Source organism: Nicotiana tomentosiformis, chromosome 8, assembly GCF_000390325.3.
Source record: "Nicotiana tomentosiformis chromosome 8, ASM39032v3, whole genome shotgun sequence".
Lineage (NCBI taxonomy): Eukaryota > Viridiplantae > Streptophyta > Magnoliopsida > Solanales > Solanaceae > Nicotiana > Nicotiana tomentosiformis.
In genome coordinates this window covers 63,991,012-64,063,100 of record NC_090819.1, presented here as the reverse complement: position 1 = coordinate 64,063,100, position 72,089 = coordinate 63,991,012, and the positions used below count along the sequence as shown (strand labels likewise).

General features: G+C 38.1%; 3 protein-coding genes across 3 annotated transcripts; all 3 read right to left on the bottom strand.

Moving 5' to 3' along the window:
* Positions 1 to 28,810: 28,810 nt before the first annotated feature.
* On the bottom strand, positions 28,811 to 29,116 carry LOC138897596 (uncharacterized mitochondrial protein AtMg00820-like). The gene has a single exon (XM_070183585.1). It carries the CDS (start codon positions 29,114 to 29,116, stop codon positions 28,811 to 28,813), a length of 306 nt encoding a protein of 101 aa, XP_070039686.1.
* A 3,030-nt stretch (positions 29,117 to 32,146) lies between these two features.
* On the bottom strand, positions 32,147 to 33,180 carry LOC138897595 (uncharacterized). The gene is made up of 3 exons (XM_070183584.1): positions 32,836 to 33,180; positions 32,585 to 32,776; positions 32,147 to 32,536 (listed from the first exon to the last, which is right to left on the bottom strand). The coding sequence occupies exons 1-3, from the start codon at positions 33,178 to 33,180 to the stop codon at positions 32,147 to 32,149; spliced, it is 927 nt and encodes a 308-aa protein (XP_070039685.1).
* A 9,260-nt stretch (positions 33,181 to 42,440) lies between these two features.
* LOC104110309 (protein TORMOZ EMBRYO DEFECTIVE-like) lies at positions 42,441 to 57,295 on the bottom strand. The gene is made up of 14 exons (XM_009619772.4): positions 56,897 to 57,295; positions 56,367 to 56,549; positions 55,693 to 55,851; positions 54,743 to 54,960; positions 53,705 to 53,987; positions 46,807 to 46,941; positions 46,529 to 46,647; positions 45,168 to 45,324; positions 44,799 to 45,045; positions 44,627 to 44,703; positions 44,206 to 44,325; positions 43,587 to 43,717; positions 43,292 to 43,463; positions 42,441 to 42,902 (listed from the first exon to the last, which is right to left on the bottom strand). Exons 1-14 carry the CDS (start codon positions 57,185 to 57,187, stop codon positions 42,606 to 42,608), a joined length of 2,589 nt encoding a protein of 862 aa, XP_009618067.1. The 5' UTR covers positions 57,188 to 57,295; the 3' UTR covers positions 42,441 to 42,605.
* Positions 57,296 to 72,089: the final 14,794 nt, after the last annotated feature.

Sequence of the window (72,089 nt, the reverse complement as noted above, 5' to 3'; positions counted from 1 at the left end):
TCATGCTTCCCATCCGTATCTCATGCAGGCCTTTACCTAATCTTTTCAGAGTGGTCAGCGGGCATATGCTCAAGCTCGAACCTCCATCTATCAGGACCATGGCGATGAACTTGTCCTCAAATTGCACTATGATATGCAATGCCTTGTTGTGACTCAACCCTTTTGGCGGTAACTCATCTTCGTGGAAAGTAATTTTGTGACTCTCAAGTACCTATCTGACCATGTTATCCATCTCTCCACTAGTGATGCCGGCGGGTACATAAGCTTCACTTAACACTTTCATCAAGGCATTCTTGTGTGCGTCTGAATTTTGCAATAGTGATAAAAAGGATATCTAGGCGGGAGTCTTGTTCAGGTGGTCAACAACAGAGTATTCTCTTACTTGTATCTTCCTCCAAAGATCGTCAGTTCCTGTATCAACAACAGGCAGCTTGGATGTAGCTTCTTTGCTCGTTCCTCCCAGATTCTCAGGTGTGTAAACTCTGCCAGTTCTGGTCATACCTTGCGCGGCACTTGTCTCTTCTATCTTAGCTTTTCCCTTTCTTATCACTTCCGCAACATTAGCTACCTCAACCTCAAATGGTACCTGGGTTTGTATCACAACTGGCGTGAGGGTGACTACAGATGTTTTAGGATTATCTCCCTCTCGGATGAGTCCGATGGATTCTTTTTGATCCCATTCCCCATCAGTTTCTATCATGTTCACTCCCTCACCCCTATGAACTAGGAGAGGGTTATTGCGGACATTCAGTGCGGCTTCCTTTGCTTGTAAAACCTTAGTGTCGATCAGTCTCTGAACTTGTCTTTTAGCATGCGGCACTCCTCAATGGTATAACCTTTCATGCCTGAATGATAAACATAAGTTTTGTTGGGATTGATCCACTAGGAAGGGTTCTCGACAGCAACAGCAGGAATAGGGGTGACGTAACCAGCGGCCTTTAGACTCTCATACAGTTGTCTGAGAGTTATGCGGTCAAAATTTGGGTGTGGTTTTGGGTAGTTTTCGTAAGCGGGTGGAGGTGAATGGTAATATGCAGGTTGAGTGTTATAGGTATAGTAGGTGGTGGCAGGGTATTGGTATTTTGGGGGTGAGGGTTGGTATGTGGGTGGAGGTGTTTGTTGTGTGAGGGGAGACTTAGGGGCCTGGGCTACCATCACAGCACCCACTTCTTTCTTCTTTGAGATAACTACCGATTGCAAGGCTTTATTTGTGGCTTGCAGCGCCTCGAAATTAATCACCATCTCCATAGTCATCCAGAAATAACCTACTCTTAATATCTTCTTGGCAAAAAATAAATGGTTGGCCAATCTTCGAAGCGTGCGCTTCTGAGTGTATGTAGAATTCTCTTGGTATTCTGCTTTTTCCAAGTATTCCTTAATATCGTGGAACCATGGATTTTTGTCAAACTCTTCTTCAACATGAGCACAATTCCTATTGGGATAGGATCGATCAAATTTTTGTCTGGATGTTGTATCATGGAAGACAAGGTAGCTAATACATCTGCGAACTCATTTTGAATCCTTAAAACATGTTTGAATTATATCTTTGTGAACCTCTTGATCAGTTCTTGTACACATTGCAAGTATAGCAATATTTTAGTGTTTTTAGTAGCCCATTCCTGGTGTACTAAAAGATCAGAGTCTCCGATTACCAACAACTCTTGAACGTTCATGTCGATGGCCAACCTGAATCCCAAGATGCAGGCCTCATATTCCGCCATATTGTTGGTGTATGGGAACCTGAGTTTTGTAGATACTGGGTAATGTTGACCGATTTCTGACACTAAAACAACTCCGATACCCACTCTCTTGAAGTTTGCTGCTCCGCCGAAGAACATCCTCCAACCATCGTGTTCTTCGGTAATATCTTTTCCTACAAATGACACATCCTCATCGAGAAAATACGTCTTCAATGGTTCATATTCTCCATCTACGGATTCTCTGCCAATTGATCATCCAATGCTTGCCCCTTGACTGCCTTCTGCGTCACATGGATGATGTCAAATTAACTTAGCAATATCTTCCACTTTGCTAACTTACCCATGGGCATGGGTTTCTGAAAGATATATTTTAGTGGATACATCATTGATATGAGATATGTAGTGTACGCACAGAAATAATGTCTCAACTTCTAGGCTATCTATGTCAAATCACAGCAGGTGCATTCCAACAGAGAATACCACGCCTCGTAAGGTGTGAACTTCTTGCTCAGATAATATATCACTTGCTCTTTCCTTCCAGCTTCATCATGTTTTCCCAGAACGCAGCCAAAGGCTCCATCCAACACGGACAGATAAAGCAGCAGAGGTCTTCCTGGTTCTGGGGGGACCAACACCGATAGTTTAGATAGATACTCCTTGATTTTGTCGAAGGCTATCTGACATTCTTCAGTCCATTTTGGTGCAACATCTTTCCTCGGCATTTTGAATATCGGCTCACATGTCATCGTTGATTGTGCTATAAAACAGCTGATATAATTGAGGCGTCCTAGAAAACTCATCACATCCTTCTTATTCTTTGTTGGTGGCAAGTCCTGGATAGCTTTGATTTTTGACGGGTCTAACTCAATACCTCGGCGGCTAACGATGAAACCTAGCAACTTTCCAGCAGGAACTCCGTAGGCACATTTTGCAGGGTTCAACTTCAAATTGTATTTTCGAAGTCGGTCGAAAATCTTTTTCAGGTCTGCTATGTGGTCCGAACTCTTTTTGAATTTGATGATAACATCATCCACATACACCTCTATTTCCTTGTGTATCATATCATGGAAGATATTCGTCATGGCCCTCGTGTAGGTGGCCCCAGCATTGTTCAAACTAAACGGCATCATTTTGTAACAATATATTCTCATGGTGTGATAAAGGCGGTCTTTTTGGCATCCTCTTCATCCATCCAAATCTGATGATATCCTGTAAAGCAATCCACAAAGGATTGGAGTTCATGCATGGCGCAGTTGTCGATCAGTATGTGTATATCAGGCAACGAGAAATCATCCTTAGGACTTGCTCTATTCTGATCTCGATAATCGACACATACTCTAGCTTTTCCATCTTTCTACGGAACCAACACAATGTTGGATAACCAGGTCGGGTATTCAACCACTCGAAGAACCTTGGCTTTGATTTGCTTGGAGACCTCCTCTTTTATCTTTAGACTTATAACTGGCTTGAACTTTCTGAGCTTCTGCTTTACCGGTGGACACATGGGATTGGTAGGTTGCTTGTGAGCTACTATGGATGTGCTTAACATAGTCACATCGTCGTAGGAACATGCAAAAATATCCTCATATTCCTTTAGGAACCTGATATACTTTTCTTTCTCTGACGGTGATAGATGAATGGTTATGCGAGTTTCTTTGACTGTTTCAGAATTCCCTAAGTTAACGGCCTCAGTTTCCTCCGAATTAGACTTTGGTTTATTTTCAAAATTTTCTACTTCTTTGACAATTTCCTCAGGTATTGTATCATCTTACAGATCTTCTGAATCACTGTCCTTATGTTGCGTTGTCTCATTACATGTCACAGTCGTAGGTTCATCGGGATATGTAATAATTACACTGAAAAAGAATGTAGAAAGATAATAATAAATACGAAAAACAATAATGCATTAATAAATCTTAAAATTGTCAACAAGTACCACTCAATGGCTCGAGTAATTATTTCAAAAAAAATACTGAAAGTGTCTTAAATGCTCAAAGCATTAAAAAACAAGTCTATGCTAATTTTGCTAGGTTACCCAGGTACTCGGCAAGCCCGGGATGGTGCAGTGGTCCAGTTCTTGAGTACAACTCCTTCTCCCACTATCTGAATGGCAAGCTCTTCCTCCTCCTCCTCCTCCTTCTCCACAATTACACTGCAGTCCATGTCTTCCTCGTCCAGAAATAGCTTCCTCATACCGGCCAAAATCTCATCTTCCTCGGAACCCCACATCATGTCAGCTTGACGGAATATCTGGTGCAAAGGTAGTATGGGTTGTTCCAGCGGATAGTAATTGGCGCACCATGGTGGTATCCAATCCTGATACTCTTGCACAGTATATTCATACCCGAGTCCAAAGGTCGTGCCATGATATTGTGGTTGTATGGGCTTTGTGATCCCTTGAAGCTTTCGGCCAAGACCCTTGCCTGGTTCATATCCTGTCCACAGCAATATGCTTTCTATCTTGTTGCTCCACCGTCGATCCTTTTTAATTGAGTTAAACCGCTCAATGCGGTGATATCTTTCTCCGTCTAACTTCCTCCTTTTTTCGATGACTGGAATGGTTTGGTTGGTGTAAATAGGGTTGCTTCTGTCTCCGTGAATAATCACCTCCTAATGATTCCATTCGAACTTCACATCCTGGTGCAGAGTAGAAGCCACTACCCCAGCTACGTGTATCCATGGTCGTCCCAATAATAGATTGTAAATAGAAGATATATCTAGCACTTGGAACTCAACATTAAAACAAGTTAGACCCATCTATGGATCAAGGTTGATTTCTCTGATAGTGGCTCTCTGAGATCCGTAGAATGACTTCATACTCATGCTTCCCATCCGTATCTCATGCAGGCCTTTACCTAATCTTTTCAGAGTGGTCAGCGGGCATATGCTCAAGCTCGAACCTCCATCTATCAGGACCATGGCGATGAACTTGTCCTTAAATTGCACTATGATATGCAATGCCTTGTTGTGACTCAACCCTTTTGGCGGTAACTCATCTTCGTGGAAAGTAATTTTGTGACTCTCCAGTACCTATCTGACCATGTTATCCATCTCTTCACTAGTGATGCCGGCGGGTACATAAGCTTCACTTAACACTTTCATCAAGGCATTCTTGTGTGCGTCTGAATTTTGCAATAGTGATAAAATGGATATCTAGGCGGGAGTCTTGTTCAGGTGGTCAACAACAGAGTATTCTCTTACTTGTATCTTCCTCCAAAGATCGTCAGTTCCTGTATCAACAACAGGCAGCTTGGATGTAGCTTCTTTGCTCGTTCCTCCCAGATTCTCAGGTGTGTAAACTCTGCCAGTTCTGGTCATACCTTGCGCGGCACTTGTCTCTTCTATCTTAGCTTTTCCCTTTCTTATCACTTCCGCAACATAATCCCATGGGATGGCATCAGACTTGTAAGATGGTGTGGGAGCTACCATTACAGTGAAAGGTGTAGCTACCTCAACCTCAAATGGTACCTGGGTTTGTATCACAACTGGCGTGAGGGTGACTACAGATGTTTTAGGATTATCTCCCTCTCGGATGAGTCCGATGGATTCTTCTTGATCCCATTCCCCATCAGTTTCTATCATGTTCACTCCCTCACCCCTATGAACTAGGAGAGGGTTATTGCGGATATTCAGTGCGGCTTTCTTTGCTTGTAAAACCTTAGTGTCGATCAGTCTCTAAATCTTGTCTTTTAACATGCGGCACTCCTCAATGGTATAACCTTTCATGCCTGAATGATAAACATAAGTTTTGTTGGGATTGATCCACTAGGAAGGGTTCTCGACAGCAACAGCAGGAATAGGGGTGACGTAACCAGCGGCCTTCAGACTCTCATACAGTTGTCTGAGAGTTATGCGGTCAAAATTTGGGCGTGGTTTTGGGTAGTTTTCGTAAGCGGGTGGAGGTGAATAGTAATATGCAGGTTGAGTGTTATAGGTATAGTAGGTGGTGGCAGGGTATTGGTATTTTGGGGGTGAGGGTTGGTATGTGGGTGGAGGTGTTTGTTGTGTGAGGGGAGACTTAGGGGCCTGGGCTACCATCACAGCACCCACTTCTTTCTTCTTTGAGATAACTACCGATTGCAAGGCTTTATTTGTGGTTTGCAGCGCCTCGAAATTAGTCACCATCTCACTCTTGATTCCTTCTTCTATCTTCTCTCCTAACTTGATGATATCTAAGAACTTGTGATTCTCGATGACGATCAACCTTTCATAATACTGCGGATCTTGAGCTCTAACAAAGAACTTGTCCATGTGTTCTTCTTCAAGTGCTGGTATTAACTTTTCTAAGTTCCTAGAACTTAGGTATATGGGTGATCATTGATTGAGGTTTGAGGCAGATCGGGGTAGGTTGAGGTGACTTTTGAGGAGTGTGATAAGTAGTGGTTTGCGGGTATTGAGTTGGGTGATGTTGGTGTTATTGAGGGGTTTGCACTGGTGGTGAGTTAAGGTTTTGGGGAGGTGCGGTATTATGATACTGGTGAGGTGCGGGAGGATTCAGAGCTATAGGTGGTGGGTTCTGGTTTTGTGTATTTTGTGGTGGTGTTTGGTTTTGTGTGATTGGGTTTTGCTGGTTGATGTCGGGAACATTAAGAGTAAGGGAAGGTTTGCTAGATTTCGGACCTGCTCAAGCTCGCCCTGTAGCTCCAGGATATTTTTGCTCCAAACGTAAGACCAACTTATTCTGTCCTGGCGTACTTCTCCCATCTGAGGTTTCAACATTCTCTGCCACGGTAGCATTATCTTTCCAAATACCACTTATGTCATACATCTTCGCTTTGCCTTTGCTTTTCAGGTCGCTAGGTGGAGAAGGAGATGGAGGATCTCTGGATCTGGTGTGGTATGCTGATGATGCCAGTATGCACGAACCAACCTTTGGGAATGGGAATAAATTAAAAAAAAAAAGGTAACCAAGTTGGTTTATTTCATACCAGCTTTGTATATTCTAATTTTAGAAGCTCATGATTTGTACTACAAGTCCTTGGGGAGTGTATTTGAGTCAGTTAAATATTAATTGAATTGGATATTTGTTAATTGGCTTGCCTGACGGGTTGGATTAGGTGTCATCACGACTAGGTAGATTTTGGGTCGTGATATGTTTGTATCATATCTCTAGGTTCATAGGTTCTACAAGTCATGAGCAAGTCTTGTGGATCGGTATAATGACGTCCATACTTATCTTCGAGAGGCTACAGGGCATTTAGGATAATTTCTCATCTTTCTTTCTTTATCGTGCGGAATTGATTCAGCTTGAAACATAATTCTTTGAATTCCTTTCACGCATTCGTATGTGCAAGTGAGCGCTTGGTATCAGTTGTGCATCGCCGGCTTGTTATTCTATGAACGAGGTTTGAGATGTGTATTTTGTGTTTTGGTGATGGGCTAGTCTGGAGGACTTGAGGCCAGGTTTAGACCGCAGCTTAGGCTCGGTAGCTTCAGTTGTGTGAACTTGTACATTTGGACTCATACGTCCGGTAGTGTCCCTAGAGTGGAATTTGTGGCTCGATAAGCAGTGAAATGACCATATGATGAGTATGATGTGACTGCGCAATGTGTCCAGGTGGTTTGAATGTGACGAGAAGTGTTTCCTTGTGATGAAAATTAGGCTATTGGATGCTTGGTGTCTGTCTTGATTTGACATATAGTCTCGAGTATGAATGTGTTGAAGGATCTTTCAAGTTGTTAAATTGTGGCACAAATTAAATTCTCATGTCTTGTTAATGAGTTTGGATGCATAAAGATTAAGTGATTGCATAGTAATTGTGACTACGAAAGGGTATAGCAAGATGCCAATTTGAGGCTAAGCAGGAGGGTTATCTCCTGCGGAGTAATCTACGTAGGTGTGTTCCTTATAATACTGAGTGGAGAGTTTCTTTTCTACCAGCGGGGTGTATGTGTTGAGATTTGAAGTTGAATTTGGTTGAGAAAGTTGACTTGAGTGTCAAGAGAATGAATGCGAGCTTAGCAGATGATTGAGGTATTTTGTGGTTGGTGTCGCATAAGATTGAGAAGAATTTTTGTTGAAGTTACTACGGTATTATGGCAGTAATAGAGTATGGGCATTGTGAGTTATCAAGTGTTTTAATCTATGGCTTTGAGCCAAGTGGGAGGAGCCTGCTATTGAGAATTAAATTTCATGGTTATATGTTAAATTTTACTTTTGGTCTGAGGCATACTTGTGGGTTAGTTATGACTTGCAGAGGTTGAGATCGAGGAAGACTCGAGTAAGAAAATTCTTAGTTATGGGTTATATTGCACTTTATGAATATATGAAAATCATAGGGATGAGTGAGTTATTATTTTTGAAGGATGTAGTGCGCACGGAGTATGAATTTGATCGGTGGTGTTAAGGCAGAGATTACTTCTTTGGGTGTTGTTGTGCTAATGGAGCACGTGTCTTTCGGCCTGTTTGGGCGGTACAATTTATATTTGAGCAGAGTTGATGACTCTCGAGAGGGTTCTAATGGATTCATAATGTATATGTGGCAATTGAAATTCTTTTGAATTTGTATATCACTAGAATCGATTATTTACAATGGATGGTATCGGGACTTGCGATAATTCTATTTGACTATGGATTCTACATTCTAGTATAAGAAAGGTAAAAGAATAATTTTAAATTCACATAAGGTCTTTTCAGTCGGTTATGCTACTTTTGTGGTGCTTAAGAGGGAATACAACAGCTTATGGGCCTTAGGGCAGTGTGGTTTATGCTAGGATCTCTGGTGGTGAGCTTTGAGTAAGGATCGTGGTGTTCTGACAAGGAGAAGTGTCAACTGAGGGTAAATCAGAAGAAACGCAGATAAAATAAGAAAAATGGGTAACAGGTTGGATCAGTATGGTAATGGTATGCTCGGTTCTTTTGGTAATTATGATGTGATGAGATTTTTACAGATGTTTCGGTGGCAATATTCTTGGTTTGGGTGACCTGCGTGGCTTGGTCGAGTTAGAGGAATTCAGTTCTGATAGCTTGGTTATGTGCAAATGGATTTCAAAGTGTTCTTGATGGTTTCTACCATGGTTTGAGCCGTATATTTTCTACGGGTGTGAGGAACATGTTATATATTGTGACTTCCTCCTGGATGGGAGCAAATAGAAGGTTTCTAACTAATCGGGTATATAATTTGCTGGTGACTCAGAGTTGATAATGAGATTCTCGTGCTTTTCACATGACGGCATGATAGATATGGTGTGTCGTGCGGGATTAAAATTTACATGTACAAGGTGGTAGTTTAGTATTAAAGGGAAGGTCCTGAATTTTGGACAACATGGTCAGTTTCAGATATTTATATAAATGTTATAATTGCTCGGTAATTCCTAAGAAGGGTGTGCATTTCAGAAGGCGCATTGTGTTTTGACTTACGGATGTTCATCGGTATTGCGGTACTCACCTGGTTGATAGACTGTTGATATTCAAATTATTGCTAGGTGGCACGGAAGAATTATGAAAGTATTCCTTGTGGGATGATCGTGCATGAAAGATGTGTTAGTTATTCGAGTGCTGGAGTTGGGAGCAGTTACGGTGATTCATGTGTTCTATGAATTTGGAGACTGAGAGTTGTCAAAAACATATTGTTTCATGGTTGCGGCCTGTTTGAGGTGAGTGTTTTATTTATACTCAGTTGAGGCACTAGTTGAGCTAATTAATAATGATAGCTACACGCTATGAGTGCGCATATATATGAGGTTTGAGCCCATGTACGGGCATCGGGGCAAGTATTCATACTCTGAAGAATGCTTAGACTATGATATGCCTAGAGTTGACTATTAAGCATAAAGTTATAATGTTTCTCGTATTCGTACCTTTGTTGAGAACTATCTGGGCTATACTTGAGGTTGCAAAGAGGCTAATTCTCTGAATAAACTGGTAGTTACTAAACCTGCGATAACTTGCCGATTTGAGTTGTGATAGCACACTTTGCACATGCCTACTCTATGGCGTGTTATTAATACAAGTCCAGGAGTGTGAGAATCTTACTTCATTATCATATACATGTGTACTTATTTGATTGCTCATGTATGATATGCTTGGACTGGAGACATGTGACCATGCCGAGCGGATTATGTTATTGGCACGTGAGTTGTCTGTGCGGATCCATATACTGATATTATTAGCACGTAAGTTGTCCGTGCGGGTCCAGATATTGATACTATAGCATGTGAGTTGTCCGTGCAACTAATGCTAATGTGAACTCTAGGAGAGCTGGTTACCGTTATTAAATTCATGTGTCTTGGTTCTACTATGTATGATGAGCTCATAGTGTAATGACCCGACCGGTCATTTTGAGTATTACAATCCCGTTTCCCCATTTACTGCTCAAATTGGGCTTTACAGTTATTGTGTGACTTGCCGGGGCAATTGGTTCGGGTCCGGTGAGGTTTTGGAATAAATTGGAACACTTAGTTCCAAGGTTTAAAGCTTAAGTTAAAATAGTGATCGGATGTCGACATATGTGTAAATGACCTCGGAATTTAATTCTGAAGATTCCAATAGCTCCGTATGGTGATTTTGGACTTAGGAGCATGTCCGAAAAATTATTTGGAGGTCCGTAGTGGAATTAGGCTTGAAATGCCGAAAGTTGAAATTTTGGAAAGTTTAACCGGGGAGGTTGACTATTTTATATCGAGGTCGGAATCTGATTCTGGAAATTGGAATAGCTTCATTATGTCATTTATGACTTGTGTGCAAAATTTGAAGTCATTCCGAATTGATTTGATGTATTTCAGCACAAGATATAGAATTTAAAAGTTCAAAGTTTATTAGGCTTGAATTGAGGTGCGATTCGTATTTTTAGCGTTGTTTGATGTGATTCGAGGCTTCGACTAAGTTTGTATGATGTTTTAGGACTTGTTAGTATATTTGGTTGAGGTCCCAAGGGGCTCGGGTGAGTTTCGGGGTGGTTTCGGACTATTTCTAGGCCATTCTTAGTTGCTGTTTTTAGCCACAGAGGTACGCATCGCGATCGCGGACAAATGGTCACGATCGCGATGAGCAATTTTGCTATTTGGGCACTGTGAATCGCTATCGCGGAAGCCTTTTCATGATCGCGTAGGGGAAACTCCTGCTGCACTGACCCGATTTGGAAGCTTATATCTCGCAATCTATAAGGAATTTGGAGATGATCCAAAAATAAAAGTTGTAACCCTTTATGTCTAGTTTTCTGAAAGGTAAACCATTTATCATTTGGAGTTGTGTACCAAAAGTTATGGTGGATAAACTATAGGCTGTCCGGGAAGAGTTTGGAAATCTCTGTTGCACAGGGCTGTCTTTGGAAGCTTATATCTAGAAATATATAAGGAATTGGGAGATGAGCAGCAAATTAAAGTTGTATACCTTGGTGTCTAGTTTCCGAATGTTAAACCATTTGCAATTTGAAGTTTTGTACAAAAGGTTATGACTAATATACTAGAGGTTGTCTGGAAGAGTTGGGAGAGTTTGTTCTTCGCGATCGTGATTGGTTTTCCGCGATCGCGAAGAGCAATTTTGGGGCTAAAAAATTTTGTGCTTCACGATCGCGAAGAGTAATTGTCTGGACAGAAGATATATTTTGAGGTTTCGGCCATTTTAACACATTTGAAGCAATGGAGTTCGGATTGAAGCAATTTTTAAGGCGATTTTCACCATATGGATTGGGGTAAGTGATTCTAACTCGGTTTTGGTTAAATTACACGAATCTATTATTGTTTTATCAATAAATTAGTGTATTGGGTTGACAATAGTAGAAACATTCATAGACTTTAATTAAGGATTTGAAGGCTGAGTTGTGGTCGGATTTGAGTAATTTTGGTATGGTTGGACTGGTAATTGAATGGGGATTCGGATTTTGTGAGTTTTATCGGATTACAAGACGTAGGCCCCACGGGTGATTTTTGGGGCGTAATTTCAAATTTTGAGAAAATATTAGTATTTTGATATGGAATTAATTCCTATAATTTTTGTGAACTAAATCAAATTAATTGTGACTAGATTCGAGATGTTTGGAAGTTGATATGCGCAGAATGGAATTTCTGGAGCATTTCTTAGCTTGCTCGACATTAGATTTGGCTTGTTCGAGGTAAGTAACTCTTCTAATCTTGGAGCTGAGAGTATGAACCCTGAATATATGAATTATGTAAATCGTTGGGAGGTGACGCACATGCTAGGTGACGGGCGTGTGGGCGTGCACTATAGAAATTATTATATAATTATTTCTGTGGAATTTTATAGTTAAATAATCTTGGCATTTTCCATGCAGTTTTATGTGTTAAAGAAATTGAGCTGAAAAGCATATTAAAAATCATGCTGAGGCTTTGTGCTAGTATTATTGGGACCCACAGAGGTCATATTGCTGTGAATTATTTGTTTAAATTAAAAATTCATACTCAGTCATATTCATTTCATTGCATATCATATCTCAGTCTCTGTTGTTATTTATTGATACATCATATCATCATTTTTGGGCTATTCTCATGACATTGTGAGCCCATGAGAGAAAGATTGGAGAGATTGATAACTGAGGGAGGCCGAGGGCTTGATTGTGAGGATATTTTTGGGATCGGGCTGTACGTCGCAGCAGGCCATATTGGCTTTATATATATTATTACTATTATATGGATCGGGGCTGCCCGCCTGCAGTAGGCCTTATTGGATTATTATGGCACGTGAGTTGTCCGTGCAGATTCTGATATGATATTATAGCACGTGAGTTGTCCGTGCAGATTATAGCGCTTGGGCTGAAGGAGCCCCTCCGGAGTCTGTACATATCCCCAGTGAGCGCAGGTACCTACTGAGTGCGAGTGCCGAGTGCTGAGTGACTCGGAGGCATGAGAGATGGTGAGGCATGCCCGAGAGGCTATTTACGAGTGATTGTGAGGTATGCCCGATTGACTGTTTACGAGTGATTGTGAGGTATGCCCGAGGGGCTATTTATAAGTGATTGTAAAGTATGCCCGAGGGGCTGATTACGAGTGATTGTGAGGTGTGCCCGAGGGGCTATTTACGAGTGATTGTGAGGTAAGCTCGAGGGTCTATTTATGATTTTATCACTGAGTTGCATCGCATTGGCATGCACACATGACATACTAGCATAGAGATTTATTTTTCTCATACTGTCCAACATCACATCATTCATGATTTCTCACATATTTTGACAGATGGGCATAGTGATGCATTTGTTTTTACACGGGTTATCTGGAAGGAAAATGAAACATCTCATTTATTATTGAAAGGATTTTTGGGAAAAATTATTGTTTTCAAGCTTATTCATTTTTTTGACAACTTCGACAAACAATTTGGGTTTTCACAGATGTACTTGAAAGTAAGAACTATTATTTTTGAAATCATGATTTGGCTGAGCATTTAATCTCTGAGTTACATCTGGTATTATTTGCTTTATGTTGTTATGGACTGTTGTGGACTAGTGGGTTTGGACCTGACCTTGTTAGAAGCTTGTCACTACTTTCAACCTAAGGCTAGGTTTATTACTTACTCAGTACATGGGGTCGATTGTACTGATACTACACTCCTGCACATTGCGTGCTGATGTTGGCTATTGTTGTTGCTGTGTTCGATGGTTGCGGGATCTGAAGATGTACCTGCGTTCCTATTGTAGCTGCCTCTTGTTCATGGTAGCCTTAGATTTATAAAAGCTCTAGTTATGTAATATTCAAACAGACTATGTATTTATTTTATTTCCGCTTTGTATACCCTATTCTTAGAAGCTCATGATTTGTACTACCAGTTCTTGGGGGATGTATGAGATTAAGATTTTTATTTACTTAAATTGCTTTAATAATTGTTATTGGAATTAGATAATTGAAAGTTGGCTTACCTAGCAGGATGGGTTAGGTGTCATCACGACTAGTTGGATTTTAGGTCGTGACAAGGTGGTATCAGAGCTCTAGGTTCATAGGTTCTACAAGTCATGATCAAGTGTCTAGTAGAGTCTTGCGGATCAGTACGATGACGTCCATACTTATTTTTGAGAGGCTACAGGGCATTTAGGATATATACTTCCCATCTTTCTTTCCTTATCGTGCGACATTGATTCAACTTGGGATATAACTCTTTGAATTCCTTCCACATATTCGTATGCGCACATGAGCGCTCGGTATCAGCTGTGCATCACCGGCTTGTGATTCTATGAACGAGGTTCGAGGTGAGTATTCTGTGTTTTAGTGATGGGCCAGTCTGGAGGACTTGAGGCCATGGTTAGACCGTAGCTTGAGCTCGGTAGCTTTAGTTGTAACCTGTAAAATTGGACTCATATGTCCGGTAATGACCCTACAGTGGAATTTGTGGCTCGATGAGCGGTGGAATGGCTTTGTGATGAATATGATATAACTGCGGGATGTGTTAAGACGATTTGAATATGACGAGAAGTGTTTCCTTGAAATGTAAAGGAAGGCTACTGGATGCTTGATTTTCGTTTCGATGTGACGTACAGTCTCGAGTGTGAATGTTTTGAAGAATCATTCACGATTGTTAAATTTTGGGACAAATTAAATTCTCATGTATGGTTAGTCAGTTTGGACTCAGATATACTAAGTGATTGCATAGTAATTGTAACTACGAAAGGGTATATTAAGATACCAATTTGAGGTTAAGCATGTGGGTTATTCCCTGCGGAGTAATCTACGTGGATATATTCCTTATGATGTGAGTGGAGAGTTTCTTTTCTGCCAGTGGGGCATATGTGTGGAGATTTGAATTTGAATCTGGCTGAGAATGTTGACTTGAGTGTCAAGAGAATTATTGCGAGCTTAGTGGATGATTTGGGGTATTTTTATGGTTGGCATTGCATGAGTTTGAGAAGAAGTTTCGTTGAACTAACTGTGGCATTATGACAGTAATAGAGTATTGGTATTGTGAGTTATGGAATGTTTTAATCTATGGCTTTGAGCCAAGTGGGGGAGCCTGCTATTGATAATTCAATTTCATGATTATATGTAAAGGTTTAGTTTTGGGCTGAGGCATACTGGTAGGTTAGTTATGACTTGCAAAAGTTGAGATCGATGATGACTCGAATAAGGAAATTCCTGGATACAGGTTATATTGCACTTACGAGTATATGAAAATCGTGGGATGAGTGAGTTGTTATTTGTGAATGATGTAGTATGCACAGAGTATGAATTTGATAGGTGGTATTAAAGTAGAGTTACTTCTTTGAGAGCTGTTATGCTAATGGGGCACGTGTCTTTTAGCCCATTTGGGCGGTGTAATGTGGATTTGAACTAACGGGGTAATTCTCGAGAAAGTTCTAATGGATTCGAGATTTATATGTAACAATTGAGAATTTTTGGCGGATTTGTTTGCGGCTAAAATCTGAGATTTAGGTTGGATGGTATCGAGACTTGTGGAATTTTTGTATATCATTATGGATTTTATATTTTGGTATCAGGAAGGCGAATGAAACGGCCTTAGACTCAAATAAGGTATTTTCAGAGTAGGTGTTTCGGTTGTGGTATTTATATGGGTAATTATGATGTGGTGAGACTCTACAGATGTTTTGGTGGTAATATTCTTGGGTTTGGTGATCTACGTGGTTTGGTCGAGTTATAGGAATTTATTTCTAATAGCTTGGTTATGTGTAAATGGATTTCAAAGTGTTCTTAATGGTTTCTACCATGGTTGGAACCGGATATTTTCTACTGGTGTGAGAAACATGTTGTGTATTGTGATTTCCTCTTGGAAGGAAGCAAGATAAAGGTTTCTAACTAACCGGATATGTAATTTGCTGGTGACTACAGTTGATAATGAGATTCTTGTGCTTTTCACATGATGGCAAGATAGATGTTATGTGTTGTGCAGAAGTTAGATTTACATGTACAAGGTGGCAGTTCAGTCTTGAAGGAAGGTAACGGAGTTTGGGCAGAATGGTCATGAATTCTTAGACAACATGGGCGGTTCCAAATGACTAGATGAATATGATTACTACTTGGTGTATGAGAAGGGTGCGTATTTCAGAAGGCACATTGTATTTTGACTTACGGATGTTTAATTAGTATTGCGGTACTCACGTGGTTGATAGACTGCTGATATTCAAATTTTGCCAAGTGGCACAGAAGAACTTTTAAAGTATTTCTTGTGGGATGATCGTGTATGGGAGAGGTGTTAGGAATTCGGGCGGTGGAGATGGAATCAAATATGGTGATTCGCATGTTTTATGGATTTGGAGATTTGGGAGTTCACAGGAGCAAATTGTTTCATGGTTGTGGACTGTGAAGTTGTGGCCGGAGCTAGCCAGATGATAGAATGTGTTGTGATTCAGTCATTATGGATTTTTGGAGGGATTTTTATCTATTTGTGGGTAACCCGAGTTGATTCGGGGGTCCATTGGTAGGCCCAATTAAGATATGTATTCTATACCGAGCCGGAATGGTTGGCTCCATACTGCTATTGTTGAGGGATGTGTCATTCGGTTGATGTTGAACTTATTCGTGTTCTGAAATGATCTGTGAGTTACTCCTTTATGCTACGAGGAGTTGTGATTCATTGGTTATGTTCACAGATGGTGCGGTTCTATTTGAGCTTTATAGCGGAATTTGAGTGTGATGAGCTTTTGGGTATTGAATGATCGATTGCGTAATTGTTATGTTCTTTCATGTTTTGTGTGGCATGTTTTGTCATTTGCCTCTCTGTGGTTATTCATTTTGAGCGGGGTGGCTCGAGGTATATATTATGGACCAGCGTTTGGATGGGGTCACGCATTGCAGCGGAGTTATGTTAAGGTATGAACCTTGTGTTAGAATCGGGTGATGGTTCTATGGTGTATGATGAATTTTCAGTGTTTTGTTGTGACGGTACTTATTAATCTGGCGGTGCAGTTCTCTCATTTGAGTCATTTTCCATGACTGGGTACATTTGAATTGCTGCGTATTGGTGCACGGATGGCACGGGATGTGGCTCTGAGTTATATTGGTGCAGCATATCTATGGAACAGTTGTGTTTAGTAATATAAGGTCATTGGACCTAGAATGGGTAGTATCAAGTTTGATTTCGGTATATTCGGGAGTATAATATTGAGAGTCGGCTCAGAAAGTGATTATGGTTCTAGTTGGGACGAGAGAGCTCCGTGACTTATTGATCTGGTAAGTGGTCATGAAATTTCGCATGTTTCTTTTATTATCAACAGTGTACGAAGGTTATGGGATGAGGTTTGGTTCGATATGGGTTTAATACTAGTATTTGGTTGGTTTTGGAGTAGTCACTATGGTCAGGAATGGTGCTATGAGCATGTGAGTTATGTAATATGTTAGGTGATTATGTCAGTAGTTATAGTTATGGTTATGGATTGATACAGCTTGTTCAAACTCATACAGGGTGTAAATGTAAGATTCGTGTCTTGAAAGAAATTCTAAAGGTTGGAAATTAAATTCCAAGGTTTATGGGCTAAAGTTAAATCAATGATTTCAGTTGTACTATATTGCCAAGCTCATATGGAATAGGGTAACGTGGGTTCACCCCCGAGTACATGTGTGGTAAGATGGAACAGTGATTTGATGGCTTCGAAACAACTCTTGGCACGTTCGAGGACTAACGTATGTTTAAGTGGGGGAGAATGTAACGACCCGACTGGTCGTTTTGAGTATTACAACCTCGTTTCCCCATTTACTGCTCAAATTGGGCTTTATAGTTATTGTATGACTTGCTGAGGCAATTGGTTCGGGTCCGGTGAGGTTTTGGAATGAATTGGAACACTTAGTTCTAAAGTTTAAAGCTTAAGTTAAAATAGTGACTGGATGTCGACTTATGTGTAAACGACCTCGAAATTTAATTCTGATGATTCCAATAGCTCTGTATGGTGATTTTGGACTTAGGAGCGTGTCCGGAAAATTATTTGGAGGTTCGTAGTGGAATTAGGCTTGAAATGCCGAAAGTTAAAATTTTGGGAAGTTTGGCCGAGGGTAGACTTTTTGATATCGAGGTCGGAATTCGATTCTGGAAATTGAAATAGCTTCGTTATGTCATTTATGACTTGTGTGCAAAATTTGAAGTCATTCCGGATTGATTTGATGTATTTCGGCACAAGATATAGAATTTAAAAGTTCAAAGTTCATTAGGCTTGAATTTAGATGCGATTCATAGTTTTATCGTTGTTTGATGTGATTCTAGGTTTCAACTAATTTCGTATGATGTTTTAGGACTTGTTGGTATATTTGGTTGAGGTCCCGAGGGGCTCGGGTGAGTTTCGGACCATTTCTAGGACATTCTTAGTTGCTGGTTTTTGGCCACAGAGGTATGCATCGCGATCGCGGATAAATGATCGTGATCGCGAAGAGCAATTTTGTTGTTTGGGCACTATGAATCGCGATCGCGGAAGCCTTTTTGCGATCGCGTAGAGGAAAATCACGCTGCACTGACCCGATTTTGGAAGCTTATATCTCGTAATCTATAAGGAATTTGGAGATGATCCAAAATTCAAAATTGTAGCCCTTTGTGTCTAGTTTGCAGAAAGATAAACCATTTGTCGTTTGGAGTTGTGTACCCAAAGTTATGGTGGATACACTATAGGCTGTCCGGAAAGAATTTGGAAATCTCTGTTGCACAGGGCTGCTTCAGAAGCTTATATCTAGAAATATATAAGGAATTGGGAGATGGGCAACAAATTGAAGTTGTAACCCTTGGTGTCTAGTTTTCAAAACGTTAAGCCATTTGCAATTTGGAGTTTTGTACAAAACGTTAAGACTAATATACTAGAGGATGTCTGGAAGAGTTGCGGGAGTTTGTTCTTCGCGATCGCGATTGGTTTTCCGCGATCGCGAAGAGCAATTTTGGGGCTGAAAAATTTTGTGCTTCGCGATAAGAGTAATTGCCTGGACAAAAGATATATTTTGAGTTTCCGGCCATTTTAACACATTTGGAGCTATGGAGCTCGGATTGAAGCGATATTTGAGGTTATTTTCACCATATGGATTGGGGTAAGTGATTCTAACTCGGTTTTGGTTAAATTACACGAATCTATTATTATTTTTATCAACAAATTAGTGTTTTGGGTTGAAAATAGTAGAAAAATTCATACATTTTAATTGAGGATTTGAAGGCCGAGTTGTGGTCGGATTTGAGTAAATTTGGTATGGTTGGACTCGTGGTTGAATGGGGGTTCGGATTTTGTGAGTTTTATCGAATTCCGAGACATGGGCCCCACGGGTGATTTTTGGGGCGTAATTTCGGATTTTTGGAATATATTAGTATTTTGATATGGAATTAATTCCTATAATTTTTGTAAGCTGAATCAAATTAATTGTGACTAGATTCGAGCCGTTTGGAAGTTAATACGCGCAGAATGGAATTTCTGGAGCATCGCTTAGCTTGCTCGACATTGGATTTGGCTTGTTCGAGGTAAGTAACTCTTCTAATCTTGGAGCTGAGGATATGAACCCTGAATATATGTATTATGTAAATCGTTGGGAGGTGACGCACATGTTAGGTGACGGGCGTGTGGGCGTGCACTATAGAAATTATGATATAATTGTTTCTGTGGAATTTTGTAGTTAAATAATCTTGGCATTTTCCATGCAGTTTTATGTGTTAAAGAAATGGAACGGAAAAGCATATTAAAAATCATGTTGAGGCTATGTGCTAGTATTATTGGGACTCACGGAGGTCATATTGCTGTGAATTATTTGTTTAAATTAAAAATTCATACTCAGTCATATTCATTTCATTGCATATCATATCTCAGTCTCTGTTGTTATTTATTGATACATCATATCATCATTTTTGGGCTATTCTCATGACATTGCGAGCCCATGAGAGAGAGACTGGAGAGATTGATGACTGGGGGAGGCCGAGGGCCTGATTGTGAGGATATTTTTGGGATCGGGCTGCACGCCGCAGCAGGCCGTGTTTGCTTTATATATATTATTACTATTATATAGATCGGGGTTGCCCGCCTGCAGCGGGCCTTATTGGCTTATTATGGCACGTGTGTTGTCCGTGCAGATTCTGATATAATATTATAGCACGTGAGTTGTCCGTGCAGCACGTGAGTTGTCCGTGCAGATTATAGCGTTTGGGCTGAAGGAGCCCCTCCGGAGTCTGTACACACCCCCAGTGAGCGCAGGTGCCTACTGAGTGCGAGTGCTGAGTGACTGGGAGGCATAAGAGATGGTGAGGCATGCCCAAGAGGCTGTTTACGAGTGATTGTGAGGTATGCCCGAGGGGTTGTTTACGAGTGATTGTGAGGTATGCCCGAGGTGCTGTTTATGAGTGATTATGAGGTAAGCCCGAGGGGCTGTTTATAATTTTATCACTGAGTTGCATCGCATTGGCATGCACACATGACATACTGGCATAGAGATGTATTTTCCTCATGTTGTACAACATCACATCATTCATGATTTCTTACACATTTTGACAGATGGGCATAGTGATGCATTTGTTTTTACACGAGTTATCTGGAAGGAAAATGAAACATCTCATTTATTATAGAAAGGATTTTTGGGAAAAATTATTGTTTTCAAACTTATTCATTTTTTTTGACAACTTCGGCAAACGATTTGGGTTTTCACTGATGTACTTGAAAGGAAGAACTATTATTTTTGAAATCATGATTTGGCTGAGCATTTAATCTCTGAGTTACTTCTGGTATTATTTGCTTTATATTGTTATGGACTATTGTGGACTAGTGGTTTTGGACCCGACCTTGGTAGAAGCTCGTCACTACTTTCAACCTAAGGCTAGGTTTATTACTTACTCAGTACATGAGGTCGGTTGTACTGATACTACACTTCTGCACATTGCGTACAAATGTTGGCTGTTGTTGTTGCTGTGCTCGATGGTTGCGGGATTTGAAGATGTACCTGCGTTCCTGTTGTAGCTGCCTCTTGTTCATGCTAGCCTTAAATTTATAAAAGCTCTGTTTATGTAATATTCAAACAGACTATATATTTATTTCATTTTCACTTTGTATACTCTATTCTTAGAAGCTCATAATTTGTACTACCATTTCTTGGGGGATGCATGAGATTAAGATTTTTATTCACTTAAATTGCTTTAATAATTATTATTGGAATTAGATAATTGAAAGTTGGCTTACCTAGAAGGTTGGGTTAGGTGCCATCACGACTAGTTAGATTTTGGGTCATGACACATAGCATTGAAATTGCAGTGGTGCTTGTTGAACTTGAGAAACGATTCTTTTCTTTAAGACATTTCCTATTTTTAGGTACACGGATTGCGCAGTTGTGGCTTGAGTTATATTGGTATGGCATATCTGTGGGATAGTTATGATTAATAATATAAGGTCATTGGACCTAGAATGGGTACTATCAGGTTTGATTACGGTATATTCGGGAAAAGTGATTATAGTTCTGGTTGGGGCGAGAGAGCTCCATGACTAGTTGATCTGATAAGTGATTATGAGTTTTTGAGTGTTTCTTTCATTATTGGTAGTGTACGGAGGTTTTTGAATGAGGTATTATTTTATATGAGGTTTATCACCGGTATCGAGTTCATTTTTTAGCAGCTATGGTGATTAAAAATTATTGCTACGAGTATGCGAGTTGTGTAGTATGTTATGTGACTATATATGTGGTAATGGTTATCACTTGATACAATTTTTTTAGACTTATACAGTGTGTAGATGTGAGATTCGGGTCTTAAAAAGAAATTCTGAATGTTGGGAATTGAATTTCAAGGTTTATAGGCTAAAGTTGAATTAATGATCTTTAGTTATGGTGTGTTATCAGGCCTATATGGAATAGGGTGGTGTGGGATCACCCCCGGGTATGTGCGTGGTAAGATGGAATAACGATTTGAAGGTTTAGGAATAATTCTTGGCACGTTCGAGGACGAATGTATGTTTAAGTGGGGGAAGAATGTAACGACCTGACTTGTCATTTTAAACATTTACGCTCCTTTCAACTATTTGAAGTCTTGAATAGCTTCGTATGATGTATTATGATGTGTGTGAATCGTCGGTTTTGATGTTTCATGTGTTTCGGGATTAGTTTGGAAGAGTAAATTTCATGTTGGAAACTTAAATAAAAAGGGTTGACCGGAGTTTTGAATTTCTTGCAAACGACTCCGGAATAGAGTTTTGATGATTCTAATTGCTCCGTATGGTGATTTTGGACTTAGGAGCGTGTCCGAAAAATTATTTGGAAGTCCGTAGTTCAATTAAACTTGAAATGGCTAAAATAGAAATTTAAATTTGGAAAATTTAACCAGGGAGTTGACTTTTTGATATCGGGGTCAGAATTCGATCCTCGAAATTGGAATAGGTCTGTTATGTCATTTTATGACTTGTGTGCAAAATTTAAGGTCAATCGAACTTGATTCGATAGGTTTCGGCATCGAATGTAGAAGTTGAAATTTCTTAGTTTCATTGAGCTTGAATTGGGATATGATTCAGGGTTTTAGCATTATTTAATGTGATTTGAGGCTTTGACTAAGTTCATATGATGTTTTAGGACTTGTTGGTATATTTGGTTGAGGTCCCAAGGGACTCGGGTGAGTTTCGGGGTGGTTTCGAACCATTTCTAGGCCATTTTTAATCGCTGGTTTTTGTCTACAGAGGTGTGCATCGCGATCGCGAAAATTTGGTCATGTTCGCGAAGAGCAAACAGCAGTTTGGGGCCTTGTGAATCGCGATTGCGGAAGCTCTTTCGCGATCGCGTAGAAGAAAATCTCTGTTGCACTGACCCAAATTTGGAAGCTTATATCTCACAATCTATAAGGAATTTGGAGATGATACAAAAATGAAAGTTATAGCCCTTGATGTCTAGCTATGAGAATATTAAACCATTTGTCATTCGTAGTTTTGTACAAAAAGTTATAACCATTATACCAGAGGCTGTTTGGAAGAGTTGTGAGTTTGTTCTTCGCGATCGCGATTGGTTTTTCAGGATCGCGAAGGGCAAATTTGAGGCTGGAAAATTTTGTGCTTCATGATCGCGAAGAGTAAATGCCTGGACAGAAGCTATATTTTGAGGTTTCGGCCATTTTAACACATTGGGAGCTATGGAGCTTGGATTGAAGTGATTTTTGAGGCGATTTGCACCATATGGATTGAGATTCGAGTCGTTCCGAAGTTGATACGCGCAGAATGGAATTTCTGGAACATTGTTTAGCTTACTCGATATTGGACTCGGCTTGTTCGAGGTAAGTAACTCTTCTAAACTTGGAGCTGAGGGTATAAACCCTGATTATACGGGTTATGTGAATTGTTTGGAGGTGACGCATATGCTAGGTGACGGTGTGGGCGTGCACCATAGAAATTGAGACTCAGTCAATTCCGTAGAGCTGTATAGTCAATTAACTCGTATTTTTCCATGTATTTTTATGTGTTAGAGAAACTGAGCTGTGACTCATGTTACAAATCATGCTTAGGCAAATGTTGATATTATTGGGACCCACTGAGCTCATTTCTGCTGTCGAATTATTTGTTTAAATTATAACTTCATACTCAGTCATGTTTATTCATTTTATATCATCTCTCAGTCTCTGTTGCTATTTATTGATTCATCATATCATCATTTTTGGGCTGATTTTCATGACACTATGAGCCCGAGAGACTAGAGAGATTGATGATTGAGTAAGACCGAGGACCTGATGGTGAGAATATTTATGGGATCAGGCTGCGCGCCGCAGCATATTTTATTGATTTATGCCATGATTGGCTTGTTATAGCGTTTGGGCTGAAGGAGCCCCTTCGGAGTCTGTACATACCCTCAGTGAGCGCAGGTACCTACTGAGTGCGAGTGTCGAGTGCCGAGTGATTGGGAGGATTGCGTGACTGGGAGGACTGAGTGACTGGGAGGACTGAAAGACTGGGAGGAATGTGAGAGTATGCATATAGTTTTATCACAGAGTTGCATCGCATTGACATGCACACTTGATATACATGTATAGAGATGCATTTTTCCTCATGTTGTACGATATTGCATCATTCATGACTTCTCCTACATATTGACATGTAGGCATAGAGATGTATTTTCCTTATGTTATTTAAAAATGAAACAATTACCTGTTGAATATTTTGGGAAAAATCACAGTTTTCAAACTTACACATAAATTGGTGATTTCGGTAAAGGATTTGGGTTTTCACTGATATATTTGAAAAGCAAAACTATTTTCTAGAACTGTGAATGAGCTAAGCATTTTATCTATGAGCTACTTCCTTTATTACTTCCATTATGTTGTTATGAACTGTTGTTGGCTATTGGTGTTGGACCCTAACCTTTGTTCCAGCTCGTCACTACTTTCAATCTAAGGTTAGATTTGTTACTTATTGAGCACATGGGGTCGGTTATACTCATACTACACTTCTGCACCTTGCGTGCAGATATTGGATGTTGATGTTGCTGTGATCGACGGGAGCTGAATTTGAAGATGTACCTGTGTTCCGATCGTAGCTGCCTCTTGTTCATTGTAGCCTTATACTTATAAAAATTTGTTTATGTACATTTCGAACAGATGATGTATTTATTTCATACCAGTTTGTAAATTCTAATCTTAGAAGCTCGTGATTTGTACTATCAGTCCTTGGGGAGTGTATTAGAGTCAGTTAAATATTAATTGAATTGGATAGTTGTTAATTGGCTTACCTGACATGTTGGGTTAGGTGCCATCACGACTAGGTAGATTTTGGGTCATGACAACCATCCATTGGTAGTGCTACACCAACAGCTTCACAGTTACAGAATCTCTTAAGCCACTTTACAATGACTCTTGGAGTATGTGGAAAGACATTCCATATCATATCAGAGATGGAATGTGGAATCAGTTTAGGGTACATATAAACTTAATTTTTAAATTATTTAGCAAATACCCAATTTCACTCTACTTTATTTAATTATTTTGCAGACTAAGTGTATATGGGAGTGATGTTATGACAATGAAATAGAAGATGTCTTCGAAAAGGAAGCAAAAAAAAAAGGATTGCAGATTCATTGTGTGACGCTGGATTAAAGAGGAAGAAGCCTGATTGGATAAGAGAAGATGTGTGGCTAAATTTTATAGAAATATGGGATAGTGATGCATTTAAGAAGAAGAGTGAACGAGAAAAGGCTGCCCGAGCGTCTCAAAAGGGTCGCTCATTGCACACCGGGGGATCCATGAGTTCTGCTGCACATCGAAAAAGATTTGTAATTTTCACCTTTATTTTCCTTACTTTTATTTAAACACAATTGAACTTTTTTCTAAATTATATATCCTATTAATTTTGCAGGAAATGTTGAAATGGGGGCCAGTGTCTCATGCTGAGATCTTTGCGGAGACACATAAGAAAAAAGAAGAAAGAAGGTTCAAAAGAAGGATAGGTTGAGACACGAACATCGGAACAATATGTAAGATCATAGCTTTAAGACTATTTTTATTTTGCTTTGATATTAATTTATTAATATAATCCTTATTACTTTTATTTCAGGATGGATATCATAGACGCTTGGATGATTGGTGTCAGACGTAACCTGCTTCTGATGATGGTACCCCAATCTAACTGTCACCCGATGATTTGACTTCAATATGGACAGATGTGGCAGGTGGTGTATCCAAAGGAAGCATTTACGGGCTTGGAGTACAACGACCTTCCTCTTTTTGTCCATAGCCATTATTTTCGAATGCTCCTACTTCGCAAAATCAAGAAGAAATGGAAGAATTGCGAAAGCAAATTGAGTTGTGGTCGAAACAGTGTGAAACAGCCGAAGCTCACATTGCTAGAGTGGATAAATACACGAAAAAGTACATGCCCCACTCTTATGATGATGAAGATACTAAATATGATGCATAGTAGTGATTTATGGTTGATTACTATTCTTGGATATTTAGACTTTATATTTAGAATTTATGGTAGATTTGGATGTTGTGGTATATATGTGTAACAACTCGACTTGTCATTTTAAGAATTAATGCATTTTTCAATGACTTAAGATATCAAGCAGCTTTGTAATATGTATTATGACCCGCGGGTGTGGTCGAGTTTGATTTTCTGAAGATTCGGAATTTAATTAAAAGAACAATTCTCATTTTTGAAGCTTAAATGAAAAGAGTTGACCGGAGATTTAATTATGTGTAAACGGCCTCGGATTTGAATTCTGATGATTCCAATAGCTCCGTATGGTGATTTTGGACTTAGGAGCATGTCCGAAAAATTATTTGGAAGTCTGTAGTGGAATTTCGCTTGAAATGGCGAAAATTGAATTTTTGGAAAGTTTGACCGAGGAGTTGACTTTTTGATATCGGGGTCAAAATCCAGTTTTGAAAATTTTCATAGCTCCGTTATGTCATTTATGACTTGTGTACAAAATTTGAAGTTATTCCGGATTGATTTAATGTGTTCCGGCACAAGATATAGAATTTGAAAGTTCAAAGTCCATGTATATTTATTTGAGGTATGATTCATCATTTTGATATTGTTTGATGTGATTTGAGGCCTAGAGTAGGTCCGTGTTATGTTATGGAACTGGTTGGTATATTTGAACAGGATCCCAAGTAGTTCGGGTGAGTTTCGGGTGAGTTTCGGGATGAGTTTTGAGCGAGTCCGGGTATTTTGGCATTATGATGTTGTTCTGGAACGTTAGAAGTGCGGACCACACAATGTCATGTGCTGAGGCACATTTTTGAGTGTTGTAGCAGATAAAAAAGTGCTGCAGTAGATGAAAATGTACGGACCGCAGAGGAAAAATGCGGACCGCACAAATTTGTCTGCGGTCGCACATCAAGGGTTCTGCAGGTTCGATGGTCCGATTCCGAAGGCTTATATCTTTTAATCTACAATGAACTTGGAGATGATTCAAAAACAAAAGTTGTAGCTCTTTGAATCTAGTTTCCACAAAGGTATAGCATTAATAATTTAGACATTTGTACAGAAAGTTATGGGTATTTTACTGAAGCCTGATAAGCTATCACACTGAAGTGCGACCGCACTCAAAATTGTGCGGCCGCAGAACTTAGAAATGTGCGGCATCACTTGAAAATGTGCGGACCGCATATTGGGAGAGCAAACTTGGTACTATATAGCTGAGGGTTAGGTTATTACTTCATATTTAGACTTTGGGAGCTCGGTTTGTGGCGATTTTTCGTGGGATTTTTAAGAAATTCATCGGGGTAAGTGATTCTAACTCAGATTTGGTTAACATACATGAATATATCATTATTTTCATCATGTAATCAGTATTTTGAAATGAAAATTTGGGGAAAATTATAGAAATTTTACAAAACAAATTTTTGGGATTTGAATACCAATTCGGAGTCGGATTTGAGTGAAATTAATATGGTTGAACTCGTAATTGAATGGGTTGTCGGAATTTGTGAGTTTCATCGAATTCCAAGACATGGGCCCCACAGGCAATTTTTGGAGTGTAATTTCGGATTTTTGTGGGAAAATATTAGTTTTTTTATATGAAATTAATTCATATAATTGTGTGGACTGAATCAAATTAATTGTGACTAGATACAAGGTTTTCGGGAGCTAATTCGTGTTACAAAGGCACAACGGAGTAAATAATTTCATTGTTCGAGGTAAGTATTTTTTCTAACCTTGAGTGCGAGAAATACCCCTTAGGCATTGAGTCTTATGTGCAAATTATGTAATTGAAAATTATGTACGCGAAATGACGAGTATGTACTTGATTTATATGTGCAAATTACATTGGTTAAAATCCTTAAACGTTCTTATGTATTAAATTAAAAATTATTGGCACTTATTAAATCCTCTATTTGTCATGGCTAAATCCTTGTTTGTTGGATTTGTTTTTATATGATGATTTGGTGTGATTGCCACCTTGATTTTACGTGAAATATTATTTTATTGAGTTGTTCACTCCCGGATATTTTGTTAAGATTTTTGTGTACATTATAGTCGAGCCATGGGTTCCTTATTGTGGAAAATAATGTATTGTTGATTTCTATGGCAAGTTGTAATATTGAGCACTTGATGTGCAATTTGTGATATGTTGTGATATTTGAGCACTTGAGATGCAATTTATGAGATGTTGTAATATTGGCACGTGATATTGTTGGGAGGTTTGTTCGGATATTTGCATGAGGTTTCTGTCGTGCTATTGTTACTGTTGATTTATGCACATGCGGCATGACAAGGCGGGCTATATATATATATATGTGGGGGGGGAGGGTTGCGCATGTGGCGAGACAAGGTGGAAATATTATTATACGCGTGCGACGAGACAAGGCAGGCATTTACTTTATTATTGCGCACGTGGCGAGACAAGGCGGGCTATGTCGGAAATTGAATTGTGATGACTTGTGATGGCCTGGGGGCATTGTTGTTCTTGCACATTTACTTTTGGGACTACGGGATGGTATCTCGGGAGTGCCTTTTTGTTGACATTTCTCTATGGTTGCACTTGTCTTTGGTTATTTTGTATTTCCGTGATAGGTAAATCCTTGTGATCTTCTGTGATGTATTATTTGATTTTAATATGTGTTTGTATTCCTTGATGTATTGTGTTGGCTCTGGCTTTTTAGTATGAGATTCTAAAGAGTTATATTCCTAATTTTTTTACCGATTTTTGATGACTGAGTTGTTTTAAATAAAAGAAGTTACAAATCAGTAGATTATTTGATATTTTATTTAAATTGAAAATATCATTTTTCCTCACTCAAACTATTTCTAAACTAAACTCATTTCTTTGTTGAATTCTTACTTGGTTTAAAAACTGTAACCTTACTTTATTGAAAATGAATTAAATCGTGCAGGTTTTATGTATTGACATATTTGGCACGAGAGTCGTCTGTGCGGTTATGATAGAGATATGGGCACGAGGTGCCGTGAAAATATGAAAGGGGGCTGATAACCATATTTTATGATTATGACATGAGATATTGATTTGAAAGACACCAGTTCACCCATCATGCTCATTTCAAACCCATTCCCCATCATCTCAGCAGATTCCTTGCACATTTCTTAATTAGTAGCCCTAAAAGATAATCTCATCCACATATACTTGTACAATCAGAACATTCTTGCCTTTGCTCCTCAGAAACAAAGTGTTGTCCACCTTTCCTCTTACAAAGTTTTTGGTTAAGAGAAATTTTGAGAGTCTTTCATACCAAGTTCTTAAGAGCATGTTTCAGTCCATACAAGGCTTTGTCTAACTTGAACACATAGTCAGGGAATTCTTCACTTTCAAACCCAGGAGGTTATTTAACAAACACTTCCTCTTTCAGATTAACCATTCAAAAATGCACTCTTTACATCCATCTGATACAAGGTGAATTTCATGTGTGCAGCAAAGGCTATTAGCATTCTTATAGCTTCCATTCTAGCTATAGGTGCAAACGTCTTATCATAGTCAATGCCCTCCTCTTGATTGTATCCTTGAACCACTAGTCTGGCCTTATTCCTTGTGATATTTCCTTGTTCATCCAGATTGTTTTTGAACACCCATCTGATATCTATGATAGTTTTGTTCTTGGGTCTTTGCACCAAGTGCCAGACCTTGCTTTTTTCAAACTGATTTAGCACTTCTTGCATGGCTATAATCTAATCTGTATCCTTTAGAGCTTCCTTGATGGTCTTAGGTTCAACCTGTGAGAGAAATGTTGTGAGTGCACATAGATTTCTCAGAGATGACCTGGTTTGCACTCCTGCATTTGGATCAAAGATGATGTTCTCAAAAGGATGTGAACTTTGATGTTTTCATAGCCTGATCTGCATACCTAGAGATGATTCACCCAAGGATTGACCCAAAGGAACATGTTCAGTAGGTATAGCTTCATCAGTCTATTTAGCAGTCACAGTAGTTCTCTTTTCTTCTCGTTCCTCATGATCACTGTCAATTTCCTTGTGATCTCCGGATCCATCTTCAGATTGAGGTTCAGATTCCTTAGGAGCTCCATCACCAGTGAGTCATATGTCATAGTCTTCATCCTGTAGACCTTTCTTAGCCAAATTGTTAGATTCATCAAAAATAACATAAATATTTTATTCTACATACAGTTCTTTTATTAAAAATTTTATAGGTCTTACTATGTGGAGAGTAACCCAAGAAAATTCCCTCATCAATTCTATCATCAAACTTACCTAAAGCTTTTTTGCCATTATTATACACAAAATATTTGCACCCAAATGCTCTTAGGTGAGTGATGTTGGGCTTTCTCCCTCGAAGTAACTCATATGGAATTTTCTCAAGAATAGGTATGACTATGCATCTGTTCAGCAAGTAACGGGTAGTATTGACTGCCTCAGTCCAGAAACTCTTAGGCAGTCCACTAGTAATCAGCATGGTCCTCCCCATGTCTTCTAGGGATTTATTCTTTCTTTCTACAACCCATTTTGTTGTGGGGTTCTAGGTGCAGAGAAATTATGATCAATACCATGTGAGTTACAGAACTTGAGGAATTTAGAATTTTCAAACTCAGTACCATGGTCTGTTCTTATACTTAATACATTGCAACCTAGTTATTGAATCATTCTGACAAATACACAAAAAACATCAAAAGTTTCATCTTTATATCCCAAAAATAGAGTTCATGTACACCTGTAGAATTCATCTACAATGACAAAAACATACCTATTACCTCATTTGCTCCTCACTCTAATTGGTCCACATAGGTCCATGTGAAGGAGTTCTAGAGGTTTGGAGGTGCTGACAACCTTTTTAGATTTAAGAGCTGACCTTACATGTTTCCCTCTAACACAGGCATCACAAACCTTATCTGAGGAGAACTCAACTTTTGGTAGATCAAGGACCAAGTCCTTTGCTGCCAACTTGTTGAGTTGAGAAAGACTGCATGACCCAATCTTTTATGCCATAGTAGTGGGTTATCTTCCATTACATTTAAGCATGTGTGCTCACTCTGAGGAAGAGACATAATAAATATCTTGTAAACATTGTTATGTCCCTTACCTTTTAACACAACTTCATCAGTATCAAGCTTAGTAACAGTGCAGATTTTGGAATTGAATTTTACTTCATTTCCTTTATCACACATTTGAGAGATGCTAAGACAATTGTGTTTAAGGCCTACCATATAATATACATCTTCAATAGCATGAGAGAGTGACTTACCAACCTTGTCAATACATGTTATCTGGCCCTTTTACCATTTCCAAATGACACACTCTCTCCTTGGAAGGCTGTCACTGAGAGAAAGTTTTTCTTTTCTCCAGTCATATGTCTTGAGAATTCACTGTCTAGATACCAGTCTTGGTTGTTCCCTCTCACTTTAGACTGCACCAAAAACCACAAGTTAGTCTTGGGAATCCAGACAAGCTTGGGTCCCTTTTTGTTTCAAAAGGGATGAATCGGATCTCTTCTTGCCCAGAAGGGAAGAGGATTAGCAGTTATTTTCTTATTAACATTAATCCACTTAGTATGGACAAAAGGCTTTGCTTTTGGTTTCTCTTCCTTCTTCACATTTTTAGCAAGACCAAAGGTATTTCTAAACTGAGCATGAATTAAGGCAGGACAAGTATCTCTAAAGTGTCCTACCTTTCCACAATTAGTGCACATTTTATTATCAGAAATTCCTACATACTTTGAATCAAACTTGGGAACAGGTTTTCTGTAGCCAATTCTTGCTTTGTTAGAGCTGCAGTTTTCATTCAGCCAATTCAAGGCATCTGAAGATCTATGTCATTTTCTTACTCTAGATAGTTCATAATTAGCCTTTTCTAGATTTTTTTGCAGGACTTTATTCCTACATTCAGCATCACAAAGATTATCTTTAGCCCTTTTTAATTTCTTTTCAAGCTTATCCTACAGATCACTCATTTTTCCCTTACCATGTATATCAGGAGACTTCTTACTTTTAGAAGTGAGCTCAAGAATCTGGTTCTTAAGGTCTTTGACATGTCCTTCTAGATTAGCTTTGTCAGATTCAAGCTCTTTGATATCAAGTTTGACACATGAAAGATTGCTTATTAACTGATCATTTCCAGCACTCATTTTATCCATTTCACTCATCATGGTTACAATTATGGCCATCAGTTACTTTTTAGACATAGCATAAATGTTTTCGTTTAAGTTAGAGATACTTACTTGCTTTGTTTCATCTTCAGTTTCCGAATCACTCATGGACATCATTCCAATCACTTCTTCTTCTGTTTGGCTTTCTTCAATTGCCATCAGTGCCACTTCGATATTTTTATCTCCAAAGTCAGCTTCTAAGGTCCTCCATATATCATGGGCAGATATACAAGAGGACACTTTGTAGATAATATTTCTGGGCAAGCCTCTGTAAAGCAGGTCCTTTGCTTTAGCATTTTTCTGGACTAGCCGACGATCTTCATCATCATATTCCTCTTCTCTCTTATTGCACTTGTTACCTTCACCATCCATTTTGATCGGGAGAGTTGGTCCATCACTGACAATTACACATAGGTCAAAGTCAGTGGCCTAAAGGAACATTTCCATTCGTAGCTTCCATTCATCATAGTGATGTCCATTAAATAGAGGAGGTCTTCCAATGTGCATTCCAAGCTGTACTGGAGGCTCTGTCTCCACTGCCTGATGTTCATCAATTACATCATATAGACTTATAGCCTCATCCTCTTTTGTTCCTATTTATCACTTCCATTGTCCTCATATGCTGTCAGGAAGTCCTGCTTTATTGCTTCAGTAAATCCTTTACCTAGGATTTTTCTTTTGTTGGAACCTTTTTCTCTCATCTTCTCCCATTTTTCCTTTTCAGCTCGCTCTTTCCTCCACTCAATTTCCCACATTGGACAGTCCTTGACCATGTGATCTAGCTTGCTACACTTGTAGCACCCATCATAATTAGCTTTTTCAATCTGTTTAGGCTTACCATTGGTCTCTCTCTTAGATGTATTTTTGGAGTTCTTCATGAACCTCTTGAACTTAGGAAACATTGCTAGGTCAGGATCATTACTGTCAGATTCATCTTCCTCGAACGCTTTAAGGACCAAGGCCTTATCCCTCTTTGGTTCTTCCTTGCGCAATTATATCTTTCTCATTTCATGAGTCTTTAAGTTTCCAACCAACTCATCAAGTGAGATTTTGTCCAGCTCCTTGGCTTCCTCGATTGCTGTGAATTTTGATTCCCGTGAAGCTGGAAGGATCCTTAGAACTTTGATGACCAACTCTTCTAAGGTAAACACCTTTCCAAGTGATTTCAGTTTATTAGTTATTATGGTAAACCTAGTCATCATCTCCTGGATTGGCTCATACTCCTTCATGGAGAAGAGAGCTCATAGTTTCTCATAAGTAGTTATATCATTGATCTCTTCACTTGGTTTGTTCCTTCATGAGCAGTTTGGAGTGCATCACATGTCTCATTTGCATTAGAGCACGCAGAAATTCTATTGTACTCATCAGGACTAAGTCCACATGTAAGAATTTTCTTAGCCTTTGCATTCTTCTCTATCATTCTGAAATCTGCGGCCACAAATTCAAAGGGGTCCTTAGGAACTGTTTCACTTTGTACATTTTGTTTAGTAGCTATGGTCCATAGTTCATAGTCTTCAACTGTCAAAAAGTCTTCCATTCTTGCTTTCCACCAACTATAATATTTTTCATTAAACAGGGGTGGTCTGGTGATTGATTGTCCTTCATCAATTCCAGGTGGAGCACTCATATTGCTTTCAAAATCTCTCTAGGTATTAGTTGTGTATGAGAGAGAACCTGCTCCGATATTAATTTTTAGTTTGAGCGCCCGTATGAATTATTAAATAACTTGGTTCTTTACCGTGTTCCTTAAATGTGAAGTAAAATAAGTAATAAAGTAAATACAATGATTTTTACGTGAAAAATCACCCGGCTTAAAAGGTGCAAAAACCACGACCTACTGTGTAGAATTTTCAACTTCAACTCCACTAGAACAATGAGCCAAAATGTATCAATTATAAGACTGTAATTCAATACTCTCTAGTATTCCTACTAGACTATTTGATTTACAAGTTACTCTAACTTCTAAAGCAAACACTCACTCCAACTCACTAATTATTTGTGACACTTTGATAACAACTCAACTTTCTAAAACACATTCACTAGACTGGCTCAAGAAGAATACAATACTGGTACTTGACTAGAGTGTACAAAATGTAGTTGTTCGGTTGATGTATGAAAGGAAGATCTCAAAAGTCCAAAATAAATAGTATTTAAATGCCCGGACTTCAAGATCTTCTAGGAGTCCTATGCATAGTCAGCTTCTCGTTTGATAGGACTCCTACTGTTTCAAGGACTACATAAGTTTTGGGACTCTTATTTTTTACTGATTTATTCGTATCTTCTTGGGCAACAACCCTTATAACATGTAGTTGCCTTCTTCCACCAAATTCAAACCTGGGTAACTTTGAGATAAAGTTACTGTCTTGCACATACGTTCAATCATCAACCTGAGGGGCTGGTCCTTTACCCTGAGAAGCTGGTTCTTAGAACAGTTAAGCAGCTACGTTGAGAACCTGGTTCTTTAAATATTACATCTAAACAAACTTTGTTTATCATCAAAATCTCAATACTCAACGGTTGTATTGAAGCTTTGGGTGGATCAAAAGAAAAATAAAGTAGTTACGTTGCAGCTGAATCAAAAGTAGATTTTACGTACATACTTCTCACTTTACCAGTGGGAACAATAATTAAAGCAGAGGCCTTTGCTGTTGGTTGTATGAACAACTTGTACCAAAGTGTTGGTGAGGAGAATCTGTACAGAGAGTTTTAGTTGAAAGTTAAGGTGGAAGTATTATCAACTTGCTCATATAAGTGCTATTACATGAATGTTAAGTGCATTTAATTTGTGGAGGGAGGGATAACTAATAAAGAGCTGATCATCCCAAACTATGCCTTATAAAAAGGATTAAGCGGTCGTTGCAAATATAATCCGGTTTACAAGTCCGGAATCGAATCCCACAGAGAATTAAGGCTTAGCTATAGTTATTCAATATTGCTAAGAAACACAAGTCCAAACAATTTCCTAATTATAGAAATTATAATATTTATTTCTAACTAATTAACTAACAATTATTATAAAGCAGTAAAATTATCAACTAACAAGGATGAAATTTGAGACAAGACTAAGGAGGTCTAGAGTTATGATTTCCCCAATTGTCGGAATCCTTCCCGCTATGCCTTCTATAATTCCGCCTAAGTATTTTCTACCGATCGTGAGTACTTCAGGTGTCATAATTCTCTTCCGAGCAACTACCACAATTTACTAGATATATTCTTCCGAACTGCGCTAGCTGGCACTAGTTTACTACTCACTAAGATCGCACCAAGGTTTCGTTATTCCTAATCCCACCTTTAAACTTTTCGTATTGATTCCTCACATACGTCATAAGTGATGTTGTTCAACAACTAGCTAAATATGTATCCTTTTCCAAGAAATACATAATAAATAGGCACAGTCAATTGATGGCCATTCAATCAACAATAATAAACACGTAGTTGAACAAGTAGAGCAATCCAACTACTCAATTATATAGAAACATAACAAGAATTTATCCTACAAAAGGTTCTATCAAAACTCTAGATAACAAATTAGCTATTCATAATAGTATGCAAAGCTACAATACTAGAATTCATAATCAATAATGGAAATAGGAAGGAGGAAGTGAAAAACTCGTAGAAGAATTCTCCGCCTTGCTCCTAGTGTGTTCTTGCCTCCTTATGTCAAATCTCCTCAAAATGGTGTTTAATTACTATTTATATATGTAGGAAAAAAACTAGACGAAATAATCAAGTCCAAAATCAAATAGGAGATAAAATAGGCCTGAAACTCGGAACACCCTCGCGACAGACCGCGCTTCGCGAGGCCAAACGCGCGGTGAACCTCGCTGCACCCTCGTGTTGCGAGGCAGAACGCCAGGAAATTTTCTTGCCTCGCCTGCTGCTTCTTCGATTCAAATTTTGCTGCCTACTTTTCCCTTCTTTTACGTTTTTGTTTTTTTCTCTTTTCCACTTGACTTTTGTCTCCTTTTGATTTGTCTTCCATAATTACTTTATCATTAGATAATTATAAGCCCATTGTTTTAGTACATGAAATACACTTTAAATATTTATTTTGCTCTAATTTCATTTTTAATGTACCTACACATAAAATAAACTCAATTAAGCACACATATAGTATAGTTTAGCATTAAAGCACCTAAATGTAAGGTAAGTAATGCACTAAAAATATATAATTATAGCCAAACATTACTACCCCACACTTAAACGTTGCTCGTCCTCGAGTCAACCAAAAACTCACACCATCTTTGAGCACTTAACATATTTAACACTTTTGAAGCACACTACACCAATGACCATGGTTTATAGCAACAATTAAACTTTAGCATATGCAATCACATACACTTCCCTTTTCTTATGCCATACTTCACAAATATTCACAATAAAAAAAACATGCTCCTAACAATCCTAACCTCAAAAATCGACTCAATGTCACAATGCACTCATGGCTTGAACACCCAACATCATTGAGAGAAGTCTAATAACGTCACCTATCCCTCGCGAAATCATGTGTCCTCACAACAAGAACAAATGAGTAAGTTGAATCCATACATTCGAATCAAATGCTCAAATATATTTTAAAGACTCAAATAAATCAAATAAACTCCTCACTCTCATAAAGAAGTCACATGCATGCACAAAGTACCATAGGCTTGCTCATTATGTAAACATCCACTAATGTAGGCTTGCTCAATCTAAAATCAGTTAGGACTTTTTCATGGTTGTAACGTGGGCTAAGGGAAGGTTAAGATATATTTTGAATTAGTGGTTCATCCTCCCAAGCACTTTAACACATCACGTAATAACTTTAAGCGCAAATTCCTCAATCCACTTCAATTTTACAAACAAGATCACACCCCAAAAATATTCCCTCATTCTTTAAGTACTACTTTACTTTATATCCCACTAGCAAGAACAAGACAATAATTTATTCATCTATATTTTTTCCTTCTTTTCTACTCTTTTTTTTTCTACTCTTGTTTTTCCCTTTTCAGTTTCCGCTAGTGGTGTATTACTTTAAAAAATAAGTGCACCCTTCTTTCTTTCATTGGTTCCACTCGAAAGTCACCCTACACTTAGTCCTTACTTCTTCTAGCGCTCATTTCACAATTAAAGTGCTTTAAGAGGTAAAAGGATCAAAATAATAAAAATTTAGAACAAAGGGGTATAGGATTGTAATGTGGTTGCCAAATAAAAGTCTATAGGTTCAAAAGGGTTGACTAGGGATAATTTTTATTCATGGTAAGCATTAAGTTCAAAAGAATCAAATAAAGCCTAAAATTATTTTTCAAATCGAGCAAAACCTAAAATTTCGCTTCAACTCACATATCGGGCAAGTTCTAGACTCTAATGCAATGACGCAGACTATACAATTTCTCGCCACACATGGCACATGACTCACTAAGGATGATTACATTCCGATTCTCAAATAATTGCAAGTATTCACAGAGCCACAAAATATTAAGCATTAAGCACAAAGTGAGCACGAGCCAAGAAAATGAGACATAGGCATTAATAGACCTGCTATCTGACTCAATAAGGCATCATAAGCAATTTCAAACTATAGAGAAGGTAATACACATGCTAGAGCCTAAATACGCTACTATCAAACAAGTCAAAAGCGCCTAGGAATTTCATTTTCCTTCTTTTATTCCCTAAATCCTATTCTACTCTAAAAATAAAAACTATGACCCGGTTTAAACTACATCCCATGAAAAAGAACCGAGGTACAAAGAAAAACCACGGGTGACTATTACTACCTACAAAAATAAAAGATATATTTTTAGATTTTTCTATTTTTCAATTTTTTTTTTTGTGTTTTTGGTCAGACTTTAAACCCTCAAAAAAATTGTCTAGGATATCTATCGTCGGTAAAAGTCCAATCTTTTCTATTTTCTAAAAATAAAAACTATTCAATTAAACTAAGACAACTAAAATAGCATAAAAAATCACCCCGACAATCTCCTCACCCCACACTTAAAATTGTGCATTGTCTCCAGTGCACACCATAACTAATAAAAGGGTAAAAGAAACTCCATGGTAGGCCAAAGGTCGAAGCACTAGCAGCTCATGGGGTACTCAGACTTCTCCCAGGCATGGTCCTTCGTGCGGGTACCTCACACTTAGTTCCAACCATCTGGCTTACTGTTGCATCCTTCCAATAGATTTTCTTTCCATGCTCCTACAAAATAAAAAAAACTATACTACAAAAATAATATAATAAAAATTAAAGAAATAAAAATTACAGAAATAAAAACAAAATAAAAAATAAAAAAAACAGTAAAGTTGGGTTGTCTCCCAACAAGCGCCTTAGTTAACGTCGTGGCACGGCATGAACCACTTTTTGCCTCTACTTCAAACTTATGAATTGGATCCCAAGTTTTGATTCTGCTCTAGGATCATGCTCTTAGGGCGATACAAATTGCTGCGAGCCAAAAATTAAGTGATTCTTTATGCACTTTTTGGCTTTCAATCGAGGAGTGTCACCTTGCCTAGATGGCCTTGAAAATTTCAGAATCTAGGGCTCATCCACTTCTTCCTTTGACTCTTGCATTGGCTCATATAAATCAATTTCCATACCTCCTTCTGAGCACAATGTCGAAAAATAATTGGAGTGAGGACCAATGTGCTCAAACTCAAAATTCAACTTGTTATCGACCTCCTCTTCTTGCCACAAAGAATTAATTAAAATTGTATCTGTAAGGTCCTCAGTTGACTCCAGTACCACTTCTTCAACATCGACATCATCAAATTCTAGTTGGTTGGTTTGGTCATATTCTCTTCTCAACTCCTCCATTATAATGGCAATTTCTACAGCCAATTCATGTTCTTCTTGGCTACTATCCACACTGTAAGCATGTTGTGCTTTACAAGGTTCAATTTGTTTATTCGCTTGAGCCTCCAAGTTGTGAACAGCTGCCTCTTGTCTTTGTATCTGCAGTGGTTTCTCATCATATTGTTCCACAAGGCACTTCAACTTATCTTTGATCTCCTTCAGGCCAACGTCCCCAGGTTCTTTGTTCCTATTAACTTCACATGAAAATGTAGAACCATCATAATAAGGGGTTGGGGGAGGATAAGAAATACAAGCACAATCATAAAAGTGACCATCTTGACCACTACAAACGTCACATATATTCCACACATAAGATTGAGTTTGTGCACATAACTCACTCTCGGGAATATTTTGATAATTTTGCCATGGGTGATTTTCTTCACAATATATATGAGGATCAATAGTAGAATTACCAACACCTAAACTCCCATAATTTCAAGATGTCATGTTTCTCAAATCAACAAGTAGAATAAAATAAAATAAAATAAAAAACAAGACTAAATAAAGTTCAAACTTGAAACCTAGCAATATGTACACATATAACTACACCGTTAGTTCCCCGGTAACGACACCAAAATTTGATCACGCCCAATTATGCCTTATAAAAAGGACTAAGCGATCGTTGCAAATATAATCCGGTTTACAAGCCCGGAATCGAATCCCACAGAGAACTAAGGCTTAGCTACAGTTATTCAATATTGCTAAGAAACACAAGTCCGAACAATTTCCTAATTATAGAGATTATAATATTTATTTCTAACTAATTAACTAACAACTATTAAAAAGCAGTAAAATTATCAACTAACAAGGATGAAATTTGTGACAAGACTAAGGAGGTCTAGAGTTATGATTTTCCCAATTGTCGGAATCCTTCCCGCTATACCTTCTATAATTTCGCCTAAGTATTTTCTACCGATCGTGAGTACTTCAGGTATCATAATTCTCTTCCGAGCAACTACTACAATTTACTAGACATATTCTTCCGAACTACGCTAGCTGGCACTAGTTTACTGCTCACTAAGATCGCACCAAGGTTTTATTATTCCTAATATCACCTTTAAACCCTTCGTATTGATTCCTCACATATGCCAGGAGTGATGTTGTTCAACAACTACCTAAATATATACCATTTTCCAAGCAATACATACTAAATAGGCACAGTCAATTGATGGTCATTCAATCAACAACAATAAACACGTAGTTGAACAAGTAGAGAAATCCAACGACTCAATGATATAGAAACATAACAAAGAATTTATCCTACAAAAGGTTATATCAAAACTCTAGATAATAAATTAGCTATTCATAATAGTATACAAAACTACAATACTAAAATTCATAACCAATAATGAAAATAGGAAGAAGGAAGTAAAAAACTCGTAGAAGAATTCCCCGCCTTGATCCTAGTGTGGTCTTGCCTCCTTAGGTCAAATCCCCTCAAAATGGTGTTTAATGACTATTTATATGTGTAGGGAAAAACCTAGACGAAATAACCAAGTCCAAAACCAAATATGAGACAAAATAGGCCTGGAACCCGGAACATCCTCGCGACAGACCGCGCTTCGTGAGGCCAAACGCGCGGTAAACCTCGCTGCACCCTCGCGTTGCGAGGGAGAATGCCAGGAAATTTGCTTGCCTCGCCTGCTGCTTCTTCGATTCAAATTTTGCTGCCTACTTTTCCCTTCTTTCACGTTTTTGTTTTTTTCTCTTTTCCACTTGACTTTTGTCTCCTTTTGATTTGTCTTCCATAATTACTTTATTATTATATAATCATAAGCCCATTCTTTTAGTGCATAAATTACACTTTAAATATTTACTTTGCTCAAATTTCATTTCCAATGTACCTACACATAAAATAAACTCAATTAAGCACACATATAGTATAGTTTAGCATTAAAGCACCTAAATGTATAGTAAGTAATGCACTAAAAATATATAATTATAGCCAAACATCAAGAGCATACACTCATCTGAAAATACTTGTACTTATTTCTCAAAGGAGGGATATCGTTGACGATTTGCAATTCAAGTGTGCCTCTCTGCTTTCTAAGTGACATGAACCAGATGCATGTAGAAGTTGGCAATGACGAGGTAATATCCTTTACCATCTACAAATATGGTCTTGTATGCAATGAATTCATTGATTTTCTTGATTATTCATTCCTATAGGATCAATTGAAGATGGGAGTTGTGGTTTGGGATGCATAGATAAAAGTGTGGAGGCGAAATGGTTCAATACTTATCCAAATATCAAATCACGTATAGTCTTAAGAAGATATTATGGTATTGCCCTTTACCATAAATCGCTGTTGCAAATTTCTGAAACTCAATTCATTGATACCCTCGGAAGTTACCTACCCTCGAAAGTGGATCCGGCCCTATTTTTGATGGTTCACATATTAATTATTTTCAATTTAGGTGATGCCCGAATTCCATCAATTCCTTCAAGGATTGGCTTTCAGGAACACTGCCTGCATCTTCAATTCATTGAGTAGGACTGTAGGAGTAAAGGAAAGTATAGACCTTACAAAGAGCATTTCAGTTCAAGCTTGCTGAGTCATCCTAGGGCCTTGATTGAAAAACACCAAAAACCTTGTTTTCACTTTCATTACATTCAAACAACCAAATATTCTTTGCAAAAACTATAACCAAACACAACTCCAACTTCATTTTTATCAACGGTTGTGTTACAAAAATGGTCGTTACTTAGCTTCCACCCTTTCATATTCAGCATTTAGGAACAACAATGAATGCTAAAGATTCACATCCTACATTTATAAGGTCCTTCAACGTTTTTAACATCAATATCCCATATTCTGGTGGCTAGCGCTGATGATATTGTTAGCTTGATGAAAAATGTGCTATGCATTGCCATACATCTTTATTCTAAAAAAGAAAGAAAGAAAGAATAAAATAATAATACTGTTGTATTTTCTTTAAGTGGGAACTGGCTGCTTAATTCTTTTTTTCATACCGTATATGACTAATAGTACGAAGCCAATAATATATGAGGTTATTTTTAAGAACTAAGTTATACTGTTGTTTTTCAGGTGGGAATGTATTTTTCTTTATACGGTATATGGGGATTTTATGAAGCCAATAATCTAGGTTACTTTTGTTTACGTTTTTTTTTAATTTAATCGTTCGGTATCCGAAACTCAAATGCTGATTATGTATTATTATAAGGGAAGAAGGAAGCTACACTGAAATATAATTTTCCTACGATGGAAAGAGTACGCGAGAGGTTATTTTCTACTTCTTAAACTTCTAATGATTGTGGTCGGTTCACTTCAAGCCTCCAGCAATATTGTAGTTCTTTTTGTGTTTGATATAATTGGGTATATGGATTAGGTTTTACTTCTTTTTTTTTCTTTCATTATGTGCTGTCGTCCTTTTTACTTGTATGGAAAAGATCGTCCTTTTTACTTGTATGGAAAAGATGATACATATTTATAATTTATATACATATACATTAAATGTCAAAAATATCATGATTTAAATTTTGTTACACATACGATACTTAAACTGATCATTATTCATTATGTTTTGTCGTCCTTTTTACTTGTACGGACAAGATTATATATATATATATATAAAATGTCAAAAATATCGTGATTTAAATTTTGTTACACGTACAACACTTAAACCGATCGTATTTTTTTTTAAAAATAATTCTCGTTCTTTACCCATCTTCTAAGAAAAATTAAAAATAGTATCGCCTTAATACATTTCAAGTATCCCTAGAAGACCAAAAACTCTTACGCAGTGAAAAATTAAGAAAAATTATAGAACTAATTGTAGATAATTAGAACATGAAATTTAATCTATTTGAATTTTAGAATTTTAAAGGAATCTTAACATATTTCTTATATTTGGGTATTAGAATAGAATCATTTCGCATATTTAGGTTTCACTAGTTATATCTGAAATCCTCCAGAATAATTCCTCATAGAATTAGTGTAATAATAAATTATGATACGTTCTATTACAGAATTGGGAGAGAGAAGAAAAAAGTGGAACCTTAGTAATTAGAACATATATGCAACTTTGTAAAGGGAGAGAGAAGTGGGAGGATTTATATCCCTAATAAATGCTCTCACATATAAATTATTATGATACGTTCTCCTAATAACCTTATAATAAATCCTCATAGAATTAGTCTAATAATAAATTACAAGTCCCTGTATCTCATTTCTAAAATCTAAAATTACTTTATTGCTTTAACGACAACATACACTGCGTGAGGTATCACTCGGCCCCTTCATTTTCTTACCGGCGACATGTGTTGATATATGCAATTTTCGCTTTTTGGATGATTTTTTCTCACTATCTGCAGCAGTAGAAAGTGTGGCATCCTTGTTCTCAATTTTTTCCTCATTCCCTTCTGGCTCAATGACCAACATACTAGCTAAATTAAAGTCCAGAATGAAACTGTCCCTTTCTAATCTATCTAGTCTCTTGAAATGTCTCCGAGTATAACCAATAACACCTTCAAGCACTTCTCCAATGCCCTTTATCTATATTAAAACAAAAAAGACTTATAAGTTTAAATAGTTCCAATAGATTGATGTTCGACATGCTTAAGTCAAATGTATGTGTATTCAAGCATTAAGAACAAGCAGCGAATCAACTAAATGAACTTTCTTGCCATAAAGAATGATGGAAATGCCAATACAAGACCAAGCTAATATATGAAACCACTTTTTCTTGATAGAGATTTAGCATGATTTGAAGGCCTGTCAAAGCAATGGAAAAATATTTACGGAGGTCTTACTTGTATGGTAAATCTTCTGGACTATGTAATTCAATGAACCTACTAAGCATTTTAACAATTTTTTTAAAGCCCACATTTTATAGTATTTCTGGGGGTGGGGGGGGGGGGGGGGGGAAGACACGACAATAGTACCTTAATAGTCTCGGTATCAAGAATCTTGACCAATTGGGAAAAAACAAACTGTGCAATATGATATATCTTTGTCTTCGTGTTCCATTCCCTCACATATTCCCAAAGCAAATAGACCTTTTCTTTAGAAAGAGCCTCAAGTGCTTTTCCTATCAGATCTCCAGCATCTCTCTCCCTGCCAAGAGCTAGATGTCAGACAAAAGTAGTGATACAATAGCATTTACATCAGCCATCAATAACCAAAAAGGGAAGACAAATTTAGAACCATCACTTAAAAAAATGGAGAAATCAGGACTACCTGTTGATTTCACCAAATATATCTAGAAGGTCATGCGGTCTTCGAAGCTCCAATGCTATCTGGATGGCTCTGGTGTAGTCAGCATCTATTAGAGCAATTTTTAACTCTTGACCCCGTAGAACGCCTTCCTCCTGCACAAGCAACATAACACTATCACATGAAAGTTTTGTAGTAATTTTCAGTTTAATTAAACAAAATAATAGCTAATTGCACCTAATTAACTAATCCACGATATTCATAATATGCCTGTAAACCCATAGGCATCTTAAATTATTACGGAACTAGTTCTCAAATTCCCTCGAAGATTTTAGCAGACAGAAGCACATAACAAGGTTATACCGTTAATCAAGTAAACTAACAGCATGCGATTACAAACTAGAGCACAAGCAGCATCCTTCATTTTCTTTTCTTTTTTGGCACAAGCAGCACCCTCCAAAATTGCTTTAGACATTTGAGAGACGAAACAAATGTGATCAAGCCATTAGGACCTCACTGGGGCATTTTAAACGCTCATAAAACATCTTTTCTGCCACAGAAACTAATGCCTTAGTAGAATTATAATTATCAAGTAACACCCAACAATTGCTGTTCAATGAATATGATTTCAAGATACACTTACTTCTTTACGAAAAGCTTCCTCTTTATCTAAAGCTGTTGAGTCATGCCACAGATTGATCACCGCATCACCACCGCCAGTTGCAAGCATTTCTGTTTTCTTACCAATAGCAAGGGCCCATATCTGGATTGACAGTTAGAGGAGAAAACAGCATTTAATTATCCTTTGTGTGAAAAACATATGTCAAAAAAATGTAAGCCAAATGCAAATGACAGTTGTAAAATTTATTCATCGAATCTTTGGTGATGTAGTCAAATGTCGCTATATTAATGGCAACCATAGCAGCGCTCAAAAACCAAATTAACTGTGCTCAAGTCGACTCATTAATTTAGATCAACTAGTTTTTCCAGGATGGAGAGATAAAAAGATAGCTCTATTATAAGAGAATAGATATTTAAATTAAATAACATAAATACTTAATCACCTTATCCTCATGTTGGTCATATGTTGCAATACACTCATTGGTCTTAACTGTCCACAACTTCATCAAACCACCAGCACCTGGAGAGACGGTCATATCTTTTAGCAAAAGTAGGCTATGAGAAACAGAAAAATCAACATAATGAAGCTATATTGGCTTCGGGATGTCATGTTACCACAAGAAACAAACTGAGTTCCATGGGTAAGAAACGATGCTCTTAACACACTTGATGTATGCCCTTCAAATGTTTTAAGACATGATCCATCAGATATGGCCCATATCTTTATCGTCTTATCTCCAGAAGCTGTTATCACGCAATGATCAACTGGAGAAAACTCCACAGACCATATCCCCCTTTTATGCCCTTTCAGTGTAACCACTGACACTAGGTCTGGAAGTCTCCATATGCAGGCAGTGCGATCCTAGTAAAATATGACGAAATTGGACAAGAATAAAAAAATATACAAGAAGCAAAAAATGCAAATTCGTCTCCTTTGGCAGCTTTTTATGCCAAGATTTAATAAGATGTCTCAATGTTTCAAACCTGGGAACCACTGCAAACAAGACTGTCATTTGGTGCTATTGCCAAAGAGTTAATATCCTTGTCATGTGCTGCTACAACTGCTTTTGCTTTCAGAGTCATAATTTCTTCATTGTTGCCAGAGACACCGTCCATATTCCATACCTTGAGAGTATGGTCACTGGAAGAATGTAGAAAGATAAAGATATAACTTCTAGAAAATATGATAAAGAAACATTTAGATTAGTTTGTGTTAGGATTTCTAGAGAAGAATCGAGTCATAGGACGATGAACAGGAAAATCTAAACCTATTGACGTCGAATTTCCCTTCCATTTGTTTGAGCTCTTAGATCGACCTATTTTGAGTATAATTCAGCTCGTTAAAGGGAAGTTGAACCTTAGAGCTCAATGGAAGAGAGAACTTTGATCTCTTATTTTGGTTGAAATATGACGTGGGTTCAAAATCCCCCTTTAAATAGGGAGTCTTATTAAAGCAGCAGGAAACATAATCCTTCAGAAACTAGGAAACATAAACCTTATTCTAGAGTAATATAAATAGCAAAACAGAAAGCTTGATATAAAATAAAAATCAAATACTTAATTTAATTAACTCCCCTTCGGCCATAAGTCTTGCCTACCAATGCGTCTACAAAATTTTGCTTCAGCAATCATCATTTAACAGATTTTGAAGCCTAAAAAACGTACGATTTAAGGCTAAATAATAAAAATTTTACAGATACAAAGGCGATTTTTATCTTATTTGCATCCAACCAGTAAAAGAAACATCAACTCAAGTCAGCAGAACCGAGGGAAAACTCGATTCAGCATTAATCTTCATCCGTGGAGGAGCATTAATATCAAGCAAGCAGAAGCTTCAGAGTGGCATAACTAGATTAAAAAGAAAAAGAAAGAGGAGCACTGTAATTCAGAAGAGAGTTATTACCGAAGTATCTAGGAGATAAATGGGCTCATTCAAGGGCCAAACGATAGCATAAATATTCACAGAGATTTGATCAATCCACTTTACAACATGGAGGCTTGAACCACTAAAACAATTTTTAGGAGATTAGACAGTCACATTTCACCTGTAATTTTTTAGGCCATATTTTTTGCAATGCATAATAGTTTTAGTTGTAATGGACAACGGTCATGGCAAAGACTCTATTATCAACTATATTCTAAAAAGCACGAGATCTCGAAACTGCGCCTTTACAAATTCCTAATTGTGAGCCAAAATTCAAAACTGATGCTAAACATAGACTTTTAGGACACATAATCTTGATTCCTGAAAATGTAATTTGGATAAGATGCCGGCCCCACAAGTTTATAAAGGCATATGCAGAAGAAGGATATGCTCAATGCAGAGTTCAGGGATAATCACTTACCTACTACCACTCACGAAGAAGTTTCGTTGCTTCTTTGAAAAAGCAACAGCACCAACAGCTCCCATGTGACCTATGCCTACGCCAACACAAGACTTGTTCTCGCAATCCCATAACCTAACCTATGGAAACACCAGAATTAAGAATAGCAGAAAAAATTGGTTTTAATCTTGAATAGTGAAGTAAAATCTTGGTAAACCAGCACATAAGAGAAAGGGAAACGGCATAAATAAAATGCTGCATATTTGTCTAAAGAGCAAAAAGAAATATGACAAACTTACATTGTTGTCCTTGCTCCCCGTTACTATTAGTGTTCTTCCAGAACTTGATACACAGGTATCAAGACACAAAATAACATCAGTGTGCCCAGACAATACATAAGAGCACGACATTGATTCAAGATCGTATACCCGTACCTGTATATATATGCAACATTTTAGAACCTCAGAAAAGAGTCTAATTTAAAGTGTGATGACATGAATGCTTTATCCAAACTAAATTTAAACTATTACTTAGATACATGCACCAATTTTACACCAAAGAAGGCAATTTCTAAATCTATGTCACAATAAATGAATCCGGAAGGGGTAATGCGTATGCATGTTATCTACTCAGATAAAGGCTTGTACAATAAATGAAAAACCAAAGAACTGTTTAGACTATTAAGGCATGTATGTACCATGAGAGGATATCCTCAGTTCTGATCTATATCTATATTATATTAAAAGTTGGAAGCCTTAAACTTCAAGTTAAATTACTAAAATGCCCTTCTAATTATTAACCTAAATATCCTATTTGATTAAAAAAATTAAATAAACTAACGGCTACATAATCAAAACACCCCTTCATAATAGTCACAACTATTTTGATGCCACTTAACCTCTTTTTCTAAGCAAGTGTCATTTCTGTTTTTGCAAATGAAATTTTACAAGTAGTCCTTATTCTTAAAATATAGAGTCAACATGAAAATTAATTGTTTCCCGGTTCATGATGACTTGATATTTGTGCATGCAGTAACACCAATGGCTCTGGCAAGATCTTGGGCAATACAGAGTTCACCAAGCATGGGAAAATAAAAGCGTAATTGTGATTTTCTTCTTATCACATAATGGATAATAGACAATAAACTAGGATCATGAGACAATCCAAAAAGAAAGTCCACCACTTTTTAAAGAACAATGAATGAAAGTTATGGGAGTGTGAGGAATATGTGGTGGATATGCCTAAACTTCCATCCACAATCATGACTTGCTGACACAACGTAACGGTGAGTGTTACCATTTTCATCGATAGGGTAATCAAATTATTTGATGGTAAATTTGTTTTCATAAGATATTAAATAATATTTTACTTGTCATACTTATTGCATCAAAATATTTAACAGAAATATTCTAACAATTTAATGCACTGAGCCAATTAAGTTGGTACTTTACACTTTATTTTCTTCCATTGATAAATGACAAATAATGTTGACTCGCCATTTGTCGGCAGAAATATCTTTCTTTTGTTAATTTTGTCCAGATTGTCACAATAAAGATTCGTATTGTAAATTTAAAGTTGTTTCCCCTTTGGCCCAAAGGGGTCTGAGTGACCCCCTCTCACCTTTTCTCTTCATAATAGCAAGGGCTGAACAACATATTGAAGACTGCACATAGCAATGGGTGGATCAAGGGTTTCAATGTTGCAAGTAGTCAAGTTGAGAGGTTGGAAATTACTCACCTTCAATATGCAGATTATACTCTAATTATGTGTGGTGCAGAAGAACGTCAAGCAAAATATATTAGGATTATCCTTATCCTCTCTAAAGCTATTTCTGGACTTCATATTAATTGGAGGAAAAGTCAGATTTTATCCTGTTAATGAGATGCCTAACATGACAAACATTCTGGGAGGGGAAGTCGGTTCTTTTCCTACTATCTATTTGGGGATGCTTCGGGAGCAAAAAGCAAATACAAAGAAATATGGAATGGAGTTCTGGAAAGATGTGAGCAAAAGTTAGCCGGATGGAAAACACAATACATTTCTTTGGGAGGTAGACTAGTTCTTATTAACTCTGTGCTAGATGCTCTCCCAACCTACATGATGTCCATATTCCCTTCACCTGCAAGTGTAGAAAGGAGAATGGAAGTCATGAGAAGGAATTTCTTATGGCATGGAAATAAAGAGAAGAAAGGATTTCACTTAGTTAAATGGAAAGAGTTAGACCATTAGTAAACAAGAAGGGGGATTGGGAATGAGAAATCTGAGAAGGCAAAACAAATGTCTATCAATGAAGTGGTTGTGGAGATTTACAAGGGAAGAACAAACACTACGGGGAAGAGTGATAAAAGCAAAGTATGAAAAAAAAGGCTTCTGGATGACTAGGGAGGTGAAGAATCCTTATGGAACCAGTTTATAGAGATTAATTAGGAACCTGTGGCCAAATCTTTCATCCAAATTGAAATTTAATGTGAGGATGGAAGGAAAATATTATTCTGGGAAGATAACTGGCTGGGAATAGGATGCTTGAAGGTTTTATTCCCCGACATTTTTACAGAGCTATAATGAAGGATGTAAGAGGGATTCAGGGATGGAACTTAACATTCAGAAGACTACTTCAAAATTGGGAATTGCCTAGAATTGCAGAATTCTAACAAGGCAGAGGATTGCAAGAGGGGGAAGACACTCTTTCATGGAAGAAGCACAGCAATGCAAGTTATACAGTAAGTTCAGCCTACAAAGATTTGAATCAGGTATCTCAAAACAGTTAAAATATGGAAAGTTAAAATACCATACAAAGTGGCATGCTTTACTTGGTTGGTGGCTAAAGTAGTAGTACTTACTCAGGAAAAGCTTAGGAAAAGAGGATTGCCAATTTGTTCTAGATGCTATTTATATGGACAAGATGCAGAGACAATTAGTCATCTGTTTCTACATTGTAGAGTGACCAGGCAATTGTGGGAATTGTTCATCAACCTAAGGGGTATTAGGTGGACAATGCCAGAAAGAACCTTTGAATTCTGGAAAGTTGGAATACAGGGGGGAACTCTACTTCTAACAAAGACAGATGGAAAATTGTCCCCGCAGCTATTTGGTGGACAATATGGAAGGAGAGGAATGCAAGGTGCTTTGAAGATACAAGCAGCCCTACACAAAAGATTAAGATGAATTGTATTCTTCTTTTTAGTTATTAGTGTAAATTAGAATATATTGATGACCATGATTCAATCATAGAAGTCTTAGGCTCCTTGTGAGAAGAACAAGGATGTTACGCTTTTGGGTTTTGTCTAAGCTCTCCATGATGCACATTCCGGCTCCCAGCACAATTTTTGTTTGGAAAATGATAGGGACCCGTAGAGACAGCATTACAGAATAAAAAATTGCTTCTCACAATGTTGGGGAAATGTTGGGGAAAATTACTTCTTAGACTGCCAAGTTTTTATCTTATTCTGGGAGAATTCAGCTGATCAGAAGTGTATTACTTTCCATTCAAATGTACAGGTCTCAAATCTTTATCCTCCCTAAGAAGATTGTGAAAGTCATTGAAGCTATTTGTAGACAATACCTTTGGACTAGTAATACTAATGTGTCAAAGAGGGCTTTAATTGCTTGGGAAAGATTAAGCTATCCCATTTGTGCTGGTGGCTTAAACTTGACAGACATGCAAAGCTGGAACAGGGCTGCTATATGTAAATTGCTATGGAATTTATGTGCTAAAAAGGACAAGCTATGGGTTGCTTGGATCCATAATTACTACATCAAAGGGGGTTCTATTTGGGATGCTCAATGTAAAGCAACCATCTTGGATCATTCATAAAATCCTTGATGCCAAGAAATATTTAGATAATATTACCTGCAAGGTAGCTCAGTTGGTTGAGCATGGGGCTTCCATAATGAGGTCTCAGGTCTGAAACCTGGGTTGAGCTCGTCGCACGAGGCTTGCTTAGTGCGGGTTATCTCTCTTGTGTGGTTTGCGGGATATTGCACAGAAGCGAGATTTACCCAGTGCGTACCCAAAGGGTAGCGGTTGCGGGTTCCCTTGTTGGTGGAATGAAGTAGACTTGCTCCCAGTTTCCAAGAAGCTTTACACGGAGATGAGAGGAGATTTCATTAAAGTGGAATGGAGAAGGTTAACTTGCAATAACCAGGGCTGTCCTAAATGAATATTTATACTGCAACTGGCTATCATGGAGAGACTTTTGACACGTGATCGACTGGCAAAATGGGGTGTTGTTGACAGCGGGACCTGCCCATTATGCAATGCTATGTCTGAGAGCCACAGTCGCTTGTTTTTTGACTGTGTGTTCTCTGCTAAAGTATGGGACAGTTTGCTACAATGGCTAGGTGTTTCCAGGGGTATCTCAATTGGCAAAATGAAGTGCAATGAGCAGCACATATGCAAGAGGTATGAAGGGGCAACATGAGATATATCGAATGTCTTTGGCTGGTGCAATATACCATTTATGGCAGGAAAGAAACCAGCGTATTTTCCAGCGAAAGCAGAGACCTGAAGCAACAATTATTAGGCAGGTTATACAAGAGGTGTTCTGTCGAGGAAGCTTGAAGATGAAGATTGCAAGGAGCTTGGAGCATATGAATTTCTATCCTAATTAAGCTAGGATACAAATTTGATTGACATTTGATTGGCAGATTCTGAGCCTAGTTGGTCAGATCTATTTCTTTGTACTGAACCTTGTCACTTTGGTAATAATACTACTTATTTAAAAAAAAACTTCTCAATTTCCAGGGGCCGGGGAGATTGGCGAGGATAGTACGCACCGTATAGGGGTGGGGTGGATGAAATGGAAGCCAGCGTCTGGTGTTTTGTGTGACAGGAAGGTGCCTCCAAAACTTAAAGGCAAGTTCTATAGAGCGGTGGTTAGACCGGCCATGATATATGTTGCAAAGTGTTGGCCAGTCAAGAATTCTCATATCCAGAAGATGAAAGTTGCAGAAATGAGGATGTTGAGATGGATGTGCGGACACACTAGGCTGGATAAGATTAGGAATGAAGATATCCGGGTGAAGGTGGGCGTGGCTCCCATGGAAGACAAGATGCGGGAAGCTAGGCAGGCTTAGATGGTTCGGGCACGTGCGGAGGAGAAGCCTGGATGCCCCAGTAAGGAGGTGTGAACGGCTGGCCTTGACGGGTATGAGAAAAGGTAGAGGGCGGCCAAAGAAATATTAGGGAGAGATGATCAAGCAGGACATGGTGCGGCTTCAGATTTCCGAGGACATGGCCCTTGATAGGAAGTTGTGGAGGTCGAGCATTAAGATTGTAAGTTAGAAGGTAGGAGGCTAGTCTGATAGTGCTTCGTCTTAGGCTGCTAGTAGCTTCAGTTGTGTCCATATTACTTCTTTAAGGTTGCATGTTAGGTCGTAAAAGGCTAGTCTGATAGAATTTTGTCTTAGGATGCTAGTGGCTCTTGTTGTACCCATATTACTCCATTGTGTCTGTAGTACTGTGCCATTATTACTGCTTATTGTTATTGATTCTCTCTCTATTTTCTGGTTATTATGTTGTTGGCGTTATCTTTTTTGCTTCCTTTGCTATTACTGCTCCACTGCCTCTTTTCATCTTCTTGAGCAGAGGGTCTATCGAAAACAGTTTCTCTACTCCTCCGAAGTAGGGGTAAGGTCTGCGTACACACTACCCTCCCCATACCCCACTTGTGGAATTCCACTAGGTGGTTGTTGTTGTTGTTGTTGGGGTAAGCCGGTAAGGTCTGCGTACACACTACCCTCCCCAGACCCTACTTGTGGAATTCCACTGGGTTGTTGTTGTTGTTGTTGGTTTTTTAACCCTTTACAAACTTTTTTTAGTTTTATGACCTTTTTACAAGAGATCATTTTTTACACAGAGAGATCTGAAACGGTCATTTTCTTTGTTCAAATTGTAAGAGGGCAAGAGACATCAATTATTATTGTTAGTTGTTGTTGCTGCTACTTATTTCCCCCCCAAAAAAAAAGCTTCTCACAAAAGATTTTTTAGCCCTTTACAAACTTTTTTTAGTTTTATGACCTTTTCACAAGAGATGATTTTTTACACGTAGAGATCTGAAACGGTCATATTCTTTGTTCAAATTGTAAGAGGGCAAGAGGCAACAACAACAACAATATCTACATTACTTTATTTGTCACAAAAAAACAACCCAGTAGAATCCCACTAGTGGGGTCTGGAGAGGGTAGAGTGTACGCAGACCTTACCCCTACCCCGGAAGGATAGGGAAGTTGTTTCCGGAAGACCCTCGGCTCAAGAAAACGATTTATTTGTCACAGAAATATCTATATTTGCTTTTATATTGAAGACAAATTATCTTCAGGATGGCATTGTGAAGAGTGGAAAAAATATTTTGCTTCTATTCAACAAATAAAAGATGTAGCCTTAACAGAAACATGATTGAAGATGCAAAACATAAAATGGTTACTTAAGGCTTTTATCAGAAGAGTAGGGAATAAGGGAAATGGAGATATGTTTAATGCAATAATTTATAGTTTAATGCAATACGTTTTGGTTACATTTTACGATTAATATTAGGATTTAATATTAATATTTTCTATGTGAATTTAGGATCTTCTCAAGTTGCAAAAAGTTCCTGATTGCATCTTTTGTCCTGCTAAAATACGAGCCTTCAATATTTTACTGAGCAACTTTTGTAATTATAAAACTAAACAAGGTGTCAGAGAAATATAAAATGAAATAGAGTTCCTTTTCTTTTTGGGTTAGCCAAATAGACTAAAAGGGCAGCCCGGTGCACTATGCTCCCGCTATGCGCGGGGTCCGGGGAAGGGCCGGACCACAAGGGTCTATGTAGCTAAATAGAATCAACAATCATTATTTTGTTTTACTTATACTTTTTTCGTTAACTTTTATTTTCTGTCTCAAACACAATTTTTAATAAGTAATAGCTATATGTTTTGAGACGGTACACGCACAACGCGTGTGCCGAGAGACTAGTTTATTGATATTTATTGAAAATGCATATAATTATAACAAAGTATAAAGCATAACCTAATAATGGGTCAAATTGTAGATCTCACGCCCCCCACAACTCATTCATTTAATTTCGAGAAAAGATATTCAAGGATGTCAAATTCTGAAGAGAAACTTCAAGATGGGCCAAACAAGCTGGACCATTATCTGCAGTATTCCATACATTACTCAATAGTTTAAACCCAGAAAAGCATTAAGGAACTTACCTGCTCTACACTTGTTGCGACGGCAAGGAACTGTTCATCATCACCCAAAAATTTCATGTCTGCAATCTCTTCATTGTATCCAACAAACCTCTTCCTAAGAGGTAGATTCATACTACCTACAGATTCCTCTGGATAGTAGAGAAAAAACTGCTGGTCTGCTGTAACACAGAGCAACTCTTGACTTGCAGGCAAAATCAAAGCAGAAATAAAGCCCCTCTTTGAATATTCATTGTCAGAGCTTATGGTGATATCGGAGTTTTTCTGCTCAAAGAGGCACAGTGCCCTGTTACACAAGCATATCGAGTGATTTAGTAAGCCACCGTATTTTAGGAGGATTGAAGCAAAAAAAATATTGAACAGAGAATGGTTTTAAAGTTCTGAGTTTCTAGTCACACCACTAATATAGGCAACTATTTTGATTCACCGATCCTCCTTCTCCCTCTTTACATACCAAAATAAACCTCTTAAAGTCTTTCTATAAAAAGTAATGGATGCCTTAAATACCTTCTACTTTCACAAATTCTGAGTATTTATTTTTACAGTGAATGCCCATTTCAAACCCTCTATCTCACATTGTCTCTCCCTGAATTTGGATAATCAAACTAAAGAGCCCAAAAGTTATTCTCAAGATCTGCACAAACTATGCCTCTTCTTTTCTTTTTGAGAAGGAAATCATGCCCCTTCATTCCGCCTAATGTTTATTTTAAGTTGTCATGATATCTCACAGAAATGCAGGAATCGCATGAGTGAAGTGTCTACTATGATACATATTGAATTTATAAATTATAGGCATGATAATGGATAGGTTATCTCTAAAATATGATTTCCCAGAGAGCTGTTCACATGAGTAGCACATGGAAAACTCTAGTTACTCACTGCAAGAGAAATCAACAATAAATGAGAACACTTTAGAAGACAACAGATCAAAGAAACTGCAGTTGGAGAAGGCAATTAAAGAGATGAATTCCTGTATCTTTCAAGTTTCGACTGGGTTGAACGTTCAATCTTCTTAAGAACATTAAAGTGATTCTCACGTACCTATCAGAACTCCATATCCGCACCAATCCACGCTCACCAACTGTGATGAAATTAATTGATGGTACATCACTTCTGTTCTTTGCCTGCGGATGTTTTGATGAAGCTAGGCATGCAGCGAAAGGAGACTCTGAACCAATTATACACACGGTTTCAACTGACTCAAGTGTTAGTATTGTGGTCAGGCAGCCGTAGTCATGCAAGTTAAACAAATTCACAACCTGTCATTAGTATCAGTATCAACAAGTGCCACAAATGGCATTAAAGGTGTTCCCATAAAGAATTAGAAAAGAAAAGAAAAAAAACTTCCAACCTGATGATTTTAAACAGAAACATTCAATTAGTTACCTGCAATCTAGAAGTCTCCCCTAGCATGTATAATACAGGTAACTACTTGACAACAAGATATTCTTTAATATTTTCTTGTTTTGGTGACTAAGATAAATCCCGCTTGACAAAGCGTGAAAAAAAATACCAGGTACTCAATAAGACCAGGATATAAAAATGCTCATTGACTTTACAAGTCCCTCTTGATCAAATTTTGTGGAGCATACCTTCGCAGGTAACTCCCAACCCAGACCAAAAAGTCAAGGAACTACATTCATGTCTAGCAAGTTGACAATGGTGTATGCTCAAGCCTTACATACTGAAGGTCGACTGTCCTTGTTGATAACTTCATATCAATCTGGAAATCCAAGTTTTTTTGTTTGTCCGGGACGAGGGGGAATTTTTTTTGGTAAAGATAGTTAGAAGCTCTATACCGGTTTATACGTTGCATGATTCAAGCTACTACTTTGTGCTCAGATTCTTGGAGTCATCTTTCAAAGGCCTCAAGATGGATAAAGTTTACTGTAGTCCTTGTTACATTATTTATGACCTCAGTAGCAATTATTTCCTCAACCTACCAGTCAAATAAAAAGTGGGAGAAAAAGATGAGTAAATGGAGAACATGCCTTGTCTCTCCCTGCAGTGATCAAAGTCCATCCATCATCGGATATTGCCATGGAAGTGACGGTTGATTGATGTTTCTCTAGTTTTGCCAGACATTTCTTTTTTGCCTTTTGTGTCAGATCCCAGACCCTTACTAAACCATCATCACCACCAGAGAACAACTATAGACAATTACAAAACACTTAGTTCAACAAGAAGAGAAGAAACACAAAGATTAGGAGCAGTTACTTTAACATTAAAACCCCTCTTTAGCAAATATGTGGAAGAAGTAGCACAATGACTCAGCTAACAACAACATACCCAGTATTATCCCACACTGTGGGGTCTGGGGAGGGTAGTGTGTACGCAGACCTTAGCCCTACCTTGTGAGGATAGAGAGGCTGTTTCCAATAGACCCTCGGCTCAGGAAAGCATAAGCATAATGACTCAGCTAACAGCTACATAAAAATGGCTTACTTGATAGCCAATTGTAGTATAGAAGATGAACAGTTTGATTAAAAACAAAAATCACCTAAAATCTAAATAGGAGCTTTTTCACAACTTTTTTCTTATTTGATCCTCAATATCTAACACTTAATACAAAATGGAGTTTGCAAGTGATGTCACAGGCCACTAGAACATCACCAATTCATGATAAAACGTATAACAGCAACAACTGGATAATATTGGCAATCACCTGCAGGCGGTCCGGGTGAGGATGAAACATAACGGTGGTGACAACCCCTTTATGACCTTGGAACTGATGAGTGCAGAATCCCCCATCCACATCCCATACGCGAACATTCCCGTCAGACCCTGATGTTGCGAGCAATCCACCTGATGCATCACAAGCCATCCCCATTACAGGTCCTTCATGCCCCTGTAAAAACCAGCCACTCAAAGTCATGTTTCATTATTCTTTTTCACTCAAAACTACAACTTGGCTAGTCGTGAAGAGTTATTCACTTCAATAGAGGAGGTCACCTTTAGCATTTAGTATCACTTCTCCACAAAGCAACAACATAAAGAAAGATAATTAATACTACTCCCTCTGTTTCAATTTATGTGAACCTACTAGGGTCAAACTTAATAACTTTGACAGTAAATTTTGACATAGATTTTTCATACTATAAGTCATGATAATTTATAATTCAAACAACTTAGTCAAAGAACCACCTCAAATATTAAAAGGTTCACATAAACTGAAACATAGGGAGTAGTACATACCTTCCAAGAGCGTAGGCATTTGAGGGTGGAAAGGTCCCAAACTGTAATTAGGCGACTATGGCTAGCAGAAAAGAGGATATTATTAGTATTAGGGTTAAGAGCAAGAGCTGTCACTGGTTCAGAATCGCCTTCTATTGTAGATTTTATCATCGAAGAGGATAACTCGACCAGCTTAATTGTGTCATTACACGCACATACCATAAACGAACCATCCGAGGCAACAACATAAGGGCCTCCAGTGTAGAATTGCTCAAGAGACTTGACACACTTGTAACTCTTCTTCAATTCCATTATTATAAATTCATAACCACAATAATCGAGAATTTGCACCAGTTTGCTCAACACAAACAAGGAGGAGAGGGGTTAAGGGTTTTATATTTCAACGAGTGCTAAAGCCATATATTTATAGGTTTCGACCTTTTATAAACTGCTTACAGAAGGCCGTACGGGCCCAAATTCCAAATATTACTATTTTTCCTACAAGTTAATAAAAACAGTCTTATTTATTATAAACCAAAATTATTTTAAAATATTATTTTCTATAACTAACTTTTATATTTTATAACAAGATAAGTATTTTATGGTATATACTATCATTGAGACATGAAATAAGGCATAAAATACGTTACTTATGTTCTTCCTCTCTATTATTAAGGGATTGTTGTTACTCTATTCATAAATACATGCGCGCGAATACATGCGCATACAGCTATATTCATGAATACAGCAGCGCGAATACATGTAAATACATGCGCGTACAGCTGGACTACCCTGATTTTAGGCACTTTTTGTTGTTGTATTCGTGAATACATGGCGCGAATACATGTGAATACATGCGCGTACAGCTGGACTGCCCTGATTTTAGGCGCTTTTTACTGTTGTATTTATGAATACATGACGCGAATATAGACTCTTTTTGTTGTTGTATTCATGAATACAGTATCGCGAATACATGTGAATACACTACCGTAACAACTGAATAGTAATTATAGAAAGTTAATAGCCACTAAACAATAGATGTTTATCAAAATTTCTTTTAATAAAAAGGAGAGTTCAAGAGCTTCCGGTCGTCATTGTGCTTGCGGTCAAAAGGTAAAGTTGACATTGCAGATTTTTGAGCTACTCTGATTGGTTAATTTTGTATTGGTACTGTAGCATCTTGATAAATTTTTGTCGTGTGGGACATTTTGACGATGTTTTGATATACTCTTTTATTTAGTGTCTTACGCGTGTCTTCAGATGCAATATTATGTCAGCCATTACAGTGGGCCCACAAGAACGATGGACTCTACTGACAAGTTTGTCTTTGGATTGTTGATAATTTACTCTACAGACAAATTTATTGATAAGTTTGTCTTTGGATTGTTGATACTTCATTAGGCTTTTGGGCCCACCTTAATACACATAAACTCTTCCTAATTGAAAATTTACATGGTATAACTAAATTATACACTATACTTATCATAAATAAATACACTTTAAACTAATTATAATACATAGCCATATTTTGAATTTTATAGCAAATGCCCTCTCTAAGGGATTTCTAACCTTAAATTAACCTTTTCCTCTCTTCCTCCTTTCATCTTCAGCCGCCTCCCCCATCTCCCTTAAACTCTCTATCTCTCCGGTGTTACAATCTCGTCGGAGAACCACCGCCGGCCTTGCCCGTTGGAACACTGCCGTCCGTCCTCATTTTTATTTTGTCTCTCCTTTGTACCCTTTATTCGCTCACCCGCTATTAAAATTCCTCAATTTAGTATCTCAAATTCCTCATTCCAGATCGGTTTCGTCATTACCTCCGTCGTTGTCGTCATCGCTGGCTGAAATCCATGGCCAACCAACCGGATTTCTCTGATCCGAGTATATTTTCTCAAATCTGAGTGTATTTCTCAGATTTGAGTATATTTTATTTCTTGTGGCCGAATTAAATACAACAAAACACACATTATGGTCGGATTTTTATTTGTCTGACCGAATTTTGGTAGATACTAGTGTATTCTCAGATCTGGCCGAATTTTGTTTGTTTCCCTTTTTTAGTTTAATATAATATATGCAGTATTTTGCTTGGCCGTAAGAAGTCATCTTGTAACGACCCGACTAGTCGTTTTAAAAATTGTAGCCCCGTTCCCCCATTTACTTCTTATTCTGTACTTTATAACTGTTATGTGACTTGCCGGGTAGTCGGTTCGGGTCCAGAGAGATTTCGGAATGAATTGAGACACTTAGTCTCAAGGTTGAAAGCTTAAGTTGAAAAGGTTGACCGGATGTTGACTTATGTGAAAATGACCCTGGAATAGAATTTTGATGATTCCAATAGCTCCGTATGGTGATTTTGAACTTAGGAGCGTGTCCAGAAAATTATTTGAAAGTTCGTAGTAGAATTAGGCTTGATATGGCGAAAGTTGAATTTTTGGAAAGTTTGACCGGGGAGTTGACTTTTTGATATCGGGGTCGGAATTCAGTTCTGAAAAATTTTCATAGCTCCGTTATGTCATTTATGACTTGTGTGAAAAATTTGAGGTCAATCGGATTTGATTTGATTGGTTTCGGCATCGAATGTAGAAGTTGGAAATTCTTAAGTTTCTTAAGCTTGAATTGGGGTATGATTCGTGGTTTTAGCGTTGTTTTATATGATTTGAAGTTTCGACTAAGTTCGTATGATGTTTTAGGACTTGTTGGTATGATTTGACGGGGTCCCGAGGGGCTTGGGTGTATTTTTGGATCATTGGTTGAGAGACTAGTAAAATTAAGAAATTTGGGAGTTTGACCATGGTCAATATCGGGTCAAGACGACCTCTTTTCAGTATTTTGAGTGCGTGAGCAGGTTCGTAGCGTGTTTTCTGATTGAAATTCATATATGGTTTGTGTCCGAGAGGTGCCGGATGAGTTTTGGGGTGGTTTCAGATCATTTTGGAGAAGTTTGAGTTTGCTGGTTTCTGGTGAGGTGTTGTTCATTCGCAATTGCGAACACTGTTCATTGGAGGTTACTGTTCACTCCCAATTGCGAACAATTTATCGCAATATGCGATGATTTTGGATTTTAGTGTAGTTCGCAATTGCGAACAATTTATCGTAATTGCGGACAATGTTCATGGGAGGTTATTGTTCATTCGCAAATGCGAAGTTTTTGTCCGCAAATGCGAACCTGGACAGAATGTTTAAGATCTGAAAATGGGACTTTGTCCCATTTTTTATTTTTACCAAATTGGAGCTCAGGAAGAGGCGATTTTCGGGATATTTTCAAGGAAAACAACGGGGTAAGTGTTCTTAACTCAATATTGGTCAAATTACCCGAATCCATGGTTGTTTTTAACATTTAATTGGTGAATTAAGTTGGAAGATTTAGAAAAACCTCTTGGATAAAATTGAGGATTTGAGGGTCGAATTGTTGTCGGAAATTAGTAATTTTGGTATGGTTAGACTCGTGGTTGAATGGGTTGTCGGATTTTATGAGTTTCGTCGGATTCTGAGACATGGGCCCCACGGACGATTTTTGGGTTAAAATTCGGATTTTTGTTAGAAAAATTGTGTTTTCTTATGGAAATTCCTATAATTTGTATTGATTGAATCGAATTAATTATGATTAGATTCGAGCCGATCGGAGTCGGAAAATCGAGGAAAAGGCATACTACTTGACTGATTGAGCATGGTTCAAGGTAAGTGACTTGTCTATCTTTGTGTGGGAAAAATTTCTCTTAGGATTGGTATTGATATGATAATTGTAATGTGTTGAAAGTCATGTCATGAGGTAACGAGTGTGTACACGGATTAAATGTGGAAGATTATATCTTTAAATTGTGTAGATCACTGTTGCATATTAATTAAATTATTTATCTTGTTATATTCTTCATCATTGATTTAATTTCTATACTTTAAATTTGCTTGACCTTTTCTTGCTAATTGTTTTACCTGTTTAGTTGAAACTTGGTTTCTTTTATTCTGTGCATTATTTGAAGGTTGAATTTCTTTAATTTAAATATTATTAATACGAAGTAACTGATATTTTAAATTTGGTATTGAGGCAACGTGTTAAAAATTATGAAAATATTATTTTTGCTGAGTTATTTATTCCCGAATATTTTGTGAGATTTTTGTACTCATTGTGATTGAGCCGTGAGCTCCCTATTGTGGAAAATATTGTTGTTGTTGATTTATATTGGCAATTTGAAATATTTGAGCACTTGAGGTGGAGATTGTGATAAATTGTGATATTGATACGCATGCGGTGGTATAAGGTCTGGGTGTTGAAACGCATGCGGTGAGATAAGGGTGGCTTGATACGCGTGGCTAGTAGAGGAACTACTAGAAGTCATGCGGTGTGATAAGCGTGGCTAAAACGCGAGATTCTATTTCGGGAAAAATGATTTCTTTAAAATTTAATGTGAAGGCTCCCACGGTGATATAAGGAAATGAGATATTTTATTTATGATTTGGGACTACAAGGCGGTATCTCGGGAGTGTCCTTGTTAATATTTCTTTATGGCGGCATTGCCTTTGGTTATTTTTGGTGTTTTCCTTAAAGTTGTAAATTTCCGTTTCCCTTCCGCGAGGTGTTAATTGCCCTTATTCTGTATAGTTAAATTGTGACATACTACTTACTTGATTTATCCCCATTGTCATTCTTGTGATTATATAGTTAAACTTTTCTCCATGTCTTTTATTATTCCAGTAGGGCCTGACCTGACCTCATCACTATTCTACCGAGGTTAGGCTTGACACTTACTGGGTACCGTTGTGGTGTACTTATACTATGCTTCTGCACATCTTTTTGTGCAGATCCAGGTACTTCCTACTAGCCCAGATATCAATGAGTTACCTGTGTACGGAGACTTCGAGGTTTATCTGCCAGCGTCCGCAGACTTCGGAGTCCCCAGCTTCTATCCTTATTATATTGCTTCTTTATTTTCTTTAGACTCTGATATATAGAGACCTTAAAGGAAAAATTCTTAGAAGCTTGTGACTTATTCCTACCGGATTTTGGGAGTTGTAATTATGTGAATTTCAGATTTATTTATTTCACATTTTTATTGTTATTACGCATTGATATGCTTACCTAGTCTTAGAGACTAGGTGCCATCACGACATCATACGGAGGGAATTTGGGGTCGTGACACATCTCCAACGAACTTTCTTCTCTTCTTTGCTATTGAGTCACATACAATGATACAAATATATGATATTCTATACAAATACACTCAAATTTAAGTGTATAATGTATTTTTCAATGCAAATACAGTTAATTGTTTTGTATTTTTGCATGTATTTATGTATTCCGAAGGTTATTTTTTGTGGCAGATGCCTGTAATTTTTTGAATTTTTATTGTTTGAATACAACCAAATTAAATACGGTAAATTGAGTACACTGTAAAAGTAGCTATGAATAAATACCGTGAATTGAATACAACCGAATATCACTATTTTTTGTTGTTTGAATACAGACGAATTGAATACAGTGAAATTGAATACAATGTAAAATAGTTATGAATGAATATAGCCGAATTGAATACAGTGTATACAGCTGAATTGAATAGAGCGGTATACACCCTATTTCTTAATTTTTTGTTATTTGAATACAATTGAATTCAAATTAGTGAAATTGAATACAATGTCAAATATATAAGAACGAATACTTCTGAATTGAACACAGTGTCTACAACCAAATGAATAGAACATTAGCATATTGAGGAGCTTGGGGTGGTCCTGCCCCAGGTTGTGCTTTCGCATTGATCACATATACTCTATGATATATTGTAGCTGCTTCAATAAATTTTATGTGTATAAATATAGGGCAAAATACATAGTATACCCATCGACCTTGCACCCAAATCTATGTTATATACCTTTTTATCACGTGCAATCTTTTACATACCTAATCTTTCTAGAGTGTTCTAAGACACACCATTTTAACCACGTGGTCAGTGCGTGTTTTTACCACAAATGAAGTGCGTGACCAAGAGAATTTTTATATCAAATGTCAAATTTTTAGTTTCTTTTTTTATTAAATTTTAAATAGGATCATCTTCTTCCTTGTTTAAAAAAATCACCTGATAAACCCACCAAGATTTCTTATATCTTTTTCTTATTGATTAGTTCTTAGCTTTCTAGATTTTGTTTTGAGAAATTATAATTAAAATTCAACTATTAAAGCTCGTTGTAGCTCCTCAATTGTGATGACCCGATAGGTCATCTAGAGTTTTAACCCTTAATTATGTATTTTGAAATCTCAAATAGCTCCTTTTAGCCTTTCTCGATTTACGTGCGCAGTCCGAGTCTTTTTCCGAAAGGCTCTTATGTGAAAAATTTAATTAAAATGTGAATTCGTGCCTTAAAATTTTATTTAAGTTGACTTCGGTCAACATTTTGAGCAAACAGACCCGGATCCGTATTTTGGTGATCCCGGTAGGTCGTATCATAATTTGGGACTTGGGTGTATACCCGGAATCGAATTCGGAGGTCCCTAGCTCGAGTTATCGCAATTTGTTAAGAAATTGAAGTTTAAAGGTTTAAAGAATTTATAAATTGGACTGATGTTTGACTTTATTGATATCGGGTCTAACTTTTGGTTCCGAAACTTAGTATAGGTCAGTTACTGTATTTATTTCTATAAAATTTCATGCAAAACGGAAGTGATTTGACGTGATTCGGACATCCGGTTGAAAAATTAAAAGTTATTAAGTTTCATTGAAAGTTTCATTCGTTTTGGTGTCCGAATCATAGTTCTAGGAGTTATTTTGGTGTTTTGATCGCGAGCGAGTTTGTATAACGTTTTTGGACTTGTGTGCATGTTTGGTTTGGAGCCCCGAGGGCTCGGGTGAGTTTCGGATAGGCTACGGAAGTTTTGAACTTAGAATTTCTGGTTTTTGACTTATGCTGGTTTCTGGTACTTCCTTATTCGCGATCGCGAAGAAAGTCCCGCTATCGCGAAACATATCTGGGACTGGGGGTGAGTTTACTCAGTGCGAACGCAAGTTATTGGTCACGAACGCGGAGCAGTGGGGGGGACTGCCCTTCGCGAATGTGGCCATACCATCGCGAACACATTGAATTAGAGAGGCGGGGGCTGGGAAATGTGTTACTCTACGCGAACGCGAGCCCAGGCTCGCGAATGCGGAGGTGGGGGGATTAAGCCTACGCGAACGCGTAGAGTGCATTGCGATCGCGAAAACCAGATAGGCGGTGCTCTTCGCGAATGTCACGACCCAAAATCCTAATATGTCGTGATGGCGCCTATCTAAATGCTAGGCCAGCCGACAACCTCAATAAGCCACATTTTCTCTTATGTTTGAAAGCATAATATTTGAATTTCATAGAAAACCACACAATTCACTGACATAAAATACATTCCCAAAATCCGGTGTCACTAAGTACATGAGCATCTAAATGATAACAAAGTCTGACTGATAAAAACACTGTCTGAAAAATGTAAAATAATACAACAACTGAAAAGAAGAGAGTCAAGGTCTGCAGACGCCAAGCAGCTACTTCGATAGTCTCCACAAATAAAACTCCGAAAAACTAGCAACAGCCGTGTCCAGAGGTACCTGGATCTGCACATGAGGTGCAGGGTGTAGTATGAGTACAACCAACTCATCAAGTAGCAATACTAAATAAAGAACTGAAAGTAGTGACGAGCTTCACAGCTGAGTCCAATTACAGTAATTTCCAACATAATAAGGTAGGCATGCTTTCAAGTTTAACATTTAAGGCCAAAACAGTAATTTCATGTCAAGTTCAACTGAATCATAAGATAATATCTCTCAGAAATTTCCAAACAAAAAAAACAATGATATATGACAGCCAAAGTGCAACAGTAATGAAATCAAATGCATCCTCTCGGGACCACAATCACTCAGCCATTCCATTCACTCAGCACTCAGCACTCGCATTCAGTAGGTACATGCGCTCACTGGGGTGTGTACAGACTCCGGAGGGGCTCCTACAGCCCAAGCGTTATAATCTGCATGGACAACTCATGTGTTGCACGGACAATTCACGTGCTGCACGGACGACTCACGTGCTATAGTATCAACATCTGGATCCGTACGCACAACTCACGTGGTGCACGGACAACTCGCGTGCTATAGTATAATATCTGGATCTGCACGGACAACTCACGTATTGCACGGACAACTCACGTGCTATAGTATAATATATGGATCCACACGGATAACTCACGTGCTGCACGAACAACTCACGTGCTATAGTATAATATATGGATCCGCACGGACAACTCACGTGCTGCACGGACAACTCACGTGCTATAATATAATATATGGATCCGCACGGACAACTTACGTGTTGCACGGACAACTCACGGCTATAATATAATATCTCACAATCAGGCCCTCGGCCTCACTCAGTCATAAATCTCTCCAGTCTCTCGGGCTCTCAATAATCATGAAATCATCCCAAACAACAATGATATGATGCATTAATGATGAACAATAGAGACTGAGATAAAATAAATAAGTAAACTATGACTGAGTATAAACAATAATTAAACAGATAGTTCAACATGTACACGACCTCTGTGGGTCCCTACAGTGCCAACATATAATCTAAACATGATTTGTGGATCAATTTCTCTAGTACATGGAGAATGTACAGATAACAACAAATTATTCAACTACACAATTCCATGGAATTTGACCAAGTCATAATTCCTACGGTGCACGCCAACACGCCTATCACCTAGCATCCCGCAGTCAATTCCACGAAAAGTTTTTACAAGCTCAGGTAACACAAACCATAAAATACCTCAAATCATTTACTAAGCTCGCCTTCATTCTTTTAATACTCAAGTCAACTTTCTCAACCAGATTCAAATTCAAATCTCAACACACATACCCCGTTGGCAGAAAAGAAACTCTCCGCTCACATTATAAGGAACACACATACGTAGATTACTCCAGGGGATAACCCACCCACTTAGCCGCAAATTAGTATCTTGTTATACCCTTTCGCAGTCACAATTACTATGCAATCACTTAGTCTATCTGAGTTTGAACTCATCAATACGACATGAGATTTAATTTGTCCCACAATTTAACAACGTGAAAGATCCCTCAACACATTCATACTTGAGACTATACGTCAAATCAAGATTCAGACCATCTTAACACATCCCGCATTCACATCATACTTATCATATAGCCATTTCACTACTCATCGAGCCATGAATTCTTCTCGTAAGGACATTACCGGACATATGAGTCCAAATGTACAAGTTCTCACAATCGAAACTGTCGAGTATAAGCTGCGGTCTAAACCTGGCCTCAAGTCCTCTAGACTGGTCCATCACCAAAAAACAGAATATACATCTTGAATCTCATTCACGGAATCACAAGCCAACGATGCACAGCTGATACTGAGCGCTCACATGCGCACAGAATGCGTGGAAGGAATTCAAAGAGTTATGTTTCAAGTTGAATAAATTCCACACGATATAATACAACATAGTGAAAATTTCCTAAGAGTTCGGCAGCCTCTCGAAGATAAGTACAGATGTCTTTGTACCGATCCACAAGACTCTACTAAACCTGCTCATGACTCGTGAGACCTATGTAAGCCTGGGCTCTGATACCAATTTGTCACGACCCAAAATCCTAACATGTCGTGATGGCGCCTATCTCAATACTAGGCAAGCCGACAACCTCAATAAGCCACATTTTCTCTTAAGTTTGAAAACATGATATTTGAATTTCATAGAAAACCACACAATTCACTGACATAAAATACATTCCCAAAACCCGGTGTCACTAAGTACATGAGCATCTAAATGATAACAAAGTCTGAATGTGTCATGACCCAAAATCTAACTAGTCGTGATGACACCTAACCTATCCCGTTAGGTAAGTCAATTTCCAACTAACCAATTTTAATAATAATTATTAAAGCAATTTAAGTAAATAAAGATCCTGATCTTATACAATCCCCAAGAACTGGTAGTGCAAATCATGAGCTTCTAAGAATAGAGTATACAAAGCGGAAATGAAATAAATACATAGTCTGTTTGAATAGTACATAAACAGAGCTTTTATAATTTAAGGCTACCATGAACAAGAGGCAGCTACAACAAGAACGCATGTACATCTTCAAATCCCGCAACCATCAAGCACAACAATAACATTAGTCAACATCTGCACGCAATATGCAGAAGTGTAGTATCAGTACAACCGATCACATGCACTGAGTAAGTAACAAACCTAGCCTTAGGTTGAAAGTAGTGACGAGCTTCTACCAAGGTCGGGTCCAAATCCACTAATCCACAACAATTAATAACAACATAAAGCAAATAATACCAGAAGTAACTCGGAGATAAAATGCTCAGTCGCATCATGATTTCAACAATAATAGTTCTTCCTTTCAAGTACATCAGTGAAAACCCAAATCTTTTGCCAAAGTTACCAAAAATGTGAATAAGTTTGAAAACAGAAAAATTTCCAAAATCCTTTCAATAATAGATAAAATATCTCATTTTTTTTTTCAGATAACCATTGTAAAACAAATGCATCACTATGCCCATCTGTCAACATGTGTGAGAAATCATGAATAATGTGATACCGTACAACATGAGGAAAACACATCTCTATGCATATATGTCATCTGTGCATGTCAATGTAATATATCTCAGAGATTGTACTCATGTACTCACACTCTTAGAGTACTCAATCTCGTTGTCTCGCATTCTCTCTCACTGTGCTCAGCACACTCAATCACTCAGCGATATACAATACCTGCTGCGGCGTGCAGCCCGATCCCTGTTTATAGTCGACTGCGCTCACTGGGGGTGTACAGACTCATGAGGGGCTCCTACATCCCAAGCGCTATAAGCACGGACAACTCACGTGTTGCACGGACAATTCACGTGCCATAATATAAAGATCTGGATTCGCACGATCAACTCACATGCTGCACGGCCAACTCACGTGCAATAATAATATAAGGATCTGTACGACCAACTCACGTGCTGCACGGCCAACTCACGTGCAATAATAATATAAGGATCCGAACGACCAACTCACGTGCTGCATAGCCAACTCACATGCTACACAGCCAACTTACGTGCAATAAGAAGCCAATAAGGCCTGCTACAGGCGGGCAGCCCTGATCCATAAAATATCCTCACAATCAGGCCCTCGGCCTCCCTCAGTCATCAATCTCTCCAGTCTCTCTCTCATGGGCTCACAATGTCATGAGAATAGCCCAAAATGATGATATGATGTATCAATAAATAACAACAGAGACTGAGATATGATATGCAAAGAAATGAATATGATTGAGTATGAATTTTCAATTTAAACAAATAATCCACAGCAATATGACCTCCGTAGGTCCCAATAATACTGGCACAAAGCCTCAACATAATTTTTAATATGCTTTTCAGCTCAATTTCTTTAACTCATAAAATCGCATGGAAAATGCCAAGATCATTTAACTACAAAATTTCACAGAAACAATTATGTCACAATTTCTATATTGCACGCTCACACGCCCGTCACCTAGCATGTGCGTCACCTCCCAACAATTCACGAAATACATATATTCATGGTTCATACCCTCAATTCCAAGATTAGAAGAGTTACTTACCTCGAACAAGCCAAATCCAATGCCGAGCAAGCTAAACAATGCTCCAGAAATCCCATTATGCGCGTATCAACTCCCGAATGGTTCGAATCTACCACAATTAATTTGATTCAGTCCACACAATTTATAGGAATTAAATTCCATATCAAAATACTAATATTTTCCAAAAATCAAACATTTCGCCCCAAAAATCACTCGTGGGGCCCACGTCTCGAAATCCGACAAAACTTACAAAATACGACAGCCCATCCAATTACAAGTTCAACCATACTAATTTCACTCAAATCCGACTCCAAATCGGTATTCAAACTTGAAAAATACGTTTTGTGACATTATAGAAATTTCCTTCTATTTCTCTTGAAGATTCAATAATCTTACATCACAAATGAAGATTAATTCATGAAATATAATCACAAGGGAGTTAAGAACACTTACCCCAAGTTGTGTGGAAAATTTTCTCTCCAAAATCGCCCAAACCGAGCTCCAAAATATCCAAAATGAGAAAAAAATCTCGGAACCCTCGTTTTAAACACTGCCCAGGCATTTCCGCACCTGCGGTGCCTGGGCTCGCACCTGCGCATCCGCATTTGCGGAACAAATTGTGCGCCTGCGAACAATGCCAACCTTTCAAAACCTCGAATCTGCGGCACCCTTCTAGCATTTGCGGGCTCACAGATGCACAAACCCTTCGCACCTGCGGCCTCGCAGATGTGGAAAAATTCCTCGCACCTGCGAGCACTGCCCAGTCCCACTCTTGGCCGCTTCTGCGACTTATTTCACGCACATGCGGCTTTGCACATGCGATCAAAATCTTCGCAGGTGCGATCACACCAGTAAGCAACAGTTCCAGCATTTCCTTAAGTCCAAATTTGATCCGTTAACTGTCCGAAATTCACCCGAGCCCTCCAGGACCTCAACCAACTATATCAACAAGTCCCATAACATAACACGGACCTACTCGAGGCCTCAAATCATACCTAATAACCTCAAAAATACGAAATACACACGGATTCAAGCCTAATAAATTTCCAAATTTTCAAATTCTAAAAACGACGCCGAAACCTATCATATCACGTGCGATTGACCTCAAATTTTGCATATAAGTCACATTTCACATTACAGACCTATTCAAATTTCCAGAATTATATTTCGACCTCGATATCAAAAAGTCAACCCCCAGTCAAACTTCCCAAAAATGCATCTTTCGGCATTTCAAGCCTAATTCCACTACGGACCTCCAAATAATTTTTCGGACATGCTCCCAAGTCCAAAATCACCATACAGAGCTATTGGAATCATCAAAATTCGAATCTGAGGTCGTTTACACATAAGTCCGCATTCGGTCACTATTTTAACTTAAGTTTTAAACCTTGGAACTAAGTGTTCCAATTCATTCTAAAAACCTCACGGGACCCGAACCATTTGCCCCGGCAATTCACACAACAAGTGTAATGTACAATTTGAGCAGTAAATGGGAAAACGGGGTTATAATACTCAAAACAATCGCCCGGGTCGTTACATTCTCCCCCACTTAAACATACGTTCGTTCTCGAACGTGCCAAGAGTTATTTCCAAGCCATCAAATCACTGTTCCATCTTACCACACATGTACCGGGGGTGAACCCACGTCACCCTATCCCACATAGGCTTGACTACACAAGGCAACTGAAAATCATTAATTTAACCTTAGCCCATAAACATTGGAGTTTAATTTCCAACCTTTAGAACTTCTTTCAAGACACAAATCTTACATTTACACACTTTATGAGTTTGAACAAGCTGTATCAAGCCATAACTATCACCATAACCACGAACATAATCACCTAACACATTACACAACTCGCATGCTCGTAACACCATTCCTGATCGCAGTGACTACTCCAAAACCAACCACACACTAGTATTAAACCCATATCGAACCAAACCTCATCCCAAAACCTTCGTACACTATTGATAATAAAAGAAACACGTAAAATTTCATGACCACTTACCAAATCAACAAGTCACGGAGCTCTCTTACCCCAACTAGAACCATAATTGCTTTCTGAGCCGACTTTCAATATTATACTCCCGAATATAGCAAAATCAAACCTGATAGTACCTATTCTAGGTCCAATGACCTTATATTACTAAGCACAACTGTTCCATAGACATGCCTCACCAATATAACTCAGAGCCACAACTCGGTCCATCAGTGCACCAATACGCAACAATTCAAATGTACCTAGTCATGGAAAATGACTCAAACGAGAGAACTGCCCTGCCAGATTAACAAGTACCTCCACAACGAAATACTGAAAATTTATCATACACCGTAGAATCATCACCCGATTCTAACACGAGGTTCATGTTATATACCCCGAGCCACCCTGCTCCAAACTAATAACGACGGAGAGGCAAATGACAAAATACCACACAAAACCTGAAAGGACATAACCATTACGCTATCGATCATGCAATACACCAAGTACTCATCACACTCAATTTTTGCTATAAAGCTCAAATAAAACCGCACCATCTGTTCACATAACCAATGAATCACAACTCCTCATAGCATAAAGGAGTAACTCACAGATCATTTAAGAATACGAATAAGTTCAACATCAACCGAATGACACATCCCTCAATAATAGCAGTATGGAGCCAACTATTCCGGCTTGGTGTAGAATACACATCTTAATTGGGCCTGCCTATGGACCCCCAAATCAACTCGGGTTACCCATAAATAGATAAAAAAACACCCTCCGAAAATCCATAATGACTGAATCATAACACATTTCATCATCCGGCTAGCTCCGGCCACAACTTCACAGTCCACAACCATGAAACAATCTGCTCCTGGGAACTCCCAATCTCCAAATCCATAGAACACGCGAATCACCATATTTGATTCCATCTCCACCGCCCGAATACCTAACACCTCTCTCATACACGATCATCCCACGAGAAATACTTTAAAAGTTCTTCCGTGCCACTTGACAAAATTTGAATATCAGCAGTTTATCAACCATGTGAGTACCGCACTACTAATTTATACATCCGTAAGTCAAAATAATATGCGCCTTCTGAAGTTCGCCCCTCTCTCATACAATACCAAGTAGTAATAGTATTCATCTAGTTATTTGAAACCATCCATGTTGTCCAACATTTGTTACCTTCTCTTTAAGACTGTACTGCCACCTTGTACATGAAAATCTAGCTTTCGTACAACACACAACATCTATCTTGCCATCATGTGAAAAGCACAAGAATCTTATTATCAACTTTGAGTCACCAATAATTTACATACCATTTTAGTTAGAAACCTTTCTCTTGCTTCTTTCCAGGAGAAAATCACAATTCACAACATGTTCTCCACACCGGTAGAAACTATCAAGAATACTTTGGAATCTATTTGCACATAATCAAGCCCTTAAAACTAAATTTCTCTAACTCGACCAAGCCACGCAGGTCGCCAAGTCCAGGTGTATTGCCACAATGCACCTGTAGAAAACTCCCACATCATAAGCACCCAAAGAACCGATCATATCCATTACCATATTGATCCAACCTACTACCCAGTTGTCCTATTTTCTCCGAGTCCCTTCCGAATTTATCTTCAGATTGA

Bases quoted from the DNA above. Each gene is read 5' to 3' on its own strand.
- LOC138897596 (XM_070183585.1), bottom strand. From the start codon at position 29,116: ATGCAAGAAGTGCTAAATCAGTTTGAAAAAAGCAAGGTCTGGCACTTG.
- LOC138897595 (XM_070183584.1), bottom strand. From the start codon at position 33,180: ATGAGTGCTCCACCTGGAATTGATGAAGGACAATCAATCACCAGACCA. The intron at 32,777-32,835 runs GTGAAGAGATCA...TTCTCCATGAAG, and splicing joins CTCATGAAGGAACAAACCAA to GAGTATGAGCCAATCCAGGA. The intron at 32,537-32,584 runs GTTGGAAACTTA...TAATTGCGCAAG, and splicing joins AAATCTCACTTGATGAGTTG to GAAGAACCAAAGAGGGATAA.
- LOC104110309 (XM_009619772.4), bottom strand. From the start codon at position 57,187: ATGGAATTGAAGAAGAGTTACAAGTGTGTCAAGTCTCTTGAGCAATTC. The intron at 46,648-46,806 runs GTAAGTTTGTCA...GTGTTTCCATAG, and splicing joins CGGGGAGCAAGGACAACAAT to GTTAGGTTATGGGATTGCGA. The intron at 43,464-43,586 runs GTAGTCCTGATT...AGCTCTTGGCAG, and splicing joins ATATTTGGTGAAATCAACAG to GGAGAGAGATGCTGGAGATC.